Below are 72,089 nucleotides of genomic sequence, written 5' to 3' on the forward strand. Positions count from 1 at the left end.
TGAAACATCCCGCGAACACCGTAATACACGTACCATGCTCCAATCGCATGTGAAACTTCACGCGAAACCCAGTTATACACGTACCCTGCTGAGATCGCGGGTAAAACTTCCCGCGAACCCCAGTTATACACGTACCCCACTCGCACAGGGCCTATCGCGTGTGAAACTTCCGCACACCCCTGAAATACATGTACCCTGCTGAAATCGAGTGTAACACTTCATGCACACCCCTGAAATACACATACCCAGGCCAATCGCGTGTTTAACTTCCCGCGCACCCCTGAAATACACGTTCCCTGCTGGAATCGCATGTAACACTTCACGCGCACCCCTGAAATACACGTACCCAGGCCAATCGCTTGTAAAACTTCCCGCGCACCCCAGAAATACACATACCCTACTGAAATCGCGTGTGAAACTTCCCGCGCACCCCTTAAATACATGTACCCTGCTGAAATCGCGTGTGACACTTCCCGCGCACCCCTGAAATACACGTACCCTGCTGAAATCGCGTGTGAAACTTCCCACGCACCCTTCTAATGCATGTACCCTGCTGAAATCGAGTGTGTAACTTCCCGCTCACCCCTGAAATGCACGTACCCTGCTCGCACAGGGCCAATCGCGTGTGAAACTTCCCGCGAACCCCAGTAATACATGTACCCCGCTTGCCGTGCTGGTACAGGGTTAGCGCAGCCCTTTGCGCTGGATTGGGGATTTTGATGGCTTTTCCCTGCGCGAGGGGCGTTCTTGGGGGGCGTAACTGGCGCTGCTGCAGGGTCGCTGCGCCACTGTGCGCCACGGCTGGTTTTGGTAGCTGAAATCCATGAATACGCTGTGCGCGGAAATGGATTTTAGCGCACGCGGCTGGCGCAGAGATTCGCACACTGTGCGCCAGCCGCGTGCGCCACTTGCGTGCTAAATTCTATGAATTACCCCCCATGTCTTTGCTTTGGTGAATGTTCTACGATACACCCTCCTTGTCGCATTGAAATTGAATGTGCGAAGGTCAGTTAATTTACCAAAATTGTGTTATTTGTAGATTAAAACATTGAAAAGTAGTCGTCAAAGATGACAGCAAATAGTCGGACGCGCCTCCTTAATACTGTTTAAATTGATTTGTGACATTGGTAATGTGAAACGTGGCTCTAAATGTCAACTATGCTTTGGAAGGCGGCACGAAATGTCAATCGCAGCCAAATATTTCCATTATTGTAAACACAGGACCCGCTAAGGTTTCTCGTAACATTTTTGTTCAAGTTTTAACCTGAAAAAAAATCAACATGTGCCATGATGTATTATGTGGTCATTGAGAATCCAAGATTTAGCAAGTGGGTGTGAGCTGCAGCATTTAAACTAAATGAAAGAGACACAGGGTTATGGCAGCGCTCACGCCCAGTGCGGTGTGCCTTAGTGAGGGGGAACTCCCGGGACACGTTTTTTCGTGCTGTGTAGCTGGTTTATAAGAGTTATTCAAGTGGCGGGTGTGCCAGTTGGCATAGCAGAAGCAGCTTTAAAAGCACTGCCCCTTTTTCAACCTGCTCAGACTGATGAAATGAAAGAAATGTTAGCCACAGAGCTTTGCCACTTTAAAAAAAATATATGAATACAATATTTGTTAGTTAAAATATGTTTTGTAATGATATTTATTTGCAGTTTCTGTGTGTGCGCTATTCATTATAGAGTCAGACTGGGGCATAACATTGTCTCGGGCACCAGTGAAAAAGTGGCCCACAGTTGCACATGGGCTATTAATTCCATCATTTTGTGACACTGTTTGAATGGTACCCAAGGGGGGATTGTTTTAATGAAATGTGATGCAAATTGTGCATTTCAAAAAATATTTATTCAGCAACACTGTTCAAAACTACCAGCTGCCTTGTGAAGTAACTTATCAAACTGGCCCACATTGGCCAAAAGCGAGGCCCACTTTGACAAAAAATACTGGCTCGCACTAACATTTTGCGTTTTGGGTTCGGGCATTGCCCTATTGACCTATAGGCCAGTCAGAGCCTGCACAGAACTAGGTATGGTATGATGCATTTGTGGTTTTATTAAAAGTGTAATCCAATCTTTATTTTCATTGCTGGAGAATCTTAGTTGTACTGTTTCAATTGAATTGTTTCTTGGGGCAACAACTATAGTTATTTCTCCAAACACTGGTACTCATTTAATCTATTTAAAGATATTAAGAGGCTGAGTCCTGCCAGTCCATATTAGAACCTGTGAATGCTGGGTTCCACACAGATGTCTGTAGCAGGTCTGTTATCCCGCTGAGCTTTCTTACTGGTGTGCTGGGAACTGTAAAGCACCTCCCACCTCCCTTTTGCCACCTTAAAGCACTATGAATTCCTCCAACTGCCTCAAACTTCGAGGCGAATGAAACGATACGCAGGAGGCGCTCCTCGCCTGAGTGTATTGGTGCCAGGTAGGCAAGGAAATCAGACCAGCTGGGACAAAACGGATGAGAAGGATGTAGCCTCATAAGGCCAGTTCAAGGCTGAGCACTTGCTGGGTCGGTTCAGAATCTGCTTGGATAACACAAGTGTAAAGCGTGGCTGGGGCTTTGACTGGGAAAACACATCCAACCCAAAGCCCGGGAACAGACCTGCAAAATGTGTACGCATACGTCTTCACTGGTTGGCTGCCAGCCGAAAAACTGAAAGAGATGAATGTTTGGGATTGGCGCCACCTACTCTAACAACTCCTTGTACTCTGATATCTATGACAACAGAAGCAAATGGTGTGAGTCCGAGGGCATATGACGGCAGTGCTTGGCAAAGGCCTTTCCAATGCCTACCGAAAAACTAAAACTGTTGGCTTTCGCCTCCTATAATCCACAACTATTGCATCAGAGTACATACAGAGAGAAATGGCATATGAGGAGGGACACAAAGCTTGTAGGTGTTGTTTGGTTATTCCCCCCCCCCCCCATTGACTGCCCATGGCCATGCTAACCCCTATGGCAGTTCCCACCCACTTCCTGCCCCTCTCTGTCCAGAACACCTTCTAATGGGAACTCTTTGAGCTTGCTTTAAACAAGCCTTAGCATCAAACGTTGCGCTCAAAGTGCCTACCAGTGTTTTTACAAAGCAGTCTTCTGAGAGTTAATGACTTAATTGGAGCTGTAAACTCGCTACTGGTGTAACAAAAATGTCTTAATCAGGTCTGCCTTCAGCCACTTGATTTATCAGCACTTTGCGCGTCCTTCAATAAAGTCCTGTTTAAAACAAACATTGGAAAATCCAACAGTTTTGGCTTGTGTAGAAGTATTAGGTAATTGCTACCCACCACTATTAGATGCCCAGTTACTCACCCTATGGCAGTGCCTGGTAAGTGCCTTTGCCATGACTACACAAATGCCTACGCTGTTGGCATACCCAATTCTTGTTAATACATGCAGCTCTCAAGTTGCTGTATGTCATGTATGACTCCCTGTGTCAGTCCTTGTTTTTCAAGAAGCATAACACATTGCCAATGCTTGTTTTACATCATGGAGGCCATGGAAAAGATTGAACAATCTCAAAACACAATGGGCCTCATCATAAATTTGCTGGTCCAATAACAACAGTACCGGTAAGCTTGCCGGTACCATTGTTACCGGACCGTCAAACTACAAGTTCTGCTCGTGGTCTGATGGTATGACCTGGCGGGCGTACCAGCATCTGCGAGCAGAGCATGTCGGATGCACCGGCAGCATTCTGAATGGTGCCGGTGCATCCGACCTCCCTATTCCAATTGAGCCTAATGGGGCCCAATGGGAATGGGGAGCATTTTTTTTCCAGTGCCCGCGAATGGGCAATTACCGGGTCTGGCGGGGCCGTAATGACCCGGTAATTGCCTATTCACAGGCGCCGAAAAAAATATGATACGGGCGGCAGCTGTGCCTGTCATACCAGCACGGCTACCGCCGGTACTGTAATGACCCCCAATGCCTCTTAGTGCCTTCACCACTTCAATTCTATCAAACGGTGGAATTCCTATTTCCAGAAGAATAGAATTTTCATGCTCCTCTTATTAAAGTGTCTTTATTAATACAGAACTACCAAATAAACAGGACAATTATTATCAACCACCTAAACATCTGAATCCAAATTGACATTGACCAATGTACAGCAAATATAAATACAACATCCAAAAATGCTTTTTGAATACATAAATATTAACAACACAAATTGAGAAAATGTCATAATCCGTTCGCATTGCAATTTAAGATATGCACAAGGACAGTGTCTCCGATGTTTTTGAGTAGTCTTGCGAGGCCTATCGTGTCCATATGCTTCAAACTCCATGCTGGTGTGGGCGTCTTCTTCCGGGGTATAGGATGTAACTGGTGGTATATAACATCAAAACCTATCAAGGCAGTTGGAAAGGAGAATTAAAAAGACAATGGGCCTCATCAGGAGTTAGGCGGAGCGGTAATAATGCAGCAGTAACGCTATTACGGCTGCATTACCGCTCCACCCTATCCCGAGTTTGAACGAACCTTAGAGTATTTACCTCCAGCTTAAAGCTGTAAGCGAATGCGCCAATTTGTTAACCATTTTCGGGAGAATTACCACTGCGCGCTATTACTGCTGCAGTAATTGTGCTGAAAAGGCCCTATTGAGTCCAATGGACTCAAAATAAATGGGGATTTTAGCGCAGTACCACAACTTGTCATCCAGCGCATACATTGCCAGACCAAGTTGTGGTAAAACTAATTCCGTTGGGCGGTATCCCGGCAGATTTACTGCTGGGATACCGCCCACTCGTGATGAGTCCCACTATATATGTTGCCGGTGTGAGGATAAATATGTGGAAATGACACCGTTTTGACTTAAAGGAACTCCTAACTGTCAAAGTGAGGTACTTTCAAGAAACATAAGAGTTGAGTTTGATTGACTCTCTAATACTTCCATTCGCTGCAGGGTGGGTCTAGGGGGGAAAAGGAGGGGGAAATATGTGCCCATTGCCACGCTAGTATAGCTGTAAATTAATCAAGAAAGTTAGAAAAAGACTTTTGTATATAAAAGCCCCTGAACCTCAAATAGGTTTGCATAGTATAAAGATGCACCTTTCATTGATTGTCCTTTGTGACCTTGTCATTTTGAGGTAGCACAAATTACCTAGCATACCTCAAAGAAATGATAGGTTCTTACCAGGTGATGAGAGGTGTACAGTAATGGGCATGGCCTCTCTGGTCTTCAAATATCTTACCACTGCTCACCACTCCCGCCTTTCCTCCATCCTCATTTGACCCTACGGATCATCACTCTTTCCTTCAAACTCTCTCCTCCCTAGGATTAAAGGACACTGTCCTCAACTGGGTGACCTCCCATCTCAATGATTGCTCCTGGTCCTGCAACCATAAGACCATCTCCCACCCCCCCTTACAGTGGGCACCCCACTAGGATCAGTCCCGGGCCCTCTTCTCTTCACTATGTATGCCTTCTCCCTGAGCCAGCTCCTTTCATTCTTTGGCTACTACTATCCTCTCTCTCTTCTGATGACTCCCAGATCTTCTGTTTCTCCTCCTTCTCTCCTGACATCTAGGAGCACATTACTATCTCCCATACCCAACATGTTCACTATAGGTATGCTTGTCTAACGATCCCCAAGTGTCTATTTTCCTATGTAACAAGGCAATTCCCCATCATTACCTGGCCCACCTGCATATAATATAATTATTTGAACTTCTTAAGGGCACTGTGACAAGGAAGTGCTTACGCTGTCTGTATTTGCATTCTCTCTTTTTTATCCTCTTTATTTATCATTTGAAGTACAAGCCAAACAGAAGAAAGCTATCACAAACATATTCATAACATCAGAGGTATGTATCGAAAAGTAAAATATATACAGCATCTAAATAGCTAATACAAACTACTAAAAAACGATAAGTCCAATCTTAAACTTACTTCTACAAACCTCTATATTACAATAGTATCTCAGACATTTAACAACATTAGACAATATAACACTGACAAACTTCAACACACAACAGTGAACAAAAAACTCCAATTAATTCCCTCCCATTGCATTCAAACAATTACATACTCAGTGAATCAACAGTAACTATATGATCCATTGAATGATGCCCACATTTTCAAAAAATGTTCCTCTCGTTTTAGTTTCTGCAGCATCACTTTTCATAGTCAGCTAAAGTACCCATTAACCAATCTTCCACAACCGGCATTTTCCTTGATTTCCAGACTTTTAATATTTGTTTTGCGGCCACTACAAGTACCCTATTTATCCATTCTGTATACATACTGGCCATTTCCCCTCTCCCTCTGTTTGATAATAGAACTATCGAGTAAGATGTTCTTGGAAGTGTAATCCCCAGCACAAGGTCTAGTCTACTCAAGACATCACTCCAGAAGGAGGCCACCCTTGGGCATGCCCACAGCATATGCAGTAAGGTGCCCCCATTACGACCACAGCCCCAACAGGCGTCATCATCGGTGAACCCTAGCCTGGCCATTCGCGCCAGGGTCCAGTATAGTCTACAGAGGATTCTTTATCTTATATTCCGCAGGCCCAGATCCATCTTTTACTGTGTGCCTATACGAAGTAGACTGCCCCATTCCTCATTAGGAATATCCGTAACAAGTTCTTCCACCCAAGCCTGATGTAATTTCTCCCATGCCTCTACCTGCGAGGTGTCCATCGGCATCAGTTTCATGTACGTCGACACCGTGCATGGAAAAGAACGGATGACATTACAGACCATTGGTCACTCTCCCATGGGGCTTCATAGCATACCCCACCATTCAGTTAAAACACACTTTAAGTCCCTGTAGCGTTTAAGTTCTCTGCCCCCTATCCCAAAAGTTACTCTAAGTCATTTGAAAGACACAATTTGATCACCTTCCCATACATCTCGTATTGCGAGAATGCCTCTTTTGACCCGGCATAAGGTCTTGTTTGCCATCTGCAGTCCCAAATTATGCCATAGAGAGGCATCGCAGTAAATCCAGATGTTTTCCCCCCTGGCAATCATAAAATCTTGTAGGGCCCCTCTTGTAGTTCCCATAGTGGAACTTAAGAAGGTCCAATTAACTCGGTGGAAGGCCTTCTCTGCATCCATGAAAACTGGAAGTGCATTCTTAACCTTCTCCTTTGGATGTCCCATTATGTATGAAATTGTCCTAATGTGGTCATAACAATACCGGCCACACATAAAGCCAACTTGGGATCGACTTATCAGGCCTCCAATACACCTATCCAACCGATTAGTCCTAATTCTAGTGAATATTTTGAGATCAACATTTGACAACGATATTGGTCTATCATTTTCACATTTTTTGTGATCTTTACCCGGTTTCCGGATAACTACAATGCAAGCCTCCTTCATTGTTGGACACATTATCCCATTGGCCATAAAACTCCAGCACCCCTTGTTCCTGCAATATGTAGGTTTTTAGGTGCCACTTAGGTGTTATAGATAGTTCCATCCGCAGTTCTAGCCTCATTGTTATCAGGGAGTGATCCGAAATACCCCTCTCCTTTATGTCTGTGCTAGAGAGCTTTTCAACAAGTCTATCAGAAACCAGAAAATAGTCGATTCTCGAATATGAATCGTGGACCGGCAAGAAGAAGGAAAATTCCCTCTCATCGGGATGCATAGACCTCCAAATATCAACCAAGTCTAGACTGTGTTGGAACTCATTCAATGCTCTGCTCATATTCTCCACTGTGTATCTACAACGCGCAGAGCGGTCCAACCTGCCATCAAGAATACAATTAAAATCACCCCCCAGGATTGTATATTCCCCATTCATTTCCCGTAACAGTGACAATGGGCCTCATTACAAGTGAGGCGGTAAGGGGTTAATGGTGCCGATAAAGGTTAACCCCGTACCGCCTCATTACGAGGTCCCCTTGCGGGACCCGCTCTGGACGTCTGGTCAGACCAGACGACCAGAGCGGGTCCCGCGAGGGGACTAGCATGCTAACAACGGGCCCGTCATTAACAGGCCCATTGTTAGCATGCTCCCCATTCAGCCCTATGGGGGCTCAAATGGGAATGGGGATGGTCCGGGTTCCCTGAATGGGGGAATACCAGGCCCTCAGAATGGCCCAGTATTTCTCCATTCAGGGACCACAGACCCGGACCCGAGTTTGGAGGCAGCCATGCCCTTTTTAAGGGCATGGCTGCCTCCAAACTCGTAATGAGGCCCAATATCTTTGTGAAGAAGCCAATCCCCCCTGCACATGGACCGTAGATAGATCCTTTCGTGATTACTCCACCTTCATATTTGGCATCTAACAGAATCACCCTCCCATCCTCATCCATAGCTACTTTCTCTATGCTCATGTTCAGACCCATACGTAGTAGTATACCCACACCCCTCGATTTGAAAACATAACAGTTTAAAGTAAACTTACTAAACAGCGTGCTATTTAGGAGGCTTTTGGATTCCTCCAACAGGTGGGTCTCCTGTAAAAGAGCAATATCTATTTTTTCCTCTCTTTAATCTTGGCAAGACTTCCGTCCTCTTCCTGTAGATGTTTAGACCCTTGACTTCCACGAAAAAATACCGTTAATTCACCCATCTAGCTGTCTGTTAGCGTAACATTTCAATTACCCTTATCCACGCTCAACATTATAAACCCGACTCGAAGGCCTAGGTACTTGTTAGATGTGATAGCTGTGCAACATAGAACAGCCATCTTAGAGATATCAATTGAGGCGGCGGTGCAATTACACCGCCATGTTCAATCCGTACTATATCTTGACACATCCGAGGGTCATGGGTTATATTGAGTACATTAGCATTCACAAGACAACAAACAACAAGCACACCCACACACAAACCATAGAAACACATCAAAGATACGGAAACCATTACACTCTGCATCCTTGCAGAGTGATTCTGAGATACAATATGTAAATGTTTATCACTATTAATAGATCTTTTTTGGGGTGTGCAGAGTAACACCAAAACAATAAAACTGTAAAGTCACTAGAGCTTTCTATACCAGTATACTAAACATTATTGCTTGAATCATAGGATTACAGCATTAACCATTGTTTGTTCCACCTCACTACCTACAATAAATAACGCAAACCTGCATTAGTTTGTGCAGACCCTTTAGCCTGACAATTAGGTCCTACTAAATTAATTGCCTTTGTTGCATTTTGTGCAAACCCCCTCACACCATCTGCCATCTATAAATGACATATTCTATCATCAGTATAGTGTACAGATTAGATCCCCACAATGGCGCTACAATTTAGGCACACCATACCCATCACCCTATAACTGGCACATACATCAACACAGATGAGTGAGGAATTGCTTACCAAGTGTTCCTGTCTGCTGTAAACCACCCATACACCAGTGCTAATATCTCATTCCCTTACATATTATCATCAATAATCACATTGCCCAGCTAGTAAACCAGCGTTGTCCATTACGCACCGTAATATTTCATTGCCCAATATTCACATTTCTTGAACAAATATTTATGCTTTGTGCAGTAGTACTGAATCAAGGCAACACAAGCAACATCAAGCAATTGAAATAACATTTCCAAAGTGGTAACCCGCTATAGCAATCATATGACTAGTGAATTGTAAGCGCATCCCATTACGATAAGGACAGTCTCAGACAACCAATAGAGTTTGCCTGCACTTCCTTAAGCTAGATTCAGCAGTAAACCCGGACCCGAGTTTGGAGGCAGCCATGGTACTGATAGCACCATGGCTGCCTCCAAACTCGGAATGACCCCCATTGTCTTTATGCAACTGTTGAATTATTTTTACATTTTTCACAATTCAACCAAAGAAACATTATTAATTTCTCTCCTCTCGACTGTTGATTTGATTAATACTGTCTTTATGAAATTGTTACATTAATTTTGTGTTATCTAGACTTCAACCACAACAAAGATTAGTAATTCTTCTCTGCCCTACTGTACTTAGAGCTATTGTTTCTTCCTCCCTTTTACACAGGATTTCTGTCCTCTTTTTACTAATCTCTCTTTCTCTTCCCATCCCCCTTTTTGTCTAAGAACAAGACTGGATGTTCTTTCTAAAAAAAAATTAAGTTATTCACTGTCAGCCATTGTCTTTCATGTCATTTTGTTACATAAGTAGCTGTGAGTTACAATTACAATCATTGTTCAATTTGAAATGTTTCGGCATACGTGTTGTTCTTTGACATAAATTAAGCACTAAATCAGTAGTCCAGCATTAGATCTAATGTAATCCTGTTGTTAGGTACTTTGGCGCATTCAGTACATTCCTAAGGTCAACAGTACCGAATTATTTGCAGCAATTCTTTCTATTGTATCACTTAGTACTTTTTAAAAAAATATATTTTTATGAAACTTCAGCTCAACGAACCCTGAAAGCGAACTGTCAGGATGCCGAACATTTGTTACAATGAAAGCAATTCGTGTTTTTTCAATTTTTCACATAAATCGGTAAACAAATCCTAAAAAAAAAACACCTACCTCCTTTACAACAGTTTCAACAGTATTGCCATTAGGAAAGAACAGGAGGAGAAGTTCATTATGAGGCAGCATTCTCATTTAAATGTAAGGAGTCCATAAAGTCCACAACAGCACAGGCCAGTCTGACATTGTGTCCCGCGGAGGCATATGACCACCAGTTCTGATTGTTAGTTTCGGCAGATAGGAATCCCCCTAAGTGGCACATCCACCGTGAAGTTATCACAGAACATCTGTCAGTCCAGAAAAAGTAGATACCCTCCACAACAGAGGCAATGGGCCTCATTACGAGTCAGGCGTTAAGGGTTAACGCCGTCGTTAACCCTTAACGCCTGATTCCAATTTTAACGGCTACTTTTAGCAGCCGTTAAAATCCATGGCGCTAAACCGCCTTGGTGCTTATGGGGCAAAAATGGGAATGGGGAAGGGTAAATGGGAAATGGGGATTTACTGCCCCACTCACCTTGGAATGGGGCAGTAAATCCGTAGTAGTTTACACCATGGTGGTAAAGTTGGTGTACTTACCGCCTGGGTCGTAATGACCCCCAATGTATTTTGTTGGCCGAAGACCAACCGCCTCACATGTTTGGTACTAATAATACCGATTCATGAGCTTGACTAAAGTGCGTCCATTTTGAAGGAATAGAAATTGCCATTTTGTTTTTAACTTTCGCTTCTTGCCTTCTGTTTAAACTGTTTGCTGTAAACTTATTCTATTCCACTATTACATTGTTGCTCATGCATAGAGCAAGGCCACGAGATACTTGTTGAAACATAACGCTGGCGACCCAGACAGCAATGCCCGGTCTCCTCCCTCACAATCCTTGGAAATAAGCAACAAGGCATTTAATCATTACGCAGGTGCCAGCTAGTCTCGCTCATGCGGTAGAAATGGTAGAAACGAACAATTAATGGCTTGAATTATGTTCTTCTTTGCAGCCCCCCTTCCCTGAACCCGGTAGAGCCTTGGAGGGCGAGTTTAACCCTAGCACACAAATAGAAACTAGAAGATAGCAAGGCCTGGAATGTTTCTCTCCCCTGCACGCAGCTTGCTTGCGAGAACAGGAGCAATGTGTTCTCTAAAACAAAGAATTGTGTCTGCAGGCTCGCGAAATTGCAAACTGTTGCTAAATAAATGTCTGAAGGTGTCATACTCATCACAATAGTCAATCATCGAACCCAATTCAAAGGAAATAGATTATGGGCGGTATTGAATATGTCACTACTGATTGTAAGGTGCCAATTTTGTATATATGTAACTTTTGTACAATGCTCGCTCTCTTGCATCCCTCGGGGTCTGGAGACACACATCGGGGGGCGTGAGACCCAGCTGGCCAACTGAGACTGTTTGCTTTGCAATAAACCCTAGCTTTTGGGAATACAACCTTGTGTCTGGCGTATCAGTTTGTGTGTGGTGATTGTGCCTTGTTTCCATACGCGAGGGTCCCCTAGGGGCCACTTCAAAATGGCACCCGAATAGGGACCCTCCCCCACTTGTTCCATCATGTAGGTTGTAATATAAGGAAGGCGAGTGAAACGGCGAGGATGAGACGGTCGAGCCGGGATCAAGAGGTGTTCGGGGCGCCCCTTTGCAGATCTGTACACAGCTGATCCCTGATTGAGTGTCTGGCCAGAGAACAAGGAGGCGAGGGTCCCGAAACAAGGCAGAGTGAGCCAAGATACGCAGACACGACGATTATTGGTTGCGTCAGTATACGGACGACTTGTGCCTTAAACAGGCGAATTGATTGATCAGGTGAGTCGTGCCCCGATTCGAAGTAACCCTGATATTTGTTGAGAGTTGATTTTGCAAAATCAAATGCCCAGCGTAAGGTTGATTAGCCAAGGGTAAGGTTAAAACATGCCTGGGGTATTGTCCACCTTAGTGGGATTTTTCCACTGCGGTAGACATTCTTCGGAAACTGGCCAGGTCACGCCACCCATGGGGTCGCCGGCGTATGAGATGTATGTGAAGTATGGTGTAGGGGAGATAATGTTTTGTGAAATTTGGCATAGGCAAACCAGACACGAAGAAGATTTACAATGGCCGAATCACGGTAGTTTTGAGATTTTGAAGATAGATTACTTAGAAAAAATGCTGTTGAAAATGAAAACATGCCCTGCAGCATTTGATGTCCTTAGAGACTGGAGGAAGGAAGCTATGCTTCGTTGGAAAAGCAGAGAGAAGAATGCGCGCAGGCATAAGTCAAAAACAGAAAGAGTGAAAGAAAGGCAGGAGGAGGAGTGGGATGAAAATTTGAGAAAATCAGACAGATGTGGTCAGTTGAGTGTAGACAAAGTATATCCACAACAAGAGTTGCATTCATCAGATTAATTAATAAGCAAAATATTTACTGAAACAAGGCGAGAGCGCCCAACAAAAGAGACTAAAAAGACTGCACCAGTGTCTATTGCACAGCCCCCTTCAGTTGCTCAGCCCCTCCCTGTTGTTCAGATCCCAGCACAGCCACAGATCATACCATCAGCACCTCCCACTAGCCAGCCAGCAGATCTGCGGCCCGCAACTGCAGAGCCGCAGCAGTCACTTCCCATTCCCATTGTCCCATCCGCACCTCCGGCCATTGAACTTGAACTCACTGAAAGAAGAGAAGATAATGCGAGGGCAGAGGGGACGGGACAAAGTGAGTGCACTAGAGTGACCCATAGTGCGATTAGCAGGGAGAGAAAACGGGAATTGCAAGAACAGGCAGCGATGTATATAGACGGGAATGATGAAACGTCGACGCTGGCTTCGATGTATGATTTCAGGAGGAGCAATGAAAGACATGTATTGTTGGAATGCATGGGGGAATATTTAATGGGGAGATGGAAGCAGTTATTTGGAATGGTGCCGCCGCAGAAGTTGTTGGATTTGAATGCTTTGGCATGATGTAGAGAGAGAGATGAAGAAATAAAGGGACATGTAAACAGGCTTTTTGAATTTAAGAATGAACTTGATGATGCATATGCTGAAATGTTTACCATGCCAGGGTATAGGAATAGAGATATAAGGAGGGATAGAAAGGAGGTGGTACCATATTTGCAGCAGCGATTTCTTCTGCCGTCAAGACAGGCGAGTGAAAAACTAAAAATATGCATACGAGAGGCGTTAAGATGGATTACAGATCCTAATATTCCCACGATGGAAGTGCATTAAATATTTGATGAATACCCCTTGCCAATGAAAAGAAAAGCACTGCAGACAATGGTTGAGTATTTACAGAACAAAGGTATAGATGATAAGAAAGCTAGTCCCCCAGAATTAATGGCGATATACAAGAGAGCATTAGAATGCGGAACAGGAGAAACAGCCTTATCACTTGATTTGGGAATAATACTGCATGTGAGAGAGGGGAGGAAAAGTAAGTGCGGCATTTCCTATGAGAGAAGTCCCACCTACTTTAGTGTTGAAAGTAGAGATTCCTGCAGTAGGCAATCAACCAGCACAGGTAACAGAAGCACATTATACAGCACAATATGTGCACATCGCCTTCTCCAGACAAGAGGTGAATAATATAAAACAGACGGTTCCTGATTTAAGGAAGAATCCGGCGGGATTCTATAAGGAAATAGAGTCCTATTTGAGATCGTCCATGTTCACCATGAATTATATAGACTTAATATTCCCAGTAGTTGTGCCAGCAGATATATGGAAGCAAATAAGGAAAGTAGATGATGAGGCGGTTTATGGTGCCACTTGGGAAGAGTTAGTAGCAGACGATAAGGGTAGGAAAGCGGGCGAAAAACCATCGCCAAATATGGCAGCGTTACCGGCACAGATAGTACAAAAATTGAAGGAAATAGTTCCAGAAAAAAGAATTGTATGGGACAAATTAACTGCATGTTTTCAGGGCAAGGATGAGTTATCCACAGATTATTTTAATAGATTTGAAGAAGTATTTACGGATTTTAGTGGACAGGATGTAAGCACAGAGGCAGGCAAAAGACTATTTGTTGATAAGTATGTGAGAGGGTTGATACCTCCAATTCAAAACTTAATAATGACATCAGAAAGTGCATGGCAAGCAAAAACCGTTAACTGAAGTATTGCATATGGCCCAATATTATGAGAACAGAGTGAATACAGACAAAGAAAAAGAGGTAATGGGTAGGGTGAATTTGAAAACAAGGGTGTTACTTCAGCAAGTGGCGGGACACAATATAGGGAGGGAACATGCGCAAGGGAGAAGTAATTCGAACATGCATGGAGGGCCTCTTGGACTAAATCAGTGTGCGTATTGTAGAGAAGAGGGCCATTGGAGAGCGCAATGTCCACATTTACAAAATAGGAATGGGTATGGTCAGAGAAGACAGCATAGGGGACACCCAGGAACAAATGGACAGAATAGAAACAATATGCAGCAGCAACAGTATCAGAATAATCAAGGAAATGGTACTCAGAATCAAAACCAAGTTCAAAATCAGACTGCTCTTAGCCAAAATCAGAGTGAGCGAAACAAAGGAAAGGGCGGGAACATTTTCGATACACAACCCAATACATATTAGAGTAGCAACTACACATCAGATGATGTGTTGTATCCTCAATAGGACAGCCCAAGACAGGGGTCGGAACCAGTGTCTTTTCCCGTGAATCAAAAAGGACCCTACGTAGAAATGAAAGTCAGGGATAGTGAGCACAGCTTTCTTGTAGACACAGGGGCGCAAAAGTGCTTGACAGACCATCACTTTATTCCGGAGATACCACGGTCAGGGCAGAGAAATATTTCAGTAGGGTTTGCAGGTACCCCAGTGACCAATCCAGTATCCCAACCAGTAGCAGTGACATTAGGTCCATTCACTGAGTATTGTCCATTTCTCTTAACAGAAAATTGTGGGGAAAATCTTTTGGGATTAAATTTATTGAAAAAACTGAGAGCAGTTATCCATTGTACTCCTGATGGAGTGTTTTTGACAATTTTGCCACAGAATATACCAGTGTCAGAATTTTTGTCCAAACCTTTGCCGGGAGAATTGAGTAAAGTGCCAACTTGCATATGAGCGATGAGGTGGGATGCTTGAAAATAGAGCCAGTAAAAATTGTTCTAAAAGAGGGAGTAACGCTGCCACGTATTCCACAATATAAAATTTCAGCAGAGGGAGAAAAAGGATTGAAAAGTATTGTTTCAGATTTGGTAAAGCTGGAGGTGATTGAAGAGATTACAGGCAGCACATGTTATAGCCCCATTCTCCCAGTGTATAAGAAAGGAATGTAATGAGATACCGTACTGTTTCATAATTGATCTGCGCGCATTAAAAAAAGTGGTTGACACTCAATTCCCATTGGTCCCAGACGTCACCACGATTTTGACAATGGTTCCCGCCTCGGCAGAATATTTTAGTGTTGTAGACTTGAAGAATGCATTCTTCAGCATTCCAGTACACAAGGAAAGTAGATACTTGTTTGCCTTTACATTAGGAGGACGATCATTCACATTCATGCGCATTCCACAGGGCTACACAGAGAGTCCGAGTATTTACAGCAGGGCATTGAAAGAACAGCTAGATATGCTAGAATAACCGGCACGTTGTGTATTGTTACAATACATAGATGATCTATTGATTGCTGCTGATTCAGAGGAGATTTGTAAAAAAGGTACTGTTTTACTATTGTCACACTTAGCAGCACATGGCCATAAAGCGAGCTTAAAGAAATTCCAACATTCTATCAGTCCAGAAAAAGTAGATACCCCTCCATAACAGAGGCAATGTATTTTGTTGGCCGAAGACCAACCGCCTTATATGTTTGGCACTAGTAATACCGATTCATGAGCTTGACTAAAGTGGGTCCATTTTGAAGGAATAGAAATCGCCATTTTGTTTTTAACTTTCGCTTCTTGCCTTCTGTTTAAACTGCTTGCTGTAAGCTTATTCTATTCCACTATTACATTGTTGCTCATGCATAGAGCAAGGCCACGAGATACTTGTTGAAACATAACGCTGGCGACCCAGACAGCAATGCCCGGTCTCCTCCCTCACAATCCTTGGAAATAAGCAACAAGGCATTTAATCATTACGCAGGTGCCAGCTAGTCTCGCTCATGCGGTAGAAATGGTAGAAACGAACAATTAATGGCTTGAATTATGTTCTTCTTTGCAGCCCCCCTTCCCTGAGCCCGGTAGAGCCTTGGAGAGCGAGCTGACCCCTAGCACACTAATAGAATGTGTCTCTCCACTGCACGCAGCTTGCTTACAAGAACAGGAGCAATGTGTTCTCTAAAACAAAGAATTGTGTTTGCACGCTCGCAAAATTGCAAACTGTTGCTAAATAAATGTCTGAGGGTGTCATACTCGTCACAATTGTCAATCATCAAACCCAATTCAAAGGAAATAGATTATGGGCGGTATTGAATATGTCACTACTGATTGTAAGGTGCCCGTTTTGTATATATGTAACTGTTGTACAATGCTCTCTCTCTTGCGTCCTTCAGGGTCTGGAGACACACGTCGCGGGGCGTGAGACCCAGTTGGCCAACTGAGACTGTTTGCTATGCAATAAACCCTAGCTTTTGGGAATACAACCTCGTGTCTGGCGTATCAGTTAGTGTGCGGTGATTGTGCCTTGTTTCCATACGCGAGGATACCCTAGGGGCCACTTCACATCCAGTGACTAAGTGTTCTGAAGTTTCAATTTCGAGGTTACAGAATCGACAAAGATTGCCCTTTGCTTCATTGAAGTGACGAAGCAGTTGCATCTCCCTGGTCTTCAAGGCGTTTAGACGTAGCCTCAAGAATTGCTCACGATGGTGTCGTGATGGGCAATTTGTTAAATAGCGACACTGAACATTGAGTTTGTGGGCTCCAAAGCCTGATTTCAGTGTCGTTGGCATTGTTTGTCGCAATCATAATTCTGGATCCAACACCAGGACTCAAACTTCTTTTTTACGCGTTGGGGTTGTGATATCAGTTCGGCAAGGTTTAAGTCAGCATTAGCTAAAGATGCTTCCAGCAACTGTCACCATTCTTCCAGGAGACCTGATATCCCACATCCTGTGTGGAAGCAATAATTTGATATGCCGGAGTCAGAGGATTCAACTTCATCTTACGCAACACCATCAGGGATTTCCACATAACGCAGTTATGCAAGGAGTTTAATGATAGATCGTAACGAAGTGAGGTCATCGAAATGTAAGGAGGCAGCCTCAGTACCCTCCGCCAGAATAGACCTTCTAGCTTCTGCCAAAACTGAGCGTCGATGTTCCAACCAGATTCAGATCCAAAGGTAATTGACGGGAGAACTTTTTGGATGTAGAAGATTAGAACCGGGGCAAGCGTACATTTTCCATAGGTTTTGTTTATTTTTAGTCCTTAAATACTAAATTGAGTCATTCGATTTACAAGGTCGAGCTTCCAATGATGTGTGTTTAGAGATGTATTGAACTTTATGCCGAGATATCTGATGGAATTAACTAGATTTAAGGGTGTACCATCGATTTTCCACTGAAAGGCGTTTTGCTTTTTGGTTCCACCTGCCCCAATGGTCATGATCTTGGTCTTTTCAGTGTTTAGTTTGAGGTAATTCGTATTCAGATGTAGTTTGGTTAAGTGCCATTGAAGGCCAATCTGCGTGAAGTCTAATAAGACGTGATCATCAGCATAGGTTATACAACGAATTTCCGTGTTGTTAATTTTTGGTGGGAAGCAACGGACAGCATCTAGTTGTATTGGAAGGTTGGAGATGAACAGTTTGAAAAGTTCAGCTGCCAATGGGCATCCCTGTTTCACACCTTTTTTCGTTGGTATTTTCTTTGATAGGTCGCCCTGATTGTTTAGGCATATCCGTATTGCAATGTTGGAGTGTAGAGCTTTTATCGGTTCCAGCAGGTTTTGAGGGCAGTTCCAGTTTGACATTTTCTGCCATAGGCACCCCGTGGATCAATGAATGCCAGGTGTAGTTTTCTTTTTGCCTTTAGGGTTTGAATTTGCAGTATGTTCAGTATCAATAAATTGACTTCTACTCTGACTCCTTTAGTGAATCCAGTTTGACGGACATCGTAGACCTGTTCTCGCCTGGACCACAGAACCAGTTTTTGGCGTAGGAAGGAAGCAAACATTTTTCCAATAGTATCCAGCAGGGCAATCGGGTGATAGTTGTTGGGATCAGCCTGATTGCCCTTCTTAAATATAGGCACGATGATTGCTTCTCGCCAAGACTCAGGAATCAACATTGAAGAAGATAATAGAGAGAACAGAGCTTCAATGAAAACTGACCATTGAACATAATTTTTTTTTAACATCATGTTTGATATCATGCCAGGGCCAGCAGCATGCAAGCTTTTCAAGACTCGTATGGCAGATTTGATGTCATCCAGGGAGATTTGCAAATCCCATGTAGTAAGATCATTATGTAGATCTATCGTTGGTTCACTCGGTGGAAAACTGAAGATATTCACAAAATGAGACTCCCATTTGGCTGCTTCGATTTCATTTGAAAGAGAAGCAGAAAGTCGTGAGTTTCCTGTGTTCAAGATTGCCCAAATTTCACGAGAGTTCTTTAAGATCAGTTGTTTAATTATGGTTTCAGCTTTGTCCTGTTCGATTATCCTTTTCTGAGATTTCAACCAGTTCCTGTACGCTTGCCGTCGCAATCGAATTGCAGTTTTGAGATCCATATCACAGATCTTTGTGGTGTTTGACTTTTTCATTACTCTTATGTCTCGTCGCATCAGTCTCTTTGCAGTTGTTACTAATGTAGTAGACAGATGCTTGTGGGAGATGCCCATCACCCTATCAGACACTTTGACGGTGATGAAATTAGAGAGAAGTGGTGCATAATAAACCGACGGGCGCGTTCTGAATGAATAGTTGTTGGCTCATAGTTTGAATTTGAGAACCATTAATCCGAAGTCGGTTGCCACCTGCATTGACCAATAAAGGAGTTACGTAATTCTTTGTACAATGTGTCCATTTGAGCATGCAGGAGAAATGGAGGAGATCATGGTCACTGTTTGGCATATCACATACTACCATCATCAATTTTTGCAGCAATTTTTCTATTGTATCACTTAGTACTTTGGGTGCCCAGCTGCCAGACCCCCAAAGGGCACCCCAACTCCCATATTGGGCAGTTTTTCTTTTTTCTTTGGTTTTACATGCACCATAATACACGACGGCTCTGGAGGCAGCACTAGAGTGATGCGAGGTGGTGCAATGCAGGTGATCCCCCAACTCCACACAGCCCGGAATCCTGGAGTCAGCAAGTACTAGGCCCAGGAGCCCCCGTCTCTCAGTAGATTAACTCTGCAGCCGTGGACCCCATCATACGCTGGGATGGGAGCAGTGCATTCGCGGCATGCCTTCCATTGGTGCAGTACATACGAATGATTCTGCCTCAATAGGGCACAGAATCCCTCTTACCAGCCACTACCTCCTCCACCTCACTTGTCGCCATATCAAACCCAAACCAGGCCACTCATCCAGCACACTGTTCCATGTCCGTGTCCCAACAGTGCCAGTCCCTTCCTGCGTGGGCATACAATTCCGGTCACTTCCTGATTGCACATGTCACAGATGCGAAGCTGTCGAAAGGCCCTTCCTCTAATGAGTAAAGCCCGAGCTACGAAGCTCGTAAAAATACAACTTGAAACGAGAATAATGGCCACAATACAATTACAATGGAAAGACTAATAAAAATTGAAAAAAGATAAAATTAAATCAAAAACGTGCCAAATATGACACAATGGCAAACGAGCAATCATAAAAAATAAGTGAAGCCAAGAAATGTGTCTAGCCATACAAAACTGCATTTTCAAGATGTATAGTATAGTTTATATTTTCTTTTTAGATGACAAGATCCTTTGTGAGATGGATGCAGTGGCCTTCATGGGCTCCAGTTCCCATTCAAGGTCCCTTAGAAAAGCCTCAGCACTTTTGCTGTGATTAAATGAAAATAGCCGGCCATCCATAACCACATGAAATACTGCTGGATAAACCATGTAGTATTTGATTTGCTTTCCTTAAAATCATTTCCTTCATCAGGAATCTCAAAAATGTCACCACAACATGTCTGGGCCTCTGGCCCAATGATGGTTTGGGCCACAGACTTCTGTGTGCCTTTTCCATGTCCAAGTTTATTTTCGGGTCCAATTTAAGCAAGGAGATCAGGGTCTTTTCAATGAACTCCATGGGTTTGCCTATCTCTATGTCTTCAGGAAGGCCAGCAATCCTTATATTGTTTCTCCTTGAGAAATGTTCTTGCTCTGAGATCGTCAAGGACAATTTTTCATTCTTGATTTTCAATTCACTTACTTGGTCTTCCAGCTTGAGTACTCTGTCATCCATTTCATTCAAGTGAGTCTCCACCCTGTTGATGTTTGAAGTAAGTTCAACATATCTCTTTTCTGCCTTGGAAACTTTCTCTTCGCTTTCAGCAATATTTAGGGTCAATTTGGTTAGTAGATCCAAAATCCTTTCCTCCCTTTCGTCAGGGGACTTCTCTCCATCCCCCTTCTGTCGTTTTGCAGGTTGTTTTGGATCTGGTATGCTAGTATCAGCCATTGTAGAGTAGTGATTCAGCTCAGGGGCAGGAGCTCAGCCTTCAGGCTGCCATCCCTGGAGCTGACAGTTCTAGAATCATATTTGCATTTTCTGTACAGCACTTCTAGTAAAGGTGCCAGGCCATCCTACCAAATCATTACAAATACCCCATTCACACACAATACCCAATTATCAGCATGGCACTCTGCAAACAATCCCCTCTGCCCACCCAACCCCCAAGCATACCGTCCACCCAAACTTGTCTTGCATATCAGGCAACCTTTGGTACCAAGTGGCTTGAACCATGCAGACCATTGCATTCTAAGCACATGCCTTCTGCACTGTCAAACCTTTGAGTGATTTCTTTAACAGGCCATTGCAAGCCTTGACTGTTTCTCCATAAGGGATTATACCTTCGTCTCACTTCCTCATCATAGCACCAAGATGAGGACGCGTCTGGTGAATTGTACCTGATATGTAGCTTGATCAGATATTCATGAATTCCAGTTGTTCAACCACGCCCTTCCCAACACACATTGGAGTCTTCAAGCTTTGAATGGCACTAGGGCAGGAGCCAGTAGAGCTAAAGAGAAGGGAAGAGGATAGCTTTGAATGGCACTAGGGCAGGGGCCAGTATAGCTAAAGAGAGGGAAGTGGATAAACAGCGACCCTGTTTGAGTGCTCTCAGGAAGGCAAGCTACAAATCAGGTATACAGACCGGCACAGATACAGAAATATGGGAGGCTAGAAGGAGCTATTTAAGCAGTAATGGTTTTCAAATGCTTCATTCCATCGCTATGGATGTGACCAAGGCAATGAAAGCTCACAAATAAATGACTTTGTTAACCTAATTGAGGTATCAACTTCTTTTCTTTTGGACCAACATTTTATTAAATTCTAGTTTATATACCCGGCGTTGCCTGGGATTTCATTTTCTCAAAGGCACTGTTTGTTAGAAGTACCTTAAGGTAGCTTTACGCTTTTTGGAAAAAGCTTCATAATAAAGGTGAAAAGAAAAATTCACTAGATTTTTCGATAATTTAATATTTTAAAAATGTTTTCTCATAAAGATTACATAACACAATTTTTTGTTCTTCTTAAAAACCCATTCTGAAACGTATCACTGTACGTGAGAACAACATGGAGATTTCTCAGCAGCATGATGGGTGACATGATGCCGACAGTGCCAACATCTGTGGACCAAAAGCTTAATATTACCAAAGTACATGTTCATTGTAAGGCTTGTTTATAAACAACATTTTTTGTTTTTCCAGTTGGAGCGAAGATATACAACTGATTCAGGGAAACCCACTCTAGAACTGGCAACGTGTAACTGTGGGAGAAACATGGAGATTGCAAGTTGATGCCAGTACACTTGATTGACTGTGCCTTGTTGATCGTGATACCGAATGTCAGCCTGACCGGGAACTGTAGGTGCTTGAAACTAAACGGCATGTCTGTCAGAATGAGTGGTATGCAGGGCATGAATACATTTTCTCCTTTTCCCTTCCCGGTCAACACTGTGACTTCAATTACATTTGCAGCAAATTTTTCATGCACAGACTTGTGCCATTACGTAGCGTAGGTGGATCGAGATTGCAAAGCAGCATGATGGGTGACCCAACTTTCAGTCGAAGGTGATAAGGTGGTATTCCTGGGGGGTTGAGTGAGTTGAGGAATTCTGTTGGATAGTTTACGGCTTTGTTGGCATCCACCGCCATGTTGATTGAGTTGTACTCAGTAACTGTGCCCAGAGGCATATCCTGAATCGAATTATTGATTTCATTTGACAGAATAATTTGTAGCAGCAAGGATGGATCCTTCACAGAGCCACTTGTGAAATAACCCTTTAGCACTATTCATAAGAGAGTAACGGAAATGCCTATCGCACCTCTTTATATAGCAACAATTTGAAAACTTCTGAAATGCTGCCTGCCTTCACTTTCGCCTCTCAGGTCCATTCGCCTCGCATAAGCCTTGTCTTCGCCTCCCCTACGCCTTCGCCTCCCATATGCCAACACTTCGCCAAGCCACAAACACGCAAATAAACCGTTTTTGTCTTTTATATATATATGCACACATCTTTAATATGGAGCTGGATGCAGAGAAGTTCCACCTCTTCTGATTCTGCCTCTCTAGGCATAGTAAGGGGCATATGAGCCAGAAACTGTTTAGGCAATGTCCTCAACCTCGTAGGTACCCAGCCTTTGCAAAGTCAAGAAAGGAATCTGCTAAATGACTGCCAACCTTGCTTACCATTACTGCCACTTTGTTCTGTGGGTTTACCATGGGATTTCGAGTGGTGGTAGGGAGGAGTTACTCACCATTTTTCGGAGTCCACAGGGCTCCAAAGAGATTTTGGTGGAATTACCATGAGGGGTAATTCTGCTGATTTTGTATCTTAGAAAGTGAAGAATTTACCTCCAGCACTATGCTGGAGGAGAATGCTTGACTTCAGGGTCAAACATGTAGTTCTGTGGTGTTGGAAAAATGGCAGTAATTTTGTCACTGCCCAAAAGAGTGGCAGTAAAGGAATTAACACCCGTTTTTTCCTGCGCCGTCAAAATTGTAATGAGGCCCACGGTTTAAGAGGACATATCATCCACTCTCACTTAGGAGAGGAGAGCTTGGGAAACCAGAGGGTCTCCAGAGCAGCAGGGGTTTGAGGGCCAGAGCTGCTCAGTAGACCTCAAGACATGATATACATTTCAAAGTAGAAATAGCAGGAACTCCTGGTTCATGTATGGATAAAGAATCTCTAGTTTTCATCTTGCCCAGTAGAAGCTATAAAAGCGGAGGACTATCTTAGTCACCATTATTCTCTCAGCCAATCAAGTACCAGTATTGACTTCAATCAAGAATATAATGGAGATGGAGGGAAAGCCCCAAAGAATGTGATGATTCCCAAGTTCCTCGCCAGTAGATATTTGGTCCTCGGTGGAGAATCAGAGATCTTTTAATCGGCATATGTGGACTCCATGATGCCCAACATCACTGTGAAGCTACTTATTACTTATTGACATCAATCCAAGGATGACACTGGCAGAAATGTAGATGCAGTTCTTAAGAAGGCATTTGTAGAGGTAGGTTTCTCTTTCGCTTGGGATGGAGATCGAAGAGTTCAACCTACTTTAATCCACTGTAAAGGATAAGATCTGTATGCACCTGTTAGGGATGAAGTGAAACAAATGAAGTGATGGTGCAAATGCTGGTACTAATCGTAACCTCTGGCAACGCTCTGGGCAACCCTCCAGCCCATCGTGCTTCACCTGCCAAGCCTTTACAAAAAGGAAAAAGACCATATACAAATCAGGCTTGGTCCCACCCTGAAAGGGGCAGTCCAGTCCAAACGGCCACATCACAGCCTTTCTGCACAAGACCACAAACAACCCCAGACATGCTGTGGCCTTATTGGGCATCATCAGTGAGGTGTAGCTTGGGCTCTAGGCCCAGCAGGCACGGCACCCATGTCTGGGCAGACCCGTTCTACTTGGGGTGATTAATGTAAAACAAAGGAGGTGATGGCTGGAAGGTTTAGAATTAATCTTAACCTCTGGTATCATTCTGGGCAACCCCCCAGACCATCGTTCTGCACCTGCCATTACAAAAAGGCAAAAGACCATATGCAAATCAGGCTTGGTCCCACCCTGAAAGGGGCAGTCCAGTCCAAACTGCTAGGTCACACCCCTTCTGCACAAGACCAAAAACAACCCCAGACATGCTTTGGCCTCATTGGGCATCATCAGTGAGGTGTAGCTTGGTCTCTAGGACCAGCATGCACGGCACCGACATCTGGGAAAACCTGTTCCACTTGGGGTGATTAAAGCAAAACAAAAGAGGTGATGGCTGGAAGGTTTAGAATTAATCTTAACCTCTGGCATTGTTCTGGGCAACCCTGAAGATCATTGTTCTTTGCCTGCCAATGCATTACAAAAAGGCAAAAGACCATATGCAAATCAGGCTTGGTCCCAACCTCAGAGGGGCAGTCAAGCCCGAACTGCTATGTTCCATCCCTTCTGCACGAGACCACAAGCAACCCCAGATATGTTTCGGCCTCATTGGGTGTCATCAGTGAGGTGTAGTTTCAGTCAAGATCTTTGAATCAGTACATGTGGACTCCATGATGTCCAATGTCACTGGGAAACTATTTATTGCAGCTGGGGGTATCAGTCAACAGATGGCAACAGCAGTAAAGTAGGTGCAGTTCTTAAGAAGGCATGTGTAGAGGTAGATCTCCATCCCAAGGGAAAGAGTAACCTAAGAGTTCAACCTATCTCAGTCCATTGTAAAGGCAGTCTAAGAATTGTATACTGCTGTTAACAGAACAAAAGAGGTGATGGCTGGAAGGGATGTGACTGTTCTAAAATGCTTGGTAACATTCGTGATATCAGGCAGTAGGCTCAGCTGACCTGCGATGCTGTGACGGATGTGACCACAGCTGCAGTTATGACTCAGAGGATCATGATGGCAGCCAGCAAGTATATCATTTCATGAGAGCAGAAGACCAACTCTACCTCAAATAATGTGGCTGTGCATATGCCATTTTTGTGTAGAAATGTTTTGCTCCAAAGCTTGACAACATGGTCAACAAGTCTTTTGATGACTGGAAATATTGGGTTTATGTGTTTTGATTGAAGGGGAAATAATTGCTTTATTTTCTACCGTAGACTGGTAGCTAGTGGGTTGTGGTTACGCTTATAGAAAGGGGGAGCAAGTGGGTGTTAGGAGGGGCACAGGGGCTCCCCCCACTTTTAGAGGTAACACATTTGGTAATAAATGCAGTAAAAAGGGATTTAACCTGTTAAAATTCAGCCAAATCCCATAGATACAAAATATCTCTAACCCCTTCAGGGAAAATATCTCTCTCCTGCAGATAGACCTACTAGGGAATTTCCCTCATTCCTCTTTGTCGACAGGTGGAACCTGTGGATGCCAGCAGTCAAGGGTGTGGTGCCATGTGTCCCAGCCTTTCAGCTCAGGGATTATTCCAGTGACCAGCCCTCCCATACATCTTTCAATATGAGGGATCCGAGGGCCATCTTCAAGACCCTACAGCCCTTTTAATATGTTATCTTCCAGAAACCTGTGATGATCTGCACAGATAACACAATGCATATGACATATATAAAAAATCAGTGTATCATCGCACTGATGGATCTGGAGGAACAGATCATCCTATTGGCTGAACCAAATTGTTTATTGCTGACTGCCTATCACAATCTGGGAATGTATAATACCAAGGCAGACCAGCTCAGCAACATGTCTGCTTCATCTATGAACTGCTTCTTGTCCCAGAGGTTTCTTCTGTTGATCTTTGGGTATTTGTGTACCTCCCAGTAAACTGCTTAATAATCTCAATTTTTACTGAAATCTGATAACTGCCTTGGTGGTGACATCCATCAGCTGAGCCTACTGCAGGATGTTACGAATGTTACAAAACGTTTGCTTTGCGTCTATTTGGCCCTGTGGGGAAAGCCCTAACACTTGTGTCTGCCCAGCCCCCTCAGCAAAAACAAGTGATTGGACTCAGACTAGCACAAAGAAAGACACACATACATCATATAAGATTATAAAACAATATACAGGCCCTTTATTTATACCATATATGTATAAATACCAATAAACAAACATACACTTAGATATATAAACATTTGAATATAGGTTACATCACCGTCAAGCATGAGGCAGAAGAAACTTAATCTTGGAAATCAACAACAATGCTTAGTCCCTCAGCAGGTAGGCAAAGAGATCACTGCGTCTGACGGGGTCTGACGGGGTCTGAAACGGAGCGTCCTCCCTTTCAGCGAGACTGCATCACCCGGGGGTCCAGATTCCAACCAACTTTCTCCATACAATGCTCTCTCCTTTATGGGGGCATTTCCCCACCCTTCTCAATTGCGTTCTGCTCTCGGCCGAAGAGCAGATCACAAGTCGAAGGGACAGAGGGTGGAAAAATCCAGTTAGAAGTGGAAAAACCCAGCACCCCTCTCTCTCTCATTCATTCCCAGACCCCTTATCATGCACCTGCAGTGCGCTCCGACTCCCTTTCTGTACTCGTCCTTCAATGGACAATACAATAACTATTCTCTGCAGTAAGTCCACTCTAATAATATTTATATGACCTTGCTCTGTTTTCACTGCTAGTTGCTCATTCTATGAGGCCCGTGGAAATGCAGACTTTATTATTGTGATGGAAGATGTGTGTTCAAAAATAGCTGCGCATTGACGCCATGTTATTCTGGCTTGCATTTTTCACACAAGCATTTCAGTGTTTTAGAGCCGTCCACCTCATCTTTAACAGCGGCATACCGATCTTAGATCTCCTTTACAATGGATTGGAATAGGTCAAACTCTTAGATCTCCATCCAACGGGAAAGAGTAATGCCTTCTTAAGAAATGCATCTAGTTTCCTGCCAGTGGCATCTTTAGATTGATCTCCTCAGGTGCAATAATCTCAGATCTCTTTTCTAGAAAGGTCTTCCAACCAGTTTTATGCCCCACTGAGCAGATTTCTTTCTCTTTTCGTCTTTCTCATAAAGGGAACATTTGATTAACATAACTGCAGTTCCCAGAATGCAGAATTGACTTGCTTTCCTTAGTTTCTGTTTCAGCTGCAGAACAGTAGGACCAATGCCTTCTGGGGGTGTTGCACTGTGCTTGTGACTCCATCTCCCCGAAGGTAGAGTTCTCAAGTAGGACTTTCATTCTCATATAGGAAACGCTCTGGGAGTCTCTCTCCAATTCCCAGAATGCACTGTTTTCCTGCTGGGTTTATTTTCATTTTCACATATAATCAACGCTTTGCGATTTTCACTCCTGTTCCCAGAGTGCAGAATTCTCTGGTTTGTCTTTGTTTGCTCTCAATTGTTTTGAATCATTCACCCATGCGCCAATCATTTGTGGGGGAACATTTGGGAACTGAAAATGTTATTTACCCCTCCCGCATATTACTGCATTATGTTAGTGAGCAGGTATTGCAGACTGCCCTGTATAAATAACTGTTTCTTGCTGGTGCAAGGCGAGGCTTTAGACTTTACTGCCAATGTCTTAGCAATGAAGGCTCTTTGCCTAGCGTACAGGAATGCCCGCCTTCACATCTCTCATGTCTGATGTGTTCATTTTTTGCCTATGTAACTGTATTTTAGACTCTCACTTTCTTAGGAAAAGCGGCATTAGCAGACGCAAGTCATCATATTACAAGTATTCTTGCCTGCCTCAGAAAGTGGGCTGGCCTTCCTGGTAACACTAACACGAAAAAGCAGAGCTGCTATCAAAGGCTTGGATTGTGGGGATTTTTGCTCTGCTGACAACATTGTTTCAGTATGATTTTTTTGCCATTTATGAACCACCCCTTCCATTGAAATGCATGTGTTCCTTTGGGTATAAGAGAACGATGGACGGAGGGTGGTGGGTCTAACTTGCGCTGAAGTCTCGTGCTGCCATCGTTTTTTTTCTTGCTATAGCTTTTTGTGACGAATCAACTTCTTGGGTACCAGCGGTCCAGCGGTGAATATCGGTTTCTAAACCATCAATCAGCCCCACACATCTAATACACCAAACGAGATCTGACCAGATTGGAATAACAAGCAAATTATGAACCTTGTCCAATTTTGCTAAATGGACGGAACAGCAGGCTTATCTCCGAAAGGTTGTGGATCGTTGGTTAGTTGCAACACAGCGAAAATACAATTATTACCCAATGATGAAGGGGACTGTCCAAACAAGGTTGTATCAAAATGATCTACTTTATTTATATCACAACATACAGTTCTAGCAACACTACAAAATGCACCCTACCCTGTAAAGAAATGCAGAGGACAGGCGGTTTCAAAGAAGGAAAAGGGATGCACTCTGGATACTGACAGGAGGGTAGTCAATATGGTTAATAACCACAACAGTTTAAAGTTAATATGTCTCAAGGGGGCTTCTGCGGAGGACCAGATTGACAGAACCACAATGTATCTTGTGCCGTAGGGTTTCTTGATGCTCGACAGGGTCGAGTCAGCTTCAGGGCACTTTGCAGGCTTCTTTGACAAAGTTCAAGATCGGAGTTAGCCGCGGGTATCAGGTGGCAAGACAGTCCTGCGAGCGACGCTGGAGGAATGGCTGCAGGCTGGCCTACACAGGGTCTGAAATCATTGTCTAGGTGCTGGTTGGCAGTTCTGAAGCACTGGTTGAGATGTCTCCATGTATTTAAGCGACTGAAGCTTGACAACGGTCAGCGTTGCTGTTGGTTGCAGCTCGAGGAACTCGTCTGGCTCGAAAATTTCCTTTAAGGGGGATGTCGGTAAATGCTTGTGGAGGCCCTTCTTCTAGCATCTTCAATGGGATTGTGTCGCCCTTTAAGGTGGACGTCCCAAAGCTGTGAAGTGTGTTGCAGGCAGCTGCCTTGTCCTTTGTTGTAGGTTCAGAGACCTTCTGGCACCCCCTACCTAGGAAGCTTGCTGCATAGTCTAGCAGGGCATGCTGTGTGCTGGATGGGTGCCAGTTCTGGAGTGGCTGGAGTGCCTCTGAGGTCTTTACCTCCTTTTGTTCCCTGAGAGATGTTTAGGGGAGGGATCTTGCTTCCCTTCTTTGGCAGTCCTGGCATTCCTTCACTGGCAGAAGATGTAAGGCAGACTGTACTTTTGCCGAGGTCCAATGAGGAGTACTTCTTGCTACTCCTTGCAAAGTCTTCAGATGATCTGTCAAAAGTTAAAGCCAAGTGGTCCTCCGTGATTGGTGTAGGCTAAACTTTCCTTAATGAGTCAATCCTGGGGTACCCACCAACAATCTTCTGTTTGCATGAGGTCATTACCAGAGTGCTTTGCAACAGGAAAGGTGAACGGGTGAAAACATGTGATACTAAGTCCCACGCATCTTCCTGTCAGTTGCTGATCAAAGAGTCTCTCTGGTTAATGGATCTATCTGTGGTTCCTGATTAAAGCGGCAGGTCTCCCTTGAAGCTGCAGGGAAACCAGACTCTCTGGCTCCTGCAAACCACATTCTCGTACCTGATTAATGGGGTCCACCTACCGGGAAGGCCTACTGTAAACACGCAGTCCCAGACATGGCACCTCACTCTTAATTGATACTGAGGGTGGGTGCTGGCTTCAGGTTGACACAGTTTCATATGAAAGGTGTTGGGGTTTCCTGTCTCCTTTGTTTACCTCTGCAGCCAGACCCCATGTGGGCCTGTTTGACGTTCACTCTATTTATATGTTAATTGATGCCACCAGCTGCTGGACCTAACAAAAGAGCAGGGCTTATCCAGGGAGCCTTTGTTAGTTAATCAACCTGGCCACAGCAGGGAGAAGGTTGGCCCTGCCCCTTCCTGAGATGACATGGTGTACTCCTGGCTGTCACATCCCAACTAAATATGATAGGACGGACTGTGCCTGTAGGCTGTGTCCACCCATAGTACACAGCTCTGTGCGTTTCTTGTGGTGTGAGCATAGGTGAGCATAGGAAAATGTGTCTGGATAAACCCTACATATTTTCCTCAGGTTGGTCTACCATCATTCCATTTAATTAAACATTTCAAAAAAGCCCAGTCGAGCGCACACCCACCGTGCTGATGGTCGAATTCCTCACACCTTTCCTAATTCATTGTTCACCAACCCACCAGAATCGTGAGTTGTCATTTGTTCCACCACACTTTCAACTCGCCTGGATTCACCTTCCCCTTATATGCGTCTTGGCAATGTCTTCCTTTGCTTTCCTTCATCTTCTTTTGCTTTCCTTTCTCTTAGTTTGCTTTTCTTTGCTTTGCTGTCCTCTGCTTTGCTTTCTTTCCTATTCATTTGCTTTCCCTTCTCTTTGTATTTCCTTGCTTTTCTTGTCTTTGCTTCGCTTTGTTGTCCTTTGATTTGCTTTCCTATCCTTTCCCTTCTCATCCTTTCCTTTCCTTTCCTTTCCTTTCCTTTCCTTTCCTTTCATTTCCTTTCCTTTCCTTTCCCTCATGTTATTTCCTTTGGTGCCCTCTCTTTTCCTTTTCTTTCCTTTCCTTTCCTTTTATTTCCTATCCTTCAATGCCCTTTGCATTCATTTCCTTTCCTTTCGTTCCCCTTGATGTCTTTCTTCTGTCTCACCCCTTTCCGTTCTTGTTTTCCTTCTCTCCCTTTCTCTCTCTTTTTTTTTAACTTTGACCTAGACACCCCCAGCTAACATCTCCTCGCTGTTAAAGGGCTGTTATGTATGGCCACCTACCTGTAGGCATGTGTGCGATGCTGATGTAAGCATAACAAGCACTTCAAACATTTGCTGAGGCAGCAGAGGTACTAAGTTCTGGGAACACTTATATGTGTTCCATTGTGCAATTCTGCCGCCCACTCGCGTTTGCTGCCCCAGGCAAAAGTCTAAGTGCGCCTGATTAAAGGGCCAAGCCTTTGTGTATTTACTTCTAAGCTGTAAAATTGAGCGAGATGTTGGAAGTTAGACTTTCCACGAAAAGGAATGGCCAGCTAGCTGGCCTGATGTCTGTGCATTTCAAACCTGCGCGTGCCCCTCAGTTTACAGTATGACTTCGCAGCCTGCTGCACTCTCGGCATTGCTTCTAACAGCCGCAGCACGATGGAGGCTGGCAGAGTTTCATGGCATGGTTTTCCATCCAGTCGTCCTGATAAGCATGAGGTCCCAATAGGGCCAGACTAGAAAGAGCTGTTTGCTTGTCCATAAGAAGAGCCTAGAAATAAAGGAACAGGCACCAGGGTGTGTAAACAAAATATTGTATTTATTGTGTGCTTTGTGTATAGAGTTCTTATGTTTGGACTGGATGGAATGCTGAGAAAACCTCTCCGGCCATCTGGCATACACGGCCTGGGAGGACTTGGGTGCGGGGCCCGCCTCACCGGACATGACGCGCCTGGGGGCAGGACCATGTTACCCGGTTCAGGCTGCCCCACACACATGTACTGGGCTGCTCTTTATTCTTCGCCCTGAACAGCACCGTGCATGCTGCCGCGGGCCTTTGAGGAAGGGCCTGTCTGGTCTGGCTCCGGGGTGGGCTGACAGTGGGCCCGCCCCGTGGGTGCCCGGGCTGTTACAGGCACTCTGCCCGGAGCTAGGGGTCATCAATCTGGGGTCCCCCTCACACAGCCCAATGAGTCATTGTTTTTAGGCCCTGGGTACCGCTCAAGGGCAACACCTCTCAGAGAGCCAACGGATTCCTCCTTTTCCTTCTCTCATTTTTTTCCAGCCGTTTCCTTTTCTCAATGTTTTTTTTTTTCTTTTGAATCCTTTAGAACCTTTTCTCCCCTGCCCAGGCAATTCTTTTTCTCGTTTCTTTTTCACAACATTCCATCCCACCCCATGGTGGGACTAATGGAACAGTGCAAACATAAACACACTACACGAAAAGCACACATTAAATACGTTTTGTTTTGTTTTATTTTTTACTCAACTTTATTTAAGTGGCAAGCACGAGCATGCTCGTGCCATTTGCACAGACCTGCGCAATAGCCTGGCACTTAAGGGGTTAATATATCCGTTCACAGAACGGGGTAAAACAAGGGCGAAAAAGAAATCAGCAAAGGTACAACAACTGGCCAATGGGATCACACACGCAAAATATTGAGAGGGGACATGGAGCATAAGGGTGGGATCCAGAAAACAGCGGGAAAGTAGGCTAATCTTGTAGCAGACAGGCAGAGTCTGGCGGTAATAACAATCCGTAGCATGTGGGAGCGCGATGCGCGACATGCTCTATGTGTTTTGAGAGAGCACAAGGGAAGGACTTGCCCTTGCATTGCAACCCGCCCACGAAAATCAATACACGAACTAGTCAGGTGGTTAGAAGGTCAGTTAGAATGATAACAGGAGGCGCGGGAGGTGTATTGGGTGTGGGCGGGGCGTCTAGTGTGTCTCTACAGTGTGTTACCCAGTGGATCCAGATTTTAGAGAATATCGGCAGGCAGTCGCTTAGGGGAGCAGAGATCTTTTCCGAAGCCCTGGTCTCCCAGATCTTTGCCCACCACAGGTTCAGGATAGGCCCACTCGGGTTAATAATTTTGTACACACTCTGGTGTCTGTGTCTTTATTTCTAGGTTTCCCTTAGAATACAAGCAAGATGCCCTATCTAGCCGGGCCCTGACTGGGGCCACAAGCTACACTGAGTTACTACAGCGTGCAAAATCTGTGGGTGTGGGGAAACCCAACAGTGTTTCTGTGCAGATAATCTGCTCAGAAGTGCCAACACCTTGCAATTCCACTTCGGGTATCCGCCAGGCCCACGGCCAAATCTTGCAAGACAAGCTTTTCTGACAATTTTCTCCATGCCTTGGTGGACTTTGTTGTGAAGGAGAAGGCCTGCCATTTGGGGTGCAAGTGGACCATGACCACAGCCTACCAGCACACCAAGTTGTGGAAGGAAATATGTAGCAAGGGTACCTCTCTACCACCACCACAAACACTGGAGATGTGGCCATGGGTGGACCAAACCCTCAGTGTCTACGGCGTGGGCGGCATTGACGGGGTTGGCAGCATTAACACAAGAGGTGATGGTGAATACAGACCGCAAAATACAACATCTGTATCTTGGAATGCACAGACCTGCATGTTCTTTCAGGCCAGGCCTAGTTTGGTTTAGGTGGAAAATGACATGGATGTGTATCAACCTGCAGGAATGCCTTCCTAGGATGCTCTGGCATCCATGCTATTTTTGTGTGGGTGCAAGAGTGGGATTCATGGCATAAAATCTTCCCTTTTCCTGGATTATATATGGAATGTGACTGTCTCTCCAGCTCGCATCAATGTTTTGATAGGAGTGGAGACGTAGAGATCCCTACAGAGAATGGACCGCATTATAAGTGTGCCAGTCTGGGAAAAAATGTTGGTAATTCCAGCTCTGGTATTTTTTCCGGACAGGCACACTTTAAGTTTCCCGGTGGGGACTACGGGTCTCCCGGCAGGCCTGACCTGCCAGTAGATTAGGCCTCTACCTGCAAATAAATGTAGCAATCCCAACCCCTGGAGTCCTATGCGAATCCACGGGAATGGAAACTTACCGGCACTCTGCTGCCTGTAATATCCTAGTAATACCTGAGAGCAGATCTCCAAACACACCACTGCCCTTACTCATGCCTCATGAAACACTGTGTCTTCCCAACCCTCATTCTGCTGCCAGTTGGTAGATGCCAGCCTGCAGTACACCAGTCGCATGCTGCCTTCTGTGGGTTGCTCACGCGAAAGTAGAGTGTCCTATCGCTCGCAGAGGGATTTGTCTAGTCGACAGGCGTACTGCATACCCCACTATCCTCCACTGCCCACTCCCCACAGTCCTGCTGTCCCCAGATTGAAACCACTGTGGCCAGGGACAAGAAAGGGGCTCAGGCTATTTTGACGATCCATTCAGAGCCATGGTTTTTCCATTCTTTTTATTTTTTATTTTTTTTATTTTTTTTTACACTCCCTTCCATTCTGGAACGTGTATTTTTGTTGGACTTCCTCCTTTCTGGTTTCCCCCTCCAGCCTGCGTTTGAATTCTTCTCCCTTCTGGATTGCTTTTTCTCGCCCCCACCTCCCGCTTCCTGGGTTGCTTTTTCATTTGGACCCCCCCAGATTGCTCTTTTGCAGTGTGTCCCTGGATTGCTTTCGGATGGACCCCTGAATCGATTCTATTGTGGAGCCCTTGTGGGCTCTGGATCTGCTTTATGTTCCAGACACCCCAGAGATTGCTTTGGTCTCTTTTTTTGTGTCTTGTCTTGATTTTGTTTTTGTTTTCCGATGCAACTTTTTACCATCACTCCCTCCACTGGACAAAAAACGTATGATAGAGGAAAATGTGAATTTGAAAGCGGGATTGGGCCTAATAACCAAGCCTTGTGGTTTCATGATTAAAAGGTCCATCAGAATAACATGGCACCCAGCCCCCATATTCTGCAGGCTGATGTGTTTGCAAGTGGAAACATCAAATAGAGGCTCATACAGACGACCAGAGAATGACGTAGGCGCCAAAGGAAGATGACCCCGCCCCCCCCCACCCTAGGAAGATAAACGACAGGAAATGCTGCGGAAACTCCTCAGAAGAATTCAGGCTGCAGGCAGCCCAGAAAGAATAAACATCCTGCAGAAATTGCAGGATATGAGGAGGGGTGCAGGAAAGAGGTTAAGCATTACATTGAAGGGGCGAGGTCTTACAGGATTTCCACTGGTTTACATTGGCTCGGAGTCCCCTGTGAGTGTCCGCGGTGGCTGGAAGTGGGATTTCAAGTGCAGGGTGCACCCCTTGGGGTGTAATGATGAGCCCAGAGGAAGCACACAGGGGGATTCCTCTGGACCACCCAACCCTGCCCCAGGTCTGAGACAGAGGACTGGCACAGGTCGCACTGCCATGATTTCCCTGCCCCGTGAAGGGTCCAACCTAGGTGGCATATGAGTCAATACAGTGGTAGCCTGTTAGTTGTAATTTCCCTCTGGCCGGCTAAGGGGAGAAAATAATCCGAAAATCTTGCTGACATTATTGTGCAGAGTGCCAACATCTTGAAGGCTTGAAGGCTTTGCCAGTGAAGCTGTTGTTAGCTCATGAAATAATATGCAGAGGAGCTCTTCTTCTCAGCAGTGTCCTGAATGCATGCAGAACGGACAAGATGGCGGCTGAGCCTGAAATTCACTCCATCTCTGTCTCCACACACCACAGCTGCAAAAAAGTACAATCTGCCGAATTCAATGCTGAGAAGCCTTCACTTCATTCCTGTCACTTCCATCCTAAGAACATGCAGATGCCCCTATTCCATTGAGTGGCGGCCCAGTTGGTGGGTTTGGGACCCTATAAGTAGAGTGGGCATGGTGCGGTTGTAAGGAGGTGGCAAATGGATATTGGATATTGGAGTTGACTGGAGACTGTGAGAGAAGACAGGCGAAGTGGTGGGAGGAACGGAAATGTTAGGCAAAGTGCTCGGGTGCCATGGCACTGTCTTGGCTATGGAAGCTACGCCTTCTCCTTCCCTGTCTTCGATTGCAAACATTGTCAGCAGGACTAGGAAGTCTCTGGAGAACTTAATTTGGTAGCCGCATGTGGAAGCTCCACTTATTACTGTCACCAGCACAAATCTACTGTGCAATCTTGGGATTCACTGGTCCATCTGAAGATTGAGTAAGGGTTTTTACAGAGAAGGGGTCTTGTGACTAATCAACTTCCGGGGCACCAGTGGTCCAGGGGTGAATATCGGTTTCTAAACCATCAATCAGCTCCACACCTCTAGCACACCCGAAGGGATCCAAACTGATTGGAAATACAAATGAATTATAAACCTCCTTGTCAAATTTTGGTAAAATGGACAGAACAGTAGGTTTATCTCGGAAAGGTCATGGATCATTGGTTAGTTGCAACACAGCGAAAATTCAATTATTACCCAATGATGAAAGGGACTGTCCAGTCAAGTTTGTATAAAAATATCAATTTTATTATGATCAAAACAGACAGTTCTTGCACACTACAAAATACAATCCACTCTGTATATAAATGCAGAGAACAGACAGTTTCAAAGAAGGAAAACGGATGCACTCTGCATACTACCAGGAGGGTAGTCGGTATAGTAATTAATTGCAATAGTTCAAGGATACTTGGTTTCAACACAAAGGGAGCAATGGATCATAAAATGTCATTAGGGGCCTTAGGACAGGGACCAGGGGGACAGAACCACAATGTACCTTGTGCTGTAGGAGTTCTTGGTGCTCCACAGGGTCAAGTCAGTTTCAGGGCCATTTGCAGCTTCTGCAACACAGTTCAAGATGGGAATCAGCTGCGGGTATCAGATGGCAGGCAGTTTGGTGAGCGAGGCTGCATGGACGGCTGAAGCAGGCTTGCCTACATGGCTGCTCAGGGTCAGGAATTGTTGTTTCAGTGCTGGTTGGCGGTTCTGAAGCACTGGTCGAGGAGTTTCGAACGGGGTTAGTGACTGTGGCATAACATCAGTCATAGGTGTAGTCGGTTGCGACTCGAGGGGCTCAACTAGCTCGAAAATGTCCTTTGAGGCAGATATTGGTAGATGCTTGTTGATATACTCCTAGCTTCTTCACTTGGCTCCTGTCGTCCTTTAAGGCGGATGGCCCAAAGTTGAGGCGAGTGTTGCAGGCAGCTGCCTTGTCCTTGGTTTCGTTCAGAGACTCTCTGGCACTTTCCACCTAGAAAGCTTGCTGCAGAACCTAGCAGGGCACGCTGTGTACTGGCAGGGTACCAGTTCTGGAGCTACTTGGCGGGTCGTCTGGATTCATTATCTCTCTTTGTTCCCTCTGAGATGTTATGGGGAGGGATCTTGCTTCCCTTTTGGAGGTCCCGACCTTCCTTCACTGGCAGAAGATGTAAGGCAGACTGTAACTTCAGCCAGGGTCCAATGATGGGTTCTTGTTTCTGCTTCTGATGAAGCCTTCAGATGATCTGCCCAAAAGCTGGGCTCAACCCTCTTTTAAAGCCAAATGGACCACAGGAATTGGTGTAGGCTGAGCCTATCTTAATGAACCAATCCTGGGTCCCCACAAACAATCTCCTGTATGCATGAGGTCTTAACCAGAGTGCTTTGCAACAGAATAGGTAAAGGGGTGAAAACATGTAATACGAAGCCCTACCCATCTTCCTTTCTGTTGTGTATCAAAGGGTCTCTCTGGTCAATGGAGCTCTCTGTGGTTCCTGATTAAAGCAACAGGTCTCCCTTGAAGCTGCGGTGAGACCTGACTTTCTGGCGTCATCAATCCACATACTCGTTTCTTCTGAATGGGGCGCCCATTTGGGGATAACTACTGTAATAGACGCAGTCCAAGACATGACATTTCACTGTCAATCGCTACTAAGGGCAGGAGCTGGCTTCAGTTTGTCAGAGTGCATACGAAAGGTTGTTGGGGTTTCCTGTCTCCTTTGTTAACTTCTTCAGGCAGGCCCCATGTGGGCCTGTTTGAAGTACTCTCTTTTAGTATGTTAATTATGTTAACCACTGCCACCAGCAGCATGGCCAAACAAAAGGACAGGGCGGACCCATGGAACATTTGTTAGTTCATTTTATTAGCCTTTGTTAGTTAATTGGGCTGGCCATGGCAGGGGGAAGGTTTGGCCCTCCCCCTTCTGAGATGACATGGCTGTCATATCCCAACTAAATATGACAGGAGGAACTGCGCCTATAGGCTGTGTCCACCAAAAGTACACAGGACTATGTGTATGTCGTGCAGTGAGCATAGGAAAACATGCGAGGATTAGCCCCACACATCTTCCGGAGGTTGACCTACCATCATTCAATTTCATTTAAATTTTCAAAAAACCCAGGTGAAGGCACATCCACTGTGTGGATGGTCGAATTACTCACAGGTCTACCCAGGCATCTAGAAGTGGCCAGGACGTTCTCGATACTGAAACACTCAAACACTTTTTCCCTTCCCATTTGTATGATGGCCCTAGCCCTTCAGTTACACCGGGAGGAGTTTGCTTTAGGTTTAGTGTCGGCTACACCAAAATCCAAGTGTGCAAATAGAAGAGCTTTTTTGAGGACCCTGAAGCTGGGCAGGTGATGGGGAGGTCTTCCCGGACAGGCTGGTTAAGGGTTTTGCATTCGAAAGAGGTAGCAATTGGGACAAATTCGACCATCCGCACAGGGAGTATGCGCTAGCCTGGGTTGTTTGATTTAAAAAAAAAATGAAAATTAATGATGGGAGATCAATCTCCGAAAATGCGTGGGGCTAATCCGCACACATTTTCTAATGCTCACTGCACAACAAACACATAGTCCAAGGTACTCTGGGGGACACAACCTACAGGAGTACTCCCCCCTGTGCACGAAAACATCCAGAGGAGAAGGGCAACAGCTTCCTCCTCCCATGGCTAGCCTAATTAAATATCAAAGGCTCCATGGAACCGCCCTGTTCTATTGTCTAAGTTCTGTGTGGTGGTGGCGCATACTGATTAGAGTTAATTAAAGCTGGCCTTCAAACTGGTCTGGTCACAGAACTTAACAATGGGCAGGACAATTAACACCTCTTTGATATGCAATGTGTCACCTTGAAGCTAGCTCCCACCCCTCTGTATGAAGGACAGTGAATGGCATGTCTGTGTCCACTATTTACTGTAGGTAACCCCTGCACAGCGGACCACTTTCAGAGGGAAAAGTATGCGATTTAAGGGAGAGAGAAAGTCTGCTCTGGTTCCAATCTTCAAGGGAGACCTGCGCTTTGATCAAGAGCCATAGAGAGCTCAGTTAACCAGAGACACTTTGATTTACAACAGACAGGAAGATGGGTGGGACTTCGGAGTACATGGTGTCACCCCTTACCTTTCCTTTTGCAAAGCACTCTGGTCTTGACCTCACGCATAACAGAAGATTGTTGGTGGGGACCCCGGATTGGTTCTTTAAGGTAGGCTTAGACTGCACCAATCACTGGGGCCCATTTAGCTTTAAAAGAGGGCCGAGCCCCTCACTTAGCAGATCATCCGATGACTTCAAAAGGACTAAGAAGAAGGTCTCATTTGGACTCTGGCTGAAGGTACAGTCTGCCTTACATCTTCCGCCAGTGAAGGAAGGCCAGGATTTCCAAGAGGGAAGCAAGATCCCTCCCCTAAACATCTCCTAGGGAACAGAGGGAGATACTGGACTCAGAGGACCCATTCTGAAGCTCCAGGAGTGGTACCCAGCCAGCACACAGTGTGCCCTACTAGGTTCTGCCAGCAAGCTTCCTATGTGGGAAGTGCCAGAGAGTCTCTGAACAAAGAACAAGGCTGTTGCCTGCAAGCACTCTCCTCAGCTTTGGGCTGTGCACCTTGAAAAGATGCCACAAGCCCTGCGAAGAAGCTAAAACAAGTGTCAAACAAGCATCAACTAGTGTCCATCTTTTAAGGATATTTTCGAGGCTGTCGAGCCCTTGAACCGCGACCGGCTGCACCGCTGACTGTTGTCATGCTGCAGTCACTAAAGCCGTCCGAGACGCCTCTACCAGCGTTCCAGATCCACCAACCACCACAGAGACAACGATTCTTGACCTTGAGCTGCTGTGTAGGCCAGACTACAGCCGTCCATCTAGCCTTGCTTGCCGAACTGCCTTCCGCCTGACACCCGCAGCTGTCTCCCGTCTTGAACTCTGTTGCAGGAGCTGCAAAGCGTCCTGGAACCGACTCAATGCCGTTGAGCATCAAGAATATCTCAAGCACTAGGTACATTGTGGTTCTGTCCCCCTGGTCTTTCTCCGAAGGCCCCTAGGTACCGCTTTGCTCCTTTGGTGCTGAATCCAAATAAACTTGAACAGTTAAGATGGATTGCTTTACCGACTACCCTCCTTTTCAATTTGATTTTTTCCTTTTCTTTTCATTTCAATTTGATTTTTATTGGCATTTCCATAATCAGAACAAAACATGGAAAAAACCACCCCAACTCCCCCGCTCCCCCTTTCCTCCCTCCTTCCCAACCCAAGGTTCGAGAGCAGTCCAGTGTTGCAGCGCTTCCCCCAGAAGAACAATTCCCGGCAACCTCCCCCCTCGTGAGCCCTTATAGGGTGGACTGACCAAAAAAGTTATGCACTTTATGTGTCTGCTTCGCCGGGGGCATCTATTATGCCCAGGAGCCTCATGCTCTGAGGGCACCATCGCTGCCTTGGACCATCCTCCAGCTATGACACTAGGGATGCCCAGTCCAACCTGAATCTTAGATGCTCTCCTTGAATTGAGTACATGAGCCACTCAAGTGCCAAAAAGTTCCATATCTTTGCCACCCATTCATGCTCCTGTGGAGGGTCCTTTGCTTTCCATCTGTGAGCAAAAACCATTGGCGCGGCCATCATCATTATTGCGTAGAGCTTGCGGCCCGCCTTAGTCTTAATTGACGCCAGTGACCCCCCCCACCAGGCCCAGTATCGCAAGACCTTTGTTTCCCCCTTGATCAAGGCCCAGGACTTGGTTGAGCGCATCCCAGATCCCGGCCCAGTAATTCTCAATTTTCGGACACTCCCACCATATATGCTCCCAAGTGCCCACTGCGCCGCATTCTCTCCAGCAAAGGGGGGAGGCCTCGGGGTACATTCTGTGAAGTTTGGAGGGGGTCAAGTGCCACTGGGTGAGCAGCTTCAGCTACATCTCCCTTATTTGAAGGGATCTTTTTAGCTTTGGTATCTGCTTCCATAGCCAACACCAGTCGTCATCCTCCATTGCAGACCCGGAAGCTAATTCCCAATTCTTCATGTAGGACCGCAGTGGAAGATCCTCTCCTGCCTTCATTTTTAAAAAAAAATTCTTTATTGGTTTTTCAACAAAGTGTAACAAGTAAAAGGAATCATTGTTTAGTCAATGCAGTATGTATAATTCGAGTACAACATAACATAACGTTCCCAACCCACCCTCCCCATTCCCCTCCCTCCGGGACCTCAGTTAACTCCTCAGTCTTTTGTTGGACCTCGTAATTGGCCGGGACTGTCCGAACAGTCTGAGGCGCTGTCCAGAGCTGCTGGGTGGAGCAGTGGCACCGTTAACGCCACCCACCGGAGTAGTTCTTCACTGGAATCCAGTCTCTATACCTGGATTGCAGTTTCCCGGTGTCAGCGGCTATCCATCTCTTGAGGTCGCCCCACCAGAGGGCCTCGCTCAGGCCTCCGGCGCTTTACCATCCCATGGCTATGCGTCTTTTCGCTGTTATATATATCAAGTCTATGAGTTTATTTAGGGGCTTATTCTTACTGCTTCTCTTGTATCTTCCCAAAATGCAAGCTGCTGGCTCGTGAATTTCCACTTCGATCTCCGCGCTCGCCATCTTTTCTTTCACCTGGGCCCTGAACCTCTGGTCCGTTGGACATATGGCATATGGTCATTCCCGCCCTCGGTTAGTTGCATTTGGGGCATGTCTGGGTTGTACCTCCTTTGAACCTCGATATGGTGTCAGGTGGAAGGTAGGCCCTGTTGGTAATGTACAGCTGGATGAGTTGTAGACGGGCATATCCAGAGATTTCTTTATGGTAATGGGTTATTTTCTCCCATGATTTGTCTTCGAATTCAAGGCCCGATTCCCTCTCCCACCTCTCTTTGCATTTCAGTTCATTCTTGGTCGTGCCCTGCAGCAGGGCTTCATACAGTCTGGAGGTCTCGTGGCCTCCCTCAGCAGTGTCCAGCATTGATTCGATGATTTCGTTCTCTATGATTTGGTCGGTGGCCTCCGGCCATCTGTTCTTCATGGCCTGTGTTACTGCTCTGTGGAGCAAAAACTGGCCTGTGGGCAGGCCTGTGGACTTGCTGAGGTCAGTGAATGTCATGAGCTCCTGTTCGTGAATGAGGTCTCCTAATACTGCCACCCCATAGGGTTCCCACTGGGTGTGTGTTTCAATGTGTCCCCATGGGAGCTTAGTCATGACTGCCGCAATGGGGATCTGTGGGGAATATGGGTCTGTCGCCCCCACTGTTTTGCAGGCTCGCTTCCAGAGCTGGGCTCCAAGTTTGACCAGGTATGGATAATGCCTCAGAGCCCCCTTCTCAACCCATAGTAAGTCTCGGAGTAACAGTCGAGGCAGGGCTGGTTGGAGGAGTTAGGTGTCTGTGGTGGTTTCATCTGCCATCCATTGCGTCACATGCCTTAGCTGGCTAGCCAGGTTGTATAGCTCGTAATTAGGGACCTTCAATCCCCCCTTCTCGTAGGGTCTATGGAGTATGTCCAGAGCCACCCTGTGCCTACCTCCCTGCCAAAGGAATACCCTACAGAGTTTGTTTATGTCTCTAAAAAAAAAGGGGGAAGATGTTAAAGGGGACGTTGGTAAAGCAATGTAGTAAACGGGGGATTTGGTGTGCTTGCGGGCCTCTCCGCGAGTCATACAGCATGCACACAACACACGCACTCAGGCACGCCAAAGACACACGCCGGAGACGTGCGATGGCTCCGGTCTCCGGCTCGAACTGCCTGGGGCACCGCCTTTATTTTTCCAGCGCGCATGCGCAAGCTCCGTGAGTCTCGCGCATGCGTAATGCGTGTACCCAGTACACAACACTCCTCCTCTTCCCCCAGAAACAAACATTTGAACATGAAAAACATCAAACATAACTTGCTTGTCATCAGGAACAGGAACAGCCAAAATGTCCTTTCTAGGGGCCTGGGTCCATGATGAAGTCTCTGAACCTCTGGGGTGGCCTTCGTCCTGCCCTGCTCGGGTATCGTGGCGCTGTCTCCTCCGGGACCTCTGCCGTCTGCATATCTGCCATCGGAGGGCCCTCTTCGTGCTCTGCCCCACACTCTTGTTCCGGAGCGTGGTCCGCTGCCGCATCATCTTCTGCTGTCTTGATACGCTTGAAGAATGATACATTCCGTGTTATAGTACCCCTGGCATTGGCTGCTGTGACCATGGTACCCTTCACGTGAGTTACACCCAGCGGTTGAGTCTCATAGGTTGTCGATAGCTTGCCCTCCGATCTTCTGTTTCGTACTAATACGGTATCCCCCACTGCTATCTGCCTCTCGGGGAGCCTTCTCCGTACTGTCTCTCTCTCGTTCCTGGACACTCTGTCGAACTGCACCTGCTCGTTGTCTATCACGCCTGGTTCCCGATCTTCTGACTCAGGTATGAGCCCTCGCGGTATCCTTCTGAAAAGCGCTTCCGCCGGGGCAATTCCCGTGGATCGGTGTGGAGTTGTACGATACTCCCGGAGAAATTCAAACAGGTTCCTTCGGAGGTCCTCCCCTCCATTTTCGGATATGCGAAAGATCTTGTTGAAGGTGCGCATGAAGCGCTCTACCTCGCCATTGGCCCTTGGCCATAACGGGGTGACTTTACGATGTTTTATTCCCCTTTCTTCACAATATCGGGCAAACACTTGCCCCTGGAAAGGTGCCCCATTGTCCGAACACAATTCCACGGGGAAGCCATGGGTGGCGAAAATCCTGTCCATCGCTGTGATGGTGTGATCGCTGGCCGTGGATTCGACCAGTTCCACTTCGGGATAACGGGACCGCTGGTCGGTCACAACCAGGAAGTACAGACCCCGACCGGTGGAGCCGAAGTCGGCATGGACTGTCCCCCAGGGTAGTTCACTTCTTGCCATGGATTGTACTGGTGGACCTCTTTCCGCAGGGCTGGTGCCCTGGCATGGGATGCATGCCCTCACAAATTCTTCAACCCTCTTCTCCAAATCCGGGAACCAGACCTTGAGTCTGAGGCGTGCCTTCATCCTGGTCATCCCTTGATGCCCATTGTGAGCCAGTTGAAGGACTTTTGCTGTGAGGGATCTGGGAACCACGATCCGGTGTCCCCTCAGCAGTAGTCCATCGGTCGTCACAGACAAATCGTGTCGTGCACTCCACAATGCCTGCAGGTCCTTTTGCACCTCCACATTTCTCCTGGCATTGTTCATGAGAAGGTCCTTCCATGCTCCTGAGGCCACTGCTTCCTTCGCTCTCAAAAATGCCTCGTCAGAGTTGGACTCGTTGGCAATCTCTTCCCTCGATAGGGCGATGGGAAGCGCCGACTCGACAACCAAATGAATGGTGTCCGCACAGCTCGCGACTTCCGTGGTATCCCCTGACTGTCCAGAGCTGGGATGTCGAGACAAATAGTCAGCAGGGTTTTGGGTCCCTGGGCGGTATACCAGTTTTACCCCGTACTCCATGAGGGATAACATCCACCTTTCTATTCTTGGTGGTGGTTTGGATGAGGCGCCAGCTAGAATGGGCAGTAGTGGTTTGTGGTCCGTCACAACTACAACCGGCTTCCCTAGGATGTATAACCTGAAGTGTTTACAGCCCCATAATATGGCGAGGGCTTCACGTTCAATTTGAGAATACCTCCTCTCGGTGCTCGTCAGTGCCTTACTGGCATACGCGATGGGCCTCATCGCTCCCTGTTGATCTGCTTGCAAAAGGACTGCCCCAAGTCCCACGGGACTGGCATCCACCACTATCTCCGATTCCCGGGCCGGGTTAAAGTATGCCATGGTGTCCAGATCAGACAGAGCTTCTTTGATGGCCGTGAACGCTCTCTGCTCTTTACCAGTCCACGCCCATGCCACTTCCTTCCTCGTGAGAGCTCATAATGGTTCAGAGATGGAGGCCAAGTCACGAATAAAACGTCCGCAATATATTACCATGCCTAAAAAGCTGCGAACTTCCGCCGGGGACGTGGGTGATGATGCCTCCCTGATGTCCTTCACTTTCTTCGGATCGGGTGATATACCCCCCGCGTGAAAAATGAATCCAAAAAACTCTAGACTGTCCCTCATGAACTCGCACTTCTCCTGGTGCAGTGTTAGCCCAAGGCTGTGCAGTCTGCGAAAAGTGTCTTCTAGGCGCTTGATGTGCTCTGCCTCCGACCTGGCGAATACAAGAATGTCCTCCGACATATTTATGACTCCTTTTAACCCGGACAGGGCCCCCCTGATGGAATTTTGAAAAACCTCAGCCGCGGAGGATATTCCGAAACTGAGCCTTTTATATTGGTACAGACCTTCATGGGTTGTGAAGGTCGTGATATATCTGGACTCCGGGTGGAGCTCCAGCTGGTGGTACCCTGCTCTTAAGTCCAATTTCGAAAAGAATTTGGCCCCTTGAAGCTCGCCAACGATGTCGTCCAGAGTTGGTGTGATATGACGCTCTCTTTTTATAGCCAGATTGGGCAGTCTCATATCGACGCAGATGCGTACAGCTCCCGGTTGCTTGGGCTTAGGGGCAACAACAATCGGGGAAACCCAAGGCGTCGGCCCTTCGACTTTTTCGATAATGTCTCGTTCTATTAGGAGTTGTAGTTCCTCTTCCACCTGGGCCCTCAAGTGAAAAGGAATGCAACGATGTTTTAGTGCCGTCGGTCTGACTGACTTGTCGATGTGGAGCCGTACAGGTTCAGCTTTTAGCTTCCCTATCCCTTTGAAGAGTTCATGAAAGCGTGCCAACAGACTGTTCAGATCCGACTGGTATACTGCGAATGTGAATTGCACTAGGTTGAGCGCTTCCGAAGCTGCGCAACTCAGCAATGAATGCGGGCTCACGCCTGTAACGAAAAACCTCGCCTTGATGCTGCTCCCGCCATGGGATACTGGGGCTATGAACACTCCTTGGATGGGTAGAGGGGTATCTTCGCCAAACGCATATATTTGGGCTCTGGACCGCGAAAGTGTCGGCGGGCCCGCAAGTGCATTGTAGTGTCTATCCGCGAGCACACATACCGATGCTCCCGTATCGATGAGGACCGGGGTGGGAACTTCCCCAATGTTCACGGTGCATGTAGGTTTTCGTCGAGTTCCGAGGCCACTTGCTATGCTGGAGATACAGAATATTTCTCCTTCTTCTTCTTCTTCTTCCTCGGCGATGTTCATATCCTGTATCTCCTGTTCCAAAGAAGATATACCCTTCACCGTGCGGGCACCATTCCTCACGAACCTCTCCGGCCCCCTGTTGGCTGCCACGGGCATAGTGGCCCTACACACCCTGGCATAGTGTCCGGGGACCCCACATCTGCCACATGTCCTTGACTTAGCTGGGCACTCACCCCTGTGAGGGAGATCGTACCCACAGTATGAGCACGATTGAGGGGAGCTCAATCTCGTTGTCTTTTCCTCCGGTTTTGGTGTCCATCTGGCCTTTCCCGGCGTAAAACGCCTGACCCCGAGTGCCTCTTCCTCACATTTGGGATGAGTGGCTGCATCCATCTTCGACCCTCTGGCCTCTGCCAGTTCATGCGCCCTCCCCATGTCTAGGATCTGCCGGAGGGTTAGTCCCGGTTCTCTCAGGACTTGCCTCCTGAGTTTGCCAGAGCAACATCCTTGCAATAATTGGTTTCGGACCATTTCCTCTTCATTGGCCCACCTACAGGAGCTCGCCAGGTGTCTCAGACGGGCACAAAACTGGTCTAGTGATTCGTCGCTGCGTTGTCTTTCAGCCCCCATAACGAATCTGTCAAAATCGACATTCGCTAATGGTAAGAAGTGATCCCTTAGCGCTTGCTTGACTGCGTCATATGTCGCCACTGGGATGTCAAGGGAGTCGTATATCTTCTGGACCTCCGTGCCTGCCGAGTACATCATGATGGCAATCTTTGCCTCATCTGCTGTTTCCCCTGAGGCCCTGAACATCATTTCCAGTCTTTTGACCCATGTGAGCCATTTGGGGCCGAGTTTTGATGGGGGGCCTGTAGTGTCAAATTCAGGCATGGGCGCTAGGGTGGTGCATACTCTACGTGGTACTGGAGCGGTGGCACCCTCCTCTTCTGTCTCATCACCCATCTCCCTGGGTACTCACAGTAAAGTCTTGGCTGAGAATGGGTGATCCGGCTCCCAGCTGTGACAAAAATCTTCTTTGTTGTCTTTTGTCGCTTTGTCTATCACAGCTCTGCTCCAGCTGGGCTGTGAAGTGTCCAAAAATTGTTTTTAGTGGCTGATGATTAACAGATGGCGCACGAGCACCCAAAACGGGCCGCAACCACTGCGTGCGATGTTTTCACTCGAGCGCTCAAAATGGCCGCCGGCTATCTCGAGCGGGTCCGCGACTGCGGAGCTGCACTCCGTTCCTGCGATGTTGTCGGAACGAGGTAGCGGTTCACCTCCCGCCTCGCCGCCAGTTTGGTGTGCTCGCGGGCCTCTCCGCGAGTCATACAGCATGCACACAACACACGCACTCAGGCACGCCAAAGACACACGCCGGAGATGTGCGATGGCTCCGGTCTCCGGCTCGAACTGCCCGGGGCACCGCCTTTATTTTTCCACCGCGCATGCGCGAGCTCCGTGAGTCTCGCGCATGCGTAATTCGTGTACCCAGTACACAACAGGGGAGAGCCACCATTTTGAGGAGACCCGCCCGCCCAGCCACCGAGAGAGGGATCTTACCCCAAAAGTCCATGGACTTTGCAAGGGCATCCTTAGCCCTGACCGTGTTAAGAATGTGTTCGGTGCTCGGGTTACGGTGTATGGTAACCCCCAAGTATCTGAAAGATGTCACCTGCCATTGAAGGTCTAGAGGGGGCAGGGATCCATGCTCCTCGCTATATAATGCGAATAAGGGGTAGAGACAAGACTTGTCTTTGTTGATCTGAATACCCGTGTGTTTATGGAAACAAGCTAAAGTTTCTAAAATGTAGGGCAGGATGTGCTCAGGATTATGCAGGTACAGCAGCATGTCATCTGCGTACATGGAGACGAGGTGTGTCTCCTCGTCTAGTTCAATGCCTCCGTTTCTGTACTCCTGTCGGAGATATGCAGCTACAGGCTCGGCTGCAATAATATATAGCATGGGGGACAGTGGGCATCCCTGCCGTGTGCCTCTATAGAGGGGCCATTTATCAGAATATGTCTTATTGGTACGCACTCTGGCAGTGGGATTGGTGTAGACCAATTGGGTCCATTTAAGGAAGGCGGGTCCGATCCCCATCCTAACGATGGTGGCATATAACCATTCCCATCTCACCGAATCGAAGGCCTAGGTGGCGTCTAGTGACGCCACAGCATATTTCTGAGACCCTCGCTCAGTGCTGTATATGATGTGGTGTAACCTGCGCACATTTTCGGTAATTGAGTGCCCTGGCACGTAGCCAGTTTGGTCCTGGTGAATCAGCAGGGGAATCACTAATTGTATTTTCGCTGTGTTGCAACTAACCAACGATCCATGACCTTGGGGAGATATGCCTGCTGTTCTGGCCATGTTACCAAAATTGGACAAGGTGGTTTATAATTCACTTGTGTTACAATCTGTTCTTATCCCTTCTGTTGTACTAGAGTTGTGGGGCTGATTAATGGTTTAGAAACTGAAATCCATACCTGGATAACTGGTGCCCCGGAAGTTGATTAGTCACAGTAATTCTCTGAGATCGTCTGTTGTCACTCAGTGCGCCTCCTCCAGCACCCTTGCGGCACCTTGTGCACCCTGTGCTTCCTCTTACTTCTGCTCTTTCTCTCTTCTTGCTTTGCTTACTTGGAACTCTCTCCCCTCTGCAGTTTGAAACAAGGTCCACATCGATTTATTCAAAAGCAAATTGAAAGCCCACCTCCTTGTGTCTCTGCTTTCCTGTTAACTCTCCTCTACCCTCTTACTATTCACACCTTCCCTCACAGCACTTAATGGTTTGATGTCACAGCTCATGCTTATCTGGCTTGACTGCCTACCCACTAACACTTTTGTGTCCTAAATTTGTGCACCTTATTATTTTATTTACTTATTTATTGTGCAATATAGTACATTAATTTGACTTTTCACACAGTTAACACATTTAAATAAACATTTGAGCACAATTTTGGCAATTGTAACATCTTAAAACAACAATTTCCACATGATTAGATTTTACATAGTGCAAAGTGCAAATTACAAATCCAAGTACCAAATGTAAAGTTCTAAATTCAAAATTCAAACTACAAAAAACACTGTAAAACCAAACATTTGGTTCCATTAAGAATTTAAAGCCACCTACACAAATTCCAAAAATCTTAAAGGAATGGTTCGGTCAGCAATATTATTGTCCCTATGGTTCGGCCATGTGCTTTTAACCATAATTCGATCGTACAAACATTTCCTATGCACCTTAACCGAGTTTTCGTCTCATGAACACAAGCAAAATCAGACAGCAGGGCGCGGCCATCTTGTGATAATCTTATCACTTGCTGCATCGCCCTGGGTGACCTGCGTTTGCGGCACTAAATCATATCCCTCTCCACTGAGCCTGCCATCACTAGACGCGTACCGCCCATTTCACAACGCCAAAGCACGCCTCGTGTCAACATTCTCTGCGCCTCAGCTAATGACGTGTCACCATGGAAACGGCAGGAAGCCTCCTTCCTTGACAAGTATAAACAGAGCGTTTTACAACAAACAACAGCAGATTTTCTTTTCCATTTTTCTCGCTGTATTTCTTTGAGTATTCTGTGACTCGTTTCTGTGCTCTAGTCAGCTACCTTCGTTGCTTGTAGCCCGTGTGAACAGATACCAGTACGACGCTATAAATTATTTTCGTTTCTTTCCCACACAATGGCAACAATAATGCCTTACCTGTATGATCCCGAGTATTCCGAGGATGAATTACTGGAAAGAGCAAGCTTTGTAGACGAAGGGGATTTGGACAACAGTTGGGCGGACGTTTCAACAAATGAAGAGCCTGGGCTTAGTCGCATGGACAGTGTTTCCACCTGGTCTACCTGCAATCGGTGCACGCTAATGCCAACCGAGGTGGAGAACTGCTGCTGCCTCGAAAACTCTGGATGCTTGTCCTACATATCGCAAGGCGATCCACAGCAGCAATGCATTACCGAGCTGCCAGACTTCATGGCAGTCTGTCTCACACGGTCCGTGTTGAGGATTTTGATGGTGCTTATGCACGAACGTCACGCAACAGTTCGCCCTCGTAATTCAAGTAACGAGTAAGTGTAGTCTGGTTGTGATGTCAGTTAGGCCACTACTATTTCTTGGTTGTCCCCTATATTCTCGTAACTTCAAGATATCATTGTCATATGTGTTTAGTCTTGGAATTCTCTAGTAATAGTCGCACAAATGTTGTTCAATATTGTGCAGTGTCTAGTTAGCATTTGTCCTGGCAAAAATGCCATTGCATACAAGAATTGTCATTGACAACTAAGGTTTAATACACTTGGTCATTTCAAAACAGATTGTATCTTTCTCTTTCATAGGTGGTACCGGCTGGTGTCTTATTTTTCGTACACATGGTGGCTTCATGGGAGGCTTGGACAACGCGTTCGACGAGTAATACCCGCCTGTGTTGTTGGCGCCATTAGACAAACTTTCCCCAGCGACAGTGGTCAGTACAGGGGATTTTCCCTCGCTGAGCTGCAACAAGACCTTTACAATGTGTAGTATTTTTGTGCCATCAAAATAAGAAACCAAATAAAACACAACATATTTCTTTATTAATGGTTGTTTTAGTTTTTAAGTGAATCAAGTGTGTTTCCATTCAGCAGTGTTCCGGTGCCTTGTTTGCACACCTCCCGGCCCATCCATCCCCTCTCCACTATCAAAGGCATTTCGCACCAGTAAATGTGCGCTGCCATGGGGCGTTGTCAGGGGCGCGAACGGCCAAGGCGCCAAACGACATGTGTACTTCAAAAGGTATCCCACGCCCAGGGGCCATTGCTCACATGGCCTCCTCAGACCCCGTGTCTCCAGGCAGGCCTCCCCTGAAGCAGACCTTGCCCCTGCAATCCACATAAGTGTGTCTCCATCCAGCAATGTTCCGGTGCCTTGTCTGCACACCTCCCGGCCCATCCATCCCCCCTCCACTATCAAAGGCAGTTGCACCAGTAGATGTGCGCTGCCATGGGGTGTTGTCTGGGGCGCGAACGGCCAAGGTGCCAAACATCATGTACACTTCAATAGGTATCCCACGCCCAGAGCCCATTGCTCACATGGCCTCCTCAGACCCCGTGTCTCCAGGCAGGCCTCCCCTGAAGCAGACCATGCCCATGCAATCCACATAAGCGTGTCTCCATTCAGCAGTGTTCCGGTGCCTTGTCTGCACGCCTCCCGGCCCATCCATCCCCCCTCCACTATCAAAGGCAGTTCGCACCAGTAGATGTGCGCTGCCATGGGGTGTTGTCAGGGGCGCGAACGGCCAAGGTGCCAAGCAACATGTACACTTCAAAAGGTATCCCACGCACAGGGGCCATTGCTCACATGGCCTCCTCAGACCCCGTGTCTCCTTCGAAGGCCTCCACTGAAGCAGGCCGCTCCCCTGCGATGTACATAATACCACAACATATACACGTCATTCATTCACAAACACACCCCTTTTTGTTATTCTTTATAAACCACTGGATATTTACCATGAGAACATCCTTGAGCACTGCAAGTCAACTCGTGAACGTGCTACTCTGTGACCGCTTCGAGTGAACTCGTCTGTGTGCTACCTGTGAACACCTGTTCTCCTGCCACTAATTACTCTGCTTGCTGAATCCAACTTTTTGTTGGTCAAGGAAAGGGCATGTATCCTAATCATATCTCCTTCATTTGTAAATTTATATCTATTCCGAAGTATCTAACTCCGTAGTGCTATGTTAATTTGTATCATTGCTATTGACTTGAGTTTCTTTGTTATGTTATCGATATATCATTTTTTAACAGTGTCAATTGGCATCGTATTGCATCCTTCGCGGACCGTGTCTATAGCATAAGCATGTTTCCATTTCGTGCATGATAGAACATTCAAGGGACGAGCAACATGTTCTGATTTTCGATTCTGAATCGTTTGTGAAATGTATCCTATAATACAGCCGCACACGCTGCACTGGTTTTGCTGTGGTGCCCAAAAGAAAGCGTGCACTGAACAATGTATGGTCCAATTAATTCTTTCTCACATGCTTATGCTAAATAATTTTGTAATAATTTTGACCTTTATTTTACAGAATTTACAACAATGCCTGCATGTTCTATTTTCGGTTGCCTTCGAAGACCCAATACAAATCTAAAGGCATTACAATGCATGTATTCCCTAAGACTGTTGATCGAATAAGAGAATGGGTCATACGTTGCGGATATCCACCGGAATAGCTTGGAAGTAGAGTCAACCAAGTCTTGGAGGACAAGAGGGGTCATCGATACCGCATCTTCAGCCTGCACTTCTCACTGGATATGTACGACACATCCTTGTACACAAAGAGGAATCAACTGAGAACAACTCAGAAATTGCTCCCAAACGCTATTCCGACTTTACTCGTGTAAATGCCCCAACAGGTGAGTCACGCTTCCGGATTTAGCTTTACGTTTGTATTTTCGGTGTAAATGCCACTTATAGTACTTTCCATATTTATGTTTTTGAATAGCTGTTGAAATAATGACTTTTTTGCTAAACATCAGTCCTTGTTTTGTAGAACCCACATAGAAAAATGATTTATGAGGACGGATAACTATGCTATATTATGCATTTCAATAAGTGTAATTTTCTCGCAATCGAATAATACTTTCCCTTTACCACTCCATGACTATCCACCGAATATGAAGGAACAAGATTCAACATCCATGTCTTGCCTGGAGTCATCCACCACTTCGAGCGCGTATCAGGTAATCTTACCTAGCTTGCTGTTCCAGACTGGTTTTATGTACGGAATTCTAGATAATGTGATCATATTTTCGCAACGTATCATTGCATTACACAATGTTTCTTTACCACTTTACTGTTGATATGTACCTTTGTCGTCTTTCCAAATTGTGTGTCCCGTTTCCAATCTTTTCCACCTTACTAATGCAAGTGCTGTGTTTCAGGGAGATGCTGAAGCGTCCGCTACAATAACATTCCTCTTAGTAGATCCGGTGCCTGTGGTATGGGTCTTCACGGTTCAATTGGATGAGATAATCTGATCATATTTACATATCGTGTAATTGTTTTACCCAATGTTTAATTCGTACTTTACTATTGATATGTACCTTTGTTGTCTTTACAAATTGTTTGTGCAGTTTCCAATATTTTCATTCTTACTAATGCAAGTACTACGTTTCAGGGAGATGCTGTGGCGTCCACTTCAATTACATTATCCCTTGTAGCTGTTCCGGAACCAAACCTTACAGTTGATCAGGAGCCAGAGGTATGCATTCTGACAGTACCATCTAATGATCGAAAGTCGGTCTAATTGTATGTGTAATGCAAATGACTTATTTTGTACTATTTTTTGTAGGGATGTATACAGGATTCATATATTGAACCAGAGGCACGTGCATCTGAGTCGGTGTGCCATCTTGCTGATGTTGATGTTAGAGTAAAGAATGTTTCAAAGAAAATAAATAAAAATAAGGTTAGTTATAAACACTTTATATTGATGGCAATTGTTTTGTGCTGAGGCCTTCATCAGATGTTTTTTTAATGTAAATTGTACAACAATGTATGTAGGATTTACACTGAACATCCCTTTTCCCATCTGTCCAGTAGTTGCCCGATGGAGTACGGACTATGCAGACACAGACAGTGATACAAATGACAGATGCTGCTTGCCAAACTGTTTTCACCATGGAGGAACTATTCATTGAGGCGCGTCGTGTTCACACTCGAGATGCCTACGTTCAATGGCCAGAAAATGAATTTAATAAGACCGGCGATTCCAGCAAAGTGTTTTTGGACCATTGCTACAATGCGCCCGCTCCGCCAGAGGAAGGTGAAATTGAATTTATAGATGATAGTTTAACATTACTAGATGAGCACTTGACACAATTGACACCCACCAAAAAAATGCCCCCAAAAAACAGTCCATATTGATGTTTTCTCCTATCCATCGTCAAGTAATAGATGTTGAAATGACAGAAACTGAAGCATCAACACTATTGACCGACAAAACAGACAAAGATATCGACTATAGTATGTCTGGTTTCGCTGATATGTCCACCACGGTTCAGTCTGAAACAACAGTGTTGCCAGGTGACAGTATTATAAAAGAGGCCAAATACATAGTATTCGACAGCAGCTTGATGGAGATTATAAGGATGCTGAAATGTGTGCATTCAGTGGGAGGGGAAGTATGTGGAAAGCCATTGGTGAGCGTGAATCGTCTAACAGAAGGCAGTAACCAGAAAATAAAGTCACATACAGCATTTTCTTTTTTTTTAATTATTAAGTTTATTGAATTTTATAGAAAACATACAAGCAACAAACTTATCAGCATTGTAATCGTAGAACTCATTGCATAGAATCCACACCCCATATCCACCCCCAACCTTCACAGAATCTAAAAAGCAAAACAGGCCAACTTATTATCACATGTCATCCAAAAACCCACCCCACATATCATCAAACAATTTCAACTTTTTGTTCCTGCGAAGGATAACCTTCTCAATTCTGGCCACTTGCCTCAAGTCCTCCACCCATTCTGAACAGGTCGGTCTCTCATCACATTTCCATTTTCTCAAAACAATTTTTTTCGCAGAATTTGTAGCCCTAAAAACCAGCATTTCTGTGGATAAGTGAGATCTTCCACTTTATCATCCTCACCCAAGATGATAGTGTTATAATCAAAATCCTCTTGCAGTAATAGAACCTCATTAATCTTCTCAGTGACACTCCTCAAAAATGTCCTCAGTTCATAACAGTCCCAGATCAAGTGTTCAAAGGAGCCGACATCATGCTTACACCTCCAACAGGACTCTGAGTCAATCATCCCTCTCGCATAAAGTCTCTGGGGAGTCCAAAACACTCTATTAAGAATTTTGATTTGGTGGCATTGTTCTCCAAGATTAATGGATGTCAGAGTTACGTTTTTACAAAGAAACCTCCACCTCTCCACAGTCATATCAGAGCCAAGGACCTCAGACCACTTAGTTAACAACCCCTCTGCTGGCGTGTACTGTTGGCTCAGATTTCTATATACTTTCGACGCCATACCACCTAATGTCTTATATTCAGGTAGCCATAACTGCCAACCACCGCCATCAACAGTTCTCTGGTTCCGCAGCAAACCTCTCAATTTTCTGTATTCACCCATTGTACAGTCTCTGAGATCTTTAATTTGTGAAAGTCTTCTATAGCTGATCCATTTGCCGTCTTCCATCAGATCACTCAACCATAGTACACCACTCAGGAGCCAGTTCAACCACAATAGTGGCCTCCCATTCAGCAAAATACCTGGATTCAACCAGATAGGGATGTAATCATTATCACATACCTTACGCTTACTTTTCTTCCATAGTTCCCTCCAACAAGTTCTCAGGAATCTTGTCGGCGTAAATGAGCGATAACCAGATCCATCCACCGTGGACAGTATGGCCCTAGGCGGCAACGGGGAAGAACTACTTGATTCCGCCAGCGTCCAAACATCCTCCGAATCTTCAATAAATGGAACCAGATGCCTGGCTCCAAAGGCCAAATGATAATTCTCAAAGTCAGGAACCCCCAAACCTCCACAGTCTTGGGGCAGCTGCAATTTCCACAAGCTGAGGCGTGGCTGTTTGTTCTCCCAGAGAAAAGACTGGATTAAACTCTCAATTTTCCGCCAATGGCCCTTCTTTACGTCCAGGGGAAGCACACTGAGCACATAGTTGATTCGCGGTGTTGATTTCATTTTGATGGCATTCACTCTCCCCAGAGACTCAATTTAAGGGCATTCCATCTCTTCAGGTCCACCTCCAAAGATTGAATCACATGTGTAATATTGACATCCATTATTTTCGAGACATCATTCGTTAGCCAAATCCCAAGGTATCTCATCTTATTCGGACACCACTTAAAGGGAAAACCCTGCATCTTCAAAACAGTGCAAGTGGTTGATGCCGGCAGCGCTTCCGACTTGGTCCAATTGATCTTGTATCCAGAAACCTTGTTGAACACATTGATCAACTCCATCAGCACAGGAATGGAGCTCTCCACATTCTGAACCACCACCAGCATGTCATCCGCATACAACCAAACTTTCTGGGAGGTTGCACCAAAGCGTACGCCCTCAATTCTATCCTCTTCTCTTATCCTCACAGCCAGCAATTCCATGGCGATCACAAACAGAATTGGCGACAGTGGACAGCCTTGCCTCGTCCCTCTCCCAAGTTCAAAAATGCCCGAGTCCATGCCATTAGTCCGAAAACAAGCAGTCGGCCGGGAATACAGCAGTCTTATCCATCCGATCATGGTATCTCCAAAACCAAAGCCTTTCAATGTACTTAAAAGATATGTCCATTCAATACGGTCGAAAGCTTTCTCAGCATCCAAGGACAACGTCACCACATCATTATGGTGTTCTTTGCTTTCATACAGTGTCAGCAACAATCTTCTCACATTTTCTGAAACATGTCTGCCTTTTACAAATCCAGATTGGCCTACATCTATGATATCCATCAGCGCATTCTCAATCCTCAAAGCTAACGCCTTGGCGAAAATCTTGTTGTCCGTGTTCAATAAACTGATCGGCCTATAGCTGCCAGTTTTCAGAGATTGAAGCATGTCTTGTTGAACTTGGAAGGCACCCATTCCTCAAAGAGGCGCGCAGCATCTCTAGCATCAAAGCAAACACCTCTTCTGGGAAAATTTTGAAAAGTTCAGCTGGTAGCCCATCCGGGCCTGGACACTTCCCAGAATTCAGCGCATAAGCAGCCAACCTGAGATCCTCCATGTTCAAATCTCTTTCCATACACTCCAAGGATTCCAAACTCACTTTCTTCAGATGGCAGTCATCAATGAATTGACCAATTGTACGCTCAGATAAGTTGATCTCTTAAGAGTACAGGGTTTTATAATACGACAGAAATGCCGCATTAATCTCCACAGGATCAAAAGTCACCAACCCATCCTGTCTTTCCACTGCATTGACAGATCTGCCACTGTCCATAACCCTCAATCGATGTGCCAGAAGTCGATCACATTTTTCTCCTTTTTCATAGTAGTTGCTTTTGGTTCTAAAAAGCAACCACTCAGCCTTCAAAGAATACAAATCTTCCAAACGTCTCCTTTTCTGCTTCAATATTTTAATAGTCTCATCTGAAAAGTTTTGCATATTATTTCTCTCAAGATCCTGAATGTCCACAATAAGCTTTTTCACTTCTGCATCTCTCATTTTTTTCTTTTTGCTGGACAAACCAATCAACAATCCTTGCATATATGTTTGAAGGCTTCCCACACAAACTCCACTCTGACTTCACCAGTCCAATTCACAGATATAAGGAATCTCGCCTCTTGAACAATTTTGTCCACAATTTCATCATCGTCCAAGAGGGAGACATTCATCCGCCAGGTGTTAGACCTAGGAACCGGGAAGGTCAATCGCAAGTCTATGGAGATTGGAGCATGGTCCGAAACAAGTAGTGATCCGATGTTACCCCTTTGGAATGATTGTGTACAGAGGCCAGAGGTCATAAAGAGGTCAATTCTCGAATAAGCATTATGCCTTGCAGAGAAGAAAGTATATTGTCTCGTAGAAGGGTTTTGCAATCTCCAAACATCTGTGAGGTTCCATTCATCAATTAGTCTCTTTAATGCTGTTCTTTTCAGAGCGTTGGCATTGTCCACACCCCCCACACTTTTATCAAGTCTGGGTTCTAAAACCATATTGAAGTCCCGTCCCAAAATCACATTAATCGCATTTACATTCTGCAACATTTGCGTTAAAGCTACAAAAAAACTACCATCACCCCCATTCGGAGCATATATATTGCAGAAACAATACTGAGCATCCTGAATATGTGCAGTGACACATACTATCCTTCCATCCCCATCCTTCACACACTTCACCCCAGTGATCTGGAGATTCTTCCTAAAAAGAATACACACACCCCTAGAACCATAAGTGAACGATGAACCATAAACATCACCAACCCACTCCTTTTTCCACTTATCTATATCCGCATCTAACAAATGAGTCTCCTGAAGCATCGCGACATCCACCCCCATCTCCCCTAGTTTACTCAAAATCACCTTCCTCTTGACAGCACAATGTGCACCATTCACATTCCAAGATACCACTCTGAAATTCCTCTGATAGATCCCGTTTCCCAATCCTTGCAATGAATTCACAAGACACAATACTACCTAAACCTATAGTCAAGTAAAGAAATAAAATAAAAAATAAAAAAAACACACTCCTGGGCTTGAACCACCCAACCATCCAGAACATCCCTTCCAGCTACACGCTGAAAGGGACTACCCCCCTCCCTCCCTTAGGTCAGCCTATAGAAAGCCCATAAAGGGTGTCACAGACCACATTTGGTCAAATTCAAATGAAGTTGAAAATACAATTTGGTCTAAGGGAATTCCCACAACTCTCCAGCAAATGAAAGCACAAATAAGAGCATTCCTGAATAGATGCAACATCCCCTACTCAAAAACGCTAAATACCACACCATGTGTCAATCACATGCCTAGACAAAACCTGAATTCTCTTATTATAACCATCAACGAATCACACTAATCCACCTACCGTCACAACCATCAGTGTAAACATCACAAATCCCAACTACTGCGGGCATGCTGAGCAATTGAGCGTGAATCATCACTAGAAAGTGTGAGCAAGTGTACAGAGAGTTGCAAAATACCTGTGTCCCTGCACCCTACCAAATGAGATTAGAAGCCAGATACAGCATTAAACTTTTCCATGGCATTCACACACCAATCTGGCAATCTACTGTGTGCAGCAACTTTACTTTTCAGTGGCTCTAGTTTCACAAAGTTATCCAGTTTCTTTCAGTTTGTGGGACTCCATTTCATTTCTAAAACGCAATACTACAAATACCAACGTGATTAACTATTCCCTGCCATTAGTGATGCTTGGAAAATTGAACAATTGGCTATTGAAAGTACATTCCCTGACAAACGGTTCAGGCTAGCCGGCGATGAACAGTGTGACAGACCCGGAGTTTCCGCTAAGTACTGCACCTACCATCTTCAGGACATGGAAAATAAGAAAATTATGAGTTCGGTGGTCGTGCAGGTGTCCCAATGTAAATCCTCGTTGGCCATGGAGAAACTTGGTTTTATAAAATCACTGGAAGATCTACAATCGAGGGGAATACAAATCGAACTCATAGCCACGGTCAGACACGTTTCAATAGCCAAGACAATGAGAGAGCAGTATCCAAATATTCAACATCAATTTGATGTATGGCATGTTGCCAAGTCAATTAATAAAAAAATCTCGGCTGCAGGGAAAAAAAAAAGGTTTCGAAATTATTTCGTAATGGTCCCAGTCTTTCAGCAACCATCTTTGGTGGAGCTCCAAAACATGTGATGGGTCGTGGAAATTCTACTGGAAAAATGGCGCTCACTGACACACCACTGTTCCAACGTTCACCACTGGACAGAAAATCAAGATTTCCACCAATGTGAACATGGCCCTTTGTCCCCAGAGCAGGCACGGAAGAAGAAGTGGTTGATACCATCTTCACCTCCACACAAAGCCCTTGAGAAGATTGTGTTTGATAAAACTCTATCAAGAGATCTTAAGAGACTCACAGAATTCTATCACACAGGAGATTTGGAGGTGTTCCACAATATGTGCCTAAAGTACAGGCCAAAGAGATTGCATTTTGGCATCCAGGGGATGAAATGTCGGACTTTACTTGCGGTATTAGTGCATAACGAGAATGTGGGCCGGGAACAATCTAGGACTGCAGGAAATTTAGGGATGCTTCGCTACACTATGGTCTTTACGAAAATAAGCAAAAAATGGGTTGTCAAACCAGTATATGAGAAAATGGAATCCGATTTTGTGAAAGATCTTATTGTTAATGTCGTTGAGATGCATACTTATGGAATCGCGCACAAATCTGTTCAGAGCACACATATATTGCCCCAAAACAGTGCCAGTGTGCCATGTCCACCCAAAGCAGAGCTTGTTAAATCGTTCAAATCCCGGTTGAAATGATTACCGTCTGTTTTTATTTTTGCAAAAAATGTTTCTATAATCTGTATAAATAAAGTATGCATTTTGTCTTTTGAAATCTATCCTCTCAGTCCTTTTCTTAAAAATATATTACAATTATTACGATTGCTTTCTCATTTCACAGTTTAGTTGAGATACTGTGGGACCTACATTTTTCGTGTTATTGACCAATGGGTAAGAATATTTGGGTTTTTGCAGTTGACTTGCAATAAAGTTCAGCAAAAACCTGAATAACTGCTGGGCCTACAAAAGGTATTAGACCTAGGCCACAAAACATTCTAGGCACGCACGAAGTACTGACTGTGAAAACATGCCATGGGGTAGGAGGCCATGAGATAAACAGAGGTGGCCCTATTATTAGACACATTTTGACTCAGTTTTTGTGTTACACCGACTATAATTTGGAAATAGGGGGCATTCTGTCATTGTCAAATTTCACCTACAGCTGAGCAGCGCCACGAACAACGAGCAGTGATAGCCCCCAATTTCCTGTGCCCGTGCTTCAAAATTCATGTTCTCATGGATGCGTTGACACGGGATGTTGCAAAGTAAGAATGTACGTTAATTTTGAGTGAAGGTCACCAGCTTTGAATTTTTGCTTGGGAGCTGGGAAGCCCACGCGTCCCGCGCACAGTATAAGGTTCTATTGTTTTTTGACCTTGAGAGGCAGGGACCATTCCGAAAGGGATTGAACTGAAGGGGGGTGAAATAACGTATGATATGATAAGGTTGCCCATTCCGAAACTGCACCTAGTTACATATAAATTCAGTTTATGAGAAAACGTTGACACGAAAGGAGGAGTCTGCATCACGGTCTAGATTTCACCTAGAGAATGGAAATTGCGAATATAATGTAAGTTTCTCTTTAGATGATTTCATACCAGAACTAGTTGAAATATGAATATCTGACCGTTACTGCTGGGTGAAATTGTACTTGCTCGTTCTGTTTGGCATATTGCAATGAAGTGCTAGTACAACCTTTGTGTGCAGGGGCATCTACCGGGCACATTGGCAGGCCAGCATCGAGACGCATGTAGACCACCGATCGTTTCTCCCTGGCTCTACGCTAATAAATCATTACATTGTTTTTGCACCTCGACTTCTTGCCCCTGTTTACGCATTATGTTTAGAGCTCAACGTTCTCATTCGCACTATCCTCGGAAGCAAATAGCAGAGTACTTTGATATTCCACATTGTATTCTCTCGGATCACATTGTGTCACCTCTGCGCCAATAAAGGAAATGATTAATTGTAATAAAGATCAGCTACTGAGACACTTTTTGATTTTTATCTTTTGCAAACAGGTACATCATGCCGTTCTGCGATTGTCATCTATTCCGGACCCCGACCGATGGCTTCTTCAACTTCCAGCTGCAGCTACATGTCAATCACTGGATCTACTTGACCATCTTTTGGGACAACAGACACGGTCAAATATGTCTGTACGCGGTACCGGCGATTAGGAGCAACATAACAACCTTTACGGTGGTCTAGTGCCAAGTTGAAGCACCAGCCTTGCAATTCACTGTGCGACTGAGTGCTTCGTTTACCCAAAACGAACACTCTGTGTACCCAAAAGGAACAGCGCTTGACTCACGATAAACATTTGCGGATTTATGAAACGAGAGCAAAGAAAAAAAGTTCCATTTTAATTGATTAGCTCACACGCCGAATGTTATAGAAACATTAAATGTGAAATAAATGTACTTTACCAATTGGGCAGTCTTGTTGTTTCCTTTTAAAGTACACTTTCATATTCCTAATTGTGACGCTCCGCGCTGTGAGACGATGTGTGTTGTTTTCCGGGGTTCCGCATCTAGTCGCGTAGGTGACGACTGGGCGTGTTTGGCCACGCTGCCCAGCAACATCACGGAGAGAGGCGGAGAATATAAATGATCTGTTGATGTCAGGCTCAGGGGCGGGGGATATGATTTCGTGCCGCAAACGCAGGTCACCCAGGGGGATGCGGCAAGTGATAAGATTATCACAAGATGGCCGTGCCCTGCTGCCTGATTTTGCTTGTGTTCATGAGACGAAAAACCGGGTAACGTGAATAGGAAATGTTTGTACGATCGATCGAACCATTCCTTTAACGATAAAGTCATTTCATTGTTGATCCATAGCTCCTCCTGCGCTACATCTTATTGTTCCGGGTATCTGTCCAATATACCCCTTCTCAAACCTGGTCATCATTGTGGTGTCGTCACAGTCTCTTGTCATGTGGGGAGGGCCACAGGGCAGCGGGAAGGGGAGGAGTAAGGAGTAAGGAGAGGAAGGAAAAGGCAGTTCCAGTGTTGATGTGTATGAATAAAGACGTGTTGCACCCCAGCTCTGGTGTCCGCCCATTCTTGTGTGAATGAAGAGCGGTTGCATGCCCAGAGCGTAAGGTGGTCCACGAGGGACTTCACATTGGCGATGAGGAGGTAAGTGGACCCCACGCTGCCCGCCGTGCTTAGCTGGAGCGGCCGCGCTCGCATCCACGTCGCAGGCCCCAGCACGACATCAAGTGGTAGACCGCAGCGAGGGCAGGAGGCCCCACAGGGTATCATACGCTCTGAGCAGTGGAGGTGCTGACCTCCCGCTCAGCGCAACAGCACCAGACAATGGGTAAGTGAGCGTGCACGCTCCCCGTTACCAACATCCGGGCGGTGGGAGATGTTATCTCCCACCTAGAGCAGGTAGAGGCGGCCATTGGATGTCGGCCATCAAAGCGGGAAGGTGCCCACTCACCCACGGTTCAGAGCACAACAGCGGATGGGAGCAAAACACTCCCGCTGGCGAAGGAGAAAGAAAGTCGCAGACTTTCTGGCACACAAACTGCCATTAAACAGAGCGGGAAATCGCCCGCCCAACAGCGCCAGCAGAGCGCCCCTTCCTGGGCCCACATATCACTTGAAAGAGCAGAGCGGGAAAACGCTTGCCCAACACAGCGCCCCCATCTGGGCCTGCACAGTAACCAAGGAATACAGAAATGACAGCAGTGCCCCGCCTGCCACCGTAAAAGCATACCAATCGCACCAGGGCCACATGAGAAGAGGGCTTAAGCAAGAACCAAGCCGAACATAAGTCACCCTCAAGGCCTGAGAGGTAGATCCCAGCCTGGAGGTTACACTCAACCAGCAAACCTAACACTCCAAGAGAGCATGATAGAGGAGGACTCACTAACTGTTCCGGTGACACCTGCAAGAACACTTCCAAAGAAAATGTCAGACAGCATACTGTCCCAACTTCCTTCAAATTTTTATCTCACCGACACCAGCACACTAGGATCACGGTGGAAGAGGTGGCTGAGGGATTTCAAAGTGTGCTTCAAGGCAGTTGGACCCATAGAAGATTAACAGAAGCACAGCCTGCTCAAAAATGCCGTGGGCTCAAACGTGCGAGACATACTGGACGAAATACCAGAAAGCGACATAGACACCTACACCTATATAAAAACAACCCTCACCGACTATTTCACGCCCCACACACACGTGGACTATGAAAGACATATCTTCTACACCACAAAACAAAACAAAGGTGAGACCATGGACGATTTTGTAATGAGGCTAAGACTAAGAATGAAACACTGAGTTCAATAAATACTCCAACGGAGAAGCACTTCGCTCACAGATCATAGCTGGGTGTGAAAGCGCAGACTTCAGGAAATGGCTACTACAGAAACCACGAGAGGAAATACTGCGCCTGGCTCGATCGGACACTGCACTGGCGGCACAGGTAGAAGGGCTTGATGACATAAAAATCACACACAGAAAACATGAAAACATCAACAAGCTAGAAGGGACCACAAGAAACAACGGTGACCCATTTTGCTACAGGTGCGGTCACGAATACCCGCATGAGGGCTAATGCCCTGCCATGGGCCAATCATGCTCTGCCTGCAGAGGGGAGAATCACTACAAAGCGGTCTGCCCCATCTTTCGCAGCAAAATGCGGGGAGCCGGAAGAAACAGACGGCCAACCCCAGAACAAGAGCAAGGGCAATCGACCCCAAGTCGAACAACACAGCAATTCCACAACCCGGCACATCACCGACACTGTGAGGTACAGCCAGAGAGAAGGCAAGACAGAAACGAATGGAGGAGCAACAAGACTCCAACATCCAGACAGAGGAGGAGACCCGACGGTACATCAGGTACCTCGTGGAACAATCTCAGTCCGACAGTGCATCAAGCGCGTCCTCGGAGGACAATGCCCCAAGAAGCGAGAAGCACAAGGAAGAACCACAGAAAAAGGTTCACCTATATGCACTAGGAAACACTGTTGCAAAAGAACACAGCCCGCTACTGATAATCCAGGTCAACCAAACAGCGGCTGAATTTCTAATAGACACTGGGGCCACCGTAAACGTGATCAGCGAGGAGGTGTACAAGAGCATACCCCATACCCCTTGCCTACAACCAGCCCGAGCACTCATATTCCCCTACGGCTCGAAGACACCTTTAGCCAGCAAAGGATTCTTCATGGCATCATGCTGATATGAAGATCATGCAAAAGACATTCCCATGCATGTCCTGGAAGCTGCCACTGACAGCGTATGCATTCTTAGATACCAAGCAGCCATAGAAATGGGACTAATCCACATATTATATCGACTCATGGTGCACAAATACCTGGACCCCACCGCAAGCATCGAGCAAGTTTTCTCCGTGCTGTTCAATGGTTTAGGAAAATTGAAGGACCGACAAATTGAAATACACATCGACACCAGAAGCCCACCAGTAGCTCAACATTACAGGGGAATCCCCATCAATATCCAGAAGCAAGTAGAAAATTAACTAATGAAGCTACTGGAGGCAGACATTTTCGAACCAGCAGAAGGTCCCACACTGTGGGTTTCCCCCATAGTGCCCATGCCTAAAAGAGACTCATCCGACATCTGCATATGTGTGGACATGAGAAGACCCAACAAAGCCATCATGAGAGAACGCGACCAGGCCCCCCACATCACCGACATGGTGCATATTCTAAATGGGGCCACAGTCTTTTTCAAAATTGGACCTTTACAAAGGCTATCACCAACTAGAACTCAGGAAAAGGTCCAGATACATAACACCTTTTGTCACTCACCTTGGATTATTTAGATACAAACGACTGAGTTTTGGCGTGTCGTCTGTGGCAGAAATCTTTCAAGCAGAGATTTACAACGTAATCAAACATGTGCCAAACTGTCTAAATTACAGTGATGACATACTGGTTTTTGGCCAGACACAAGAACAGCACGAAGACACTCTCATGTCAGTGTGCATGGCCTTAGAGGAAGCCCAACTCACACCGAACAAAGAGAAATGTGAGTTCCGAAAAAGAACACTACGTTTTTTCGGCCTCATCGTCTCTGAGAGGGGCATGACACCGGACCCAGAGAAAGTCGTTGCACTCACAAGCGCAGAACCACCTAACTCCACGACCGACCTCAGGTAATTCCTGGGATTAGCAAGCTATTGCATGCCCTATTTCAAGGACTTTGCATCCTTCAGGGGCGATGACCTCAGGTAATTCCTGGTGTTAGCGAGCTATTGCACGCCCTATTTCAAGGACTTCACATCCATCAGTGAACCCCTCAGGGCCCTCACCAAACTCAACGTTGAATTAATTTGGTCCACCGGGTGTCGGGAAGCATTTCAAATCATAAAAGACCGAATCGCAGACGCCAAAAACATGGTCAACTTTGATCCCAGAAAGACCACAGAACTCATTGTAGATGCGAGTCCCGTAGGCCTCGGGCCATACTAACCCAACTAGACGAAAAAGAAGGATATGACAAACACATAGTATCGTATGCGAGCAGAAGCTTATCAAAGACCGAGCAGGCGTACTCCCAAGCTGAAAAGGAAGGCCCAGCAGTAGTTTGGGCCTGCGAACATTTCCACTTATTTCTCTACTGAAAGCCCTTCACCTTTGTCACGGACCACCAAGCACTAATCTTCATCCACGGCAACCCACAAGCCAAAATGCCACCCAGAATAGCGAGGTGGACCCTGCGCCTACAGGACTACCTGTTCAACATAATACATAGGCCAGGAAAAGAACAAAACCCAGCAGATTTTCTCTCACGACATCCACAGAATGAATGCAACCCTGAACTCTCCATTGCAGACCAGTACATCCGATACGTCATCCAAGGCAACACCCCCCAGGGCATTGACATGGACCAAATAATTTGGGAATCCAACGCTGACCAAGGTTTGCAGATCGTACTAAGATGCCTGGAGACAGGCCACTGGAAGCAAGCAAAACAAATCAAGGAAACAGTTGGTGAAGAAGTAAGGCAAGACATGACGTGCTTCCTGGCCGCCAAGGAGGAACTTGCGAAATCAGACGAGGAACTGCTACTGAAGGGCACCAAACTAGTGATAGCACGCAACCTGCGACAAAGGTCCTTGAACTGTCACATGAAGGACACAGGGGCATAGTGTCCACTAAAAGAATGTTGAGACAAAAGCTAATGTTTCCACACCTCGACTCACTAGTGGAGGAGTTGCTCAAGAACGGCCCCACTTGCGCAGTCCTAAACCCCCACACCGCACCAGAACCACTGTGCATGACTGCACTTCCAGAGGGGACGTGGGAAGAAATAGCGGTAGACTACTTAGGACCACAAATAGTACCGTCCATGTCAGTACACCACACCATTCCTGCCCTTGACAGAATGTTCGCCACATATGGCGCCCCCAGAATTGTAAAGACAGATAATGGACCACCCTTCACGTGGCAAGATTTTAAAACTTTTGCAGAATAATTGGGATTTCGACATCGCAAAATGACACCCCTATGGCCCCAAGCCAATGGCACGGTAAAAAGATTTATGAGCAACATCCGGGGCACCACTCAAATAGCGCGGCTCACAGGGGAACCTGTAGAAAAACTGCTATGCCAGATAATGAGAGACTATAGAAATACCCACACAGCACCACTGGAAAAGCACCCTCAGAAGTGATGTTTGCAAGAACCATCAGAACGAGACTCCCACATCTCACGCCAGACGAAGACAGATACCAAGGCAACCCCGAAATGCGCAAAAGAGACGCTCTCATGAAAGAAGACATGAAAAGAACCACTGACACAAGATGACGGGCAAAGGAAAGTGATCTTGCACCAGGGGACCTCGTCATAGTCAAGCAACCACAAGGGTGTAAGAACATGGCCGCCTTCAATGAGGAACCTTTCACAGTTGTCAAGACACAAGGTTCACTCGTCACCGCTGAGGGAGACCACAAATCCACAACAAGGAACTCGTGCCATTGTAGGCGGATGCCTGGCATCACACCTGTGGCAGAAACCTTTTCACCAAATGCCAGCCACATTTGGAACACGCCATATGAAGGGCGACGAGAAGATACAGACAATGAGATGCCATTCGGGATGTCTCCAAGCGTACCCGAAAAGACAGACTTGCGGCCTAAGAGAGTCTGGAAGAAACCTCACAGGCTCATAGAGAAAATTAACTGATCATAGGACTTCATGTTTAGTACTGGGGGGGGTGAGGTGTCGTCACAGTCTCTTGTCACATGGGGAGGGCCATGGGGCAGCAGGAAGGGGAGGAGTAAGGAGAGGAAGAAAAAGGCAGTTCCAGTATTGATGTCTATGAATAAAGACGTGTTGCACCCCATTTCCGGTGTCCACCCATTCTTGTGTGAATGAAGAGCGGTTGCATGCCCAGAGTGTAAGGTGGTCCACGAGGGACTTCACAATCATGCCACTCGAACTCTCCCCTTTATAAGAAGCTCTTTGCCTCCCTTTTATCTTCTATATTACCTTTCGTACACAACCTGTAATATGCAACCTGTAACCAAGTTCTAAGCATTCTTGTTATTCTGTGCACCCAGCTACCCAAGGTTTTTCTGGCGCCCTATAAATAAACAAACAAAAAAACAAACTCCTTTGTGACCAAAAGAGTTTGTTTCCCTGTATGTAAATAAATAAAAATCAACATGCACCCCCATGGTATCAATTGATGCAAAATTCCTGGCCCTGCAGATGGTCTTCTTAATAGACATAAATTCAGCAATGCAAATATTGGTGCTAGCAGCCCTGCTGTCCATGAAAATATTAAAAAGGGGTTTCCCTGGTTTTGAGATGTAATCCGACATTTAGATCCAAAGCCCTTGTGGGTTTTCGTGTTTCATAGGGCGCTGTGTTACCTTTATTTTGTTTCGAACCTTCAGTGGCTGAAGGAGAGGTTTGCCACTGTTTACATATAAGGAGTTTGGGGTTGATGTCCATCGATAGTACATTCAATTTTCGTCAATCAGATAATGTATTCATCAACTATGGGCCTGTCATGGCCAGGAGGCTTCTTCTGCATCTTTGGAGGTCATTAGGAGTTTGGAGGTAAGTAACTGTCCTTACCGGCATGGAGCAAATACCGTGTCCGTGTAGGCAAGAGCTCGCTAATAGAGGGCTATTACGACCTCGCGGGCACGAGCTTTGCGCCATGCCAGTAACGACAAGCCCGACATGCTGCTAAAGTCCTGAAAATGGCCCTAACAACATCAAGTAAAGCGCAAATTGCACAACCGGCATGAATCAAGACGGCATTAGCGGTCACCGCCATTAGCGTCACCGCTAATAACGGTCACCGTAAATAAGTCGAACCGGAGTAGCGTCATCGCACAGGAACGGGAAAGAGTATGGCTGCCATCTTTAAAAACACAATCCATTGCCATCCTCAGCAGCCAGGACCTGTAGGATATTGCTCTGTGCCAAATCCAATCCACAACAACACTGCAATGCCCAAGGCTGTGAAAAAGGGTGCCTCCCACCAGCTCAAGGAGCGCTTTAATGAAGACGAGTTAACCATGCTTGCGGAGACCCTGGCAGAGAACGCCGATGTCATGTTTGAGCCTCAAGAGGGAGGCTGTCACCAGAAAGAAGGAGATCTGGGCACGAGTGGCAGAAAAAGTCGGCGCGGTTGGCAACACCCCCCGCACAACTAAGGACTGCAGGAAGAGGTGGGATGACTTGCGCCTGCGAGTCCGCAACATCCTCTCAGCAAACAGGAGCCAGGCCCAGGGCAATTGGCGGAGGAGCAAGCTCTCCCATAAAGCTGTCCCGGTGGGAGGACATATGTGCAAGCCTGATCGGCATAGAGGCCATTGAAGGCGTGGGAGACATGGAGTGTGGCGCCACCTCACCGGCTGAAGGAGGTGAGTGTCCTAAGAAAACACTGTAATGCAGAGTCTGATGATAGTCCACCAATATGTCTGTCTAAAGAGGCAAGCCATGGCCCAATACACACACATTCCCAGCCCAGTTGTCATACGCAGCACAGACACATGCAGATGCCTGCTGCAAGGCAATGCCATACCTTACACAAACCACACTAATATGTTAATGGCATAAGTCACACTGCATCCAGGCCACAACAAATATGCATGTCACATAGCATACATCTGCCCCAACATGAGTGACCCAAACGGATGCCTGCATTACTCACCCATATAGCAAGCAACATGATCATCCAAACTCCACTGCCCATTACCCTCTATTGTGTAGATGAGCAATTATACAAATGTATGCATGATGCTTCTCAAACCATCACTCCTGCCGCCCACTCTTCGACCCCCACAGGCTCAGATCATGACAGCGAGGCCCGGGACTCACCCCCACAGCCAACCACACCCCAGAAGAGGGCCTGGGATGAGGGCAACATGCCTTCAACCTCCAAAGCCCAACACAAGCCTCGCCATGCACCGCAGAGGAAACCACCTCGGGATGCCACGGATCTGGTGGCGCCAAGGGCCGTCGACACAGAACCCACTACTCCAGTCACACTGGCACAGGACACACTTGAAGCTGCCCTCTCAGTAGAGAACAGTTCTGTCGGGGAGGCAGCAGCGACAGCACCCCTGGCTGAGGACGAGTCGCAGGAACAGGTGTGGGTGCCTGTGAAGGACGACTCCTCCGACCTGCTTGGCACACCAAGTCCAGCATCGTACCCTCCAGCTCACATCGGTAGATTCTGACCATGGCACCACCCTGGAGCAGTCTGGGGGGGGGAGTACAACCAAGTGGCCATGAGTCCCATAGGGAACTCAATAGAAATTGTGCATGACACTGAAGCACCATCCACCTCCACAGGTGTATCGGCGGGGGTGGAGCCGCAGGAGGAGCTAACTGCCCGGGTGCGGCAATTCGTAACTGACAATGCCCAAGCAAGGCAGGAGTGGCGCGAAAACACCACCTCTCTGGGCAAGATCATTGCCGATAGCACAAGTAAACTGTGCGAGGAGGTATCAGCTCTGCGGCAGGTCCTCGGCCGCATTGCTGATGCAATGGAGGCTGGGCGTCCGGCCCCCCAAATGGAGCAGGCGGCCACCCCATCTTCCTCGAGCTCCACACAGACTAGCCCACTACGCAGGTCGGTGTGCACCCTGCGCTGCCCGGACATGTCGCCACCAGGTGCAGGGAGTGGCAGATAGTAGACTGGCCAGCCTGATGAAGGCAACAGACACTTGTTTATACATTTGTGGAGGGAGGGTAGAGGGGGGGGGAGGGTGTGTGGGGGAGTTGTGGGGGGAGTGGGAGAGGGGTGAGGGACTGTGGGGGGAGGGGGAAGGGTGTGTGGGGGAGTTCTGGCGGAGGGGGAGGGAGATGAGGGTGTGTGGGGGAGTGTGGGGGAGTGTGGGGGGAGGGGGCATGTGTCATTTATTCATATACAGTACATAGTGTACATGGACCCCCACACCCAGTGGAGCATGACACATACCATGATGATCTTGGCCACTTTCTCTTGCCTGTAGAAGAGTGCCTCACCCAGCCGGCTAAGGCAGCAAAACCGTGCCTTCAACAGGCACGGTTTTGGTCTGCTCAATGCCCACACAGGTACGGGTGTGGGAACGATTGTAGTCCTCCTCATGCCTGTTCTGTCGGTTTCGGACAGGGGTGAGGAGCCACGGCTTCAAGGGATAGCCACTATCACCTGCATGGGGGGCAAAAAAAGGTATATGTCAGTTGATTCATGATGGACAGCTGTACTAGTCACACATGCCTGCAGATTATCGTTGGTCACATGCACATGTCCCTGTTTGTATGCACGCCATTTTTAGGCCCTCAATGTGTCCTGTGCCATGGAATAATGGTGTGGGTTGCATCTTCAAGATGATACACAATGTGCACTGCCGTCTTGTTGCTCATGCATTGTGTACGCATACAGCTGTGTTTGTGTCTAATTTGTGATGTGTTATGTTCTGTATGATTTTCTGACTGGGAGTGTTGGCAGGCTCTGCAATGTTAGGCATTCAGCGCTGATTTTTCCCATGGTGACATGCAGCATTCCTGTGGTTGTGGCGACCCTGTGACAGACATTGGATTGCCTTGGTGGTTCTGTTCAATGTACTCCCATGGATGCTTGTGCTGTGGGGTGATTTGCTGGAGACAGCAACATAGTGCATATTCACTGCATGTTGCTGGATGGTGTTACGGAGGGTAGGGTCCGCTGATGAGTGGTCACGTGTTGTGGGATGTGGGGTGGTTTACTGTTTGTCATGTTGTGATTGGTGTCGACCTTACTTCGTTCCTATGGGATTTGGATGTCATGTTCTGTTTGGGATGCTTTGGGGCACACTGTTTATTGATGTGCATACTGTGCTGTCACATCAACATTGACACCATGGTGGTGTGTGCATCTCTCCCCCCATTTCAGTGCCATGGGCCTGTCATCCAACTTACCAAGCAGCCAGGCATGTCGTCCAGCATGTCGCTCCATGAAGCGTGGTAGCGTGGAGTTCCGCAGGACCATAGAGTCATGAGTTGATCCGGGATATCGGGCAAAACAATGTGTGATGATTTTGCTGGCGTCACATACCATCTGCACATTGATGGAGTGGTATTGCGTGCTGTTGCGGTACACCACCTCCATGGCATGTGGGACCACCAACTCCACGTGGGTGCAGTCGAGGCTACCTATACAATTTGGTATGCCTGCCAGTGCATGGAAGCCAACTTTTGTATCAAAAATGTCCTGGGGAGTCCGTGGTAGAGATATGTAATCCCTTGTCTGC

This window comes from Ambystoma mexicanum, chromosome 7p, assembly GCF_040938575.1.
Source record: "Ambystoma mexicanum isolate Mex_15411 chromosome 7p, UKY_AmexF1_1, whole genome shotgun sequence".
Taxonomy (NCBI): domain Eukaryota; kingdom Metazoa; phylum Chordata; class Amphibia; order Caudata; family Ambystomatidae; genus Ambystoma; species Ambystoma mexicanum.